Source organism: Hylobates moloch, unplaced genomic scaffold, assembly GCF_009828535.3.
Source record: "Hylobates moloch isolate HMO894 unplaced genomic scaffold, HMol_V3 SCAFFOLD_22, whole genome shotgun sequence".
Taxonomy (NCBI): domain Eukaryota; kingdom Metazoa; phylum Chordata; class Mammalia; order Primates; family Hylobatidae; genus Hylobates; species Hylobates moloch.
Window position 1 is genome coordinate 45,836,084 of NW_026652297.1, and position 67,186 is coordinate 45,903,269.

At 48.2% G+C, this 67,186-nt stretch overlaps 2 protein-coding genes and 1 non-coding gene across 3 annotated transcripts; 2 read left to right on the top strand and 1 right to left on the bottom strand.

Moving 5' to 3' along the window:
- Positions 1-11,644: 11,644 nt before the first annotated feature.
- On the bottom strand, positions 11,645-59,443 carry SFRP1 (secreted frizzled related protein 1). The gene is made up of 3 exons (XM_032143742.2): positions 58,586-59,443; positions 53,450-53,527; positions 11,645-15,154 (listed from the first exon to the last, which is right to left on the bottom strand). Exons 1-3 carry the CDS (start codon positions 59,127-59,129, stop codon positions 14,832-14,834), a joined length of 945 nt encoding a protein of 314 aa, XP_031999633.1. The 5' UTR covers positions 59,130-59,443; the 3' UTR covers positions 11,645-14,831.
- On the top strand, positions 21,107-21,244 carry LOC116461821 (small ribosomal subunit protein uS14-like). Its single transcript, XM_032754067.1, has one exon. It carries the CDS (start codon positions 21,107-21,109, stop codon positions 21,242-21,244), a length of 138 nt encoding a protein of 45 aa, XP_032609958.1.
- On the top strand, positions 47,971-48,077 carry LOC116462209 (U6 spliceosomal RNA). Its single transcript, XR_004246297.1, has one exon. It is a non-coding gene; the product is annotated as a U6 spliceosomal RNA (small nuclear RNA).
- Positions 59,444-67,186: the final 7,743 nt, after the last annotated feature.

Consider the following 67,186-nt stretch of genomic DNA (forward strand, 5'->3'; position numbering starts at 1 on the left):
TGAGGACACGGGGATAGAAGGAGGCAGAAGGGGAGAAATGAAGGAAGAGGATTTTAAAAAATAAAAAAAAAAAGAATGGACGCAGCAAACCACCATTGCACACGTATGCCTATGTAACAAACCTGCACGTTCTGCACATGTATCCCAGAACTTAAAGTAAAATTAAAAACAAAAACAAAAAAGAGAGTGTGTGCAGGGTACTTTCCCCTTTACAAAACCGTTACAAAAAAAAAAAAAAAAGGAATGGACAAGAAAGAAAAGACGGGAAAAAAAGGGAAAAGTAAGGACATTTTTAAAGGGGGGAGAAGAGATGGCAAATAAGAAACGATGTTGGCAGTAACGGCTTTTGAGAGACTTACTGATTGATAGACAATATTTCTTAGATAGGTTTCCCCTCCAGGAGAGGACTCTTGGTTCAAGCTCCCTCCTCTCATGCTGGCCAGGAGCAGAGCTGCAGAGGAAGCTGTGAGTTTCTCGGAGAATCTTAGCACTCCCTTCTCTTCCTTCTAGGCAGCCAAAGTCCTGGGAGGCCCAAGAAAGTGAGTTCCAAGTTCCACTCTGTCCCACAGGGAGGCCGCAAAGTGGTGTCATCTCTCGGAGGAAGTCGGCTGAGCTGGCTGGAAAGTGTGTAAGTGTGTGTGTGTGTGTGTGTGTGTGTGTGTGTGTGTGTGTGTGTGTATGCGCACGCACTTGCAGCTTCTCTGCCAGAGTTGGAAAATCAGAGGTCTGATCACTTTTGACTCTGGTGTAGCTGTTTTCCTCTTGTAATCCTCAGTGTGGTGAGCAGAAGGCAGTGGAAAACACACTCCGTGAAGTTTTTTTCCGTTAGGAGGTCGCTAAACTGCGTAACTCAGAAATAAGGTTCTGCTGCACACATAGCTTTCAACTTACTTATTCCTGGACTTTGGACAACATCTTTTGTCCCAGAAATGAGAGAAGGAACAACATTTTAAAATTATTTTTAATTTTTAATTGTGTTAAAATACATATAACATAAAATTTGCCATCTTAACCACTTTAAGTGTACGGTTCTGTGGCATTAAGTACATTCACGTTATTGTGCAACCATCACCACTGTCCCTCCACAGAATTCTTGCAAAACTGACACTCCCTACCCGTTAAACAATAACTCCTCATTTCTCCTTCCCCCAGCCCCTGGCAACCTTCAACCTATTTTCTGTCTCTTTGACTTTGACTAATGCAGATACCTCACGTAAGTGGAATTATATAGTATTTGTCTTTTTGAGACTGGCTTATTTCACTTAACATCATGTCCTCAAGGTGCATCCACATTGTAGCATGTCAGAATTTCCTTTATTCTTGGAAAAAGCAAATGCTATTGTGTAGTACATATACAGCACATTTTGTTTTTCCACTCGCCTAACTTTTGGCTATTGTGATTAATGCTGCTATGAACATAGATTTACAAATATCTCGTTGAGTCCCTGATTTCAGTTATTTTAGGTATACACTCAGAAGTGGAATTGCTAGATCTTCTGGTAATTCTATTTTGAAGCTTTTGAGAAACTGCTATACCGTTTTCCACAGTAGCTGCAGTGTGTTACATTCCCACCAACATTGCACAAGGTGGGAATTTCTCCACATCCTTGCCAACATTTGTTATTTTCTATTGTTTATTTAAGAGATTGGGTCTTGCTATGTTGCCTAGACTGGCCTCGAATTTCTGGGCTCAAGTGATCCTCCTCCCTTGGCCTCCTTAACAGCTGGGATTATAGGCACATGCCACCACATCCAGCTAATTTCTGTTTTTGATGGTAGCCATTCGAATGGGCAGGAAGTAATATCCCATTGTGGTTTTGACTTGCATTTCTCTACTGATTAGTAATGTTGAACATCTTTTACTTGTTTATCTGCCATTTGTGTACCTTCTTTAGTGAACTGTCTATTCGGGTCCTTTGTGAATTTTTTAATTAGGCCATTTGGTTTTTGTTTCTGTTGTAGAATTGTAGGAGTTCTTTATATAGTCTGGGTATTAATCCCTTATGAAATGTATGATTTTCAAATATTTTCTCCCATGCTGTGGGTTGCCTTTTCACTCTGTTGATTGTGTCCTTTGATGCAAAGAAGCAGAATTTAAAGTCAACTGCAATACTATGGCACTTCTCAAGATGTCACTAAATGTGAGAAAGAGGCCGGGCGTGGTAGCTAATGCCTGTAATCCCAACATTTTGGGAGGCCAAGGCAGGTGGATGACAAGGTCAAGAGATCAAGGTCATCCTGGTCAACATGGTGAAACCCCATCTCTACTAAAAATACAAAAATTAGCTGGATGTGGTGGTGTGTGCCTGTAGTCCCAGCTACTCGGGAGGCTGAGGCAGGAGAATCGCTTGAACCCGGGAGGCGGAGGTTGCAGTGAGCCAAGATCGTGCCACTGCACTCCAGCCTGATGACAGAGCGAGACTCAGTCTCAAACAAACAAACAAAAAAGTGAGAAAGAACAAGATAAAACTCTGCCCTGATGACTGCAAAGTGTGTGCACCCCCATCCACCAGTATTTCAGCCTAGCCTCACCAGAACTTGTTGACCAAGTTAGGACATAACCCACCTCTTCTATTACCTTCCCTATCAGAGTCTGTATGTGAAGTTCCCAGAATCCTTTCTTTGCAGACCTATGCTAAATAGAACGTTTCGCGTTTGGGCTTTTTTGTTGTTTTGTTGTCTGATTGGGTTTTGTTTTGATGTTGGTGGTGTTTTGGTTTGTATCTCTGCCTTCTGACTATGGTTTTTCAAGTCCTGCACCAAGGAATTTGCAGAATTAACTTCACATAAAAGATTCAAATGAACCACTTATTCAGAAGAAAACATCCCAGGTTTGCTGGCCAGTTCAGCTCTCCACACTCTGCACCAGCAGGGATCATTCTAAAAAGTGATCCCAAGGGGAGTGAGCCAGATGCAGACATTTAACTGTTCTGCAAGATAAGGACTTGAAAGCATCTTATAAGTGAGCACTCAGCATTCAAGGTCCTGGCTCTAAGTTTTATGAGCCCTAATTCTGATCCAGTGTCAGCCGCTGGATTCTCTGCCAAAGAAATACTGGAAAACCAGCTTTTCTTCAATTTCATTGGTATGTCAGCCACGGATGGACATCGTCTGTGAAGCCAGACCAACCTTTAAAACATCCAAATATACTGGAATGAGTGCATCATTTTCCTTTCGCAGTGGAAAAGCAAAGCTAGTTTAATGGAAGATGACGTCAACCCAATAGTGCCAATAGGGGGGTGGAGGAGAGGCTCCCAGGCAGGGACAGGAAAGGTCCTGGAGTGCTGCCCAACTCTCCCCACTTTATAGTCACTTGCCTTTCCCCAGGGAGCCCCACCAGGCCATGCTCTGCCACACTCTGAAGTCCAATTGGTTCAATTCATTCCTCTTCTTTCTTAACCACCCCGTACAAGTTTCTTGAATTTAAGGCAAGTGCAAGGCACTGTACTGAAGGCCATGGCAGTGGGGAGGGAGACACAGAGCTCATATTATACACGGCAGCTGTCCTCATGGTGCTGACAGACAAGTGGAAGTGATGAAGGGACAATCAAGAAAAAGAGTGATCAATACAGGCCAGGAGGGGTGGTTCACACCTGTAATCCCAGCACTTTGGGAGGCTGAGGTAGGCAGATCACCTGAGGTCAGGAGTTCGAGACCAGCCTGGCCAACATGGTGAAACCCCCATCTCTACTAAAAATACAAAAAAATTAGACAGGTGTGGTGGCAGGCACCTGCAGTACCAGCTACTCTCAGGAGGCTGAATCAGGAGAATCACTTGAACCTGGGAGGCAGAGGTTGCATGAGCTGAGATCATGCCACTGCACTCCAGCCTGGGCAACAGAGTGAGACTCCATCTCAAAAAAAAAAAAAAAAAGGTGATCAGTACAAAGCAGACTTGGTACCACAATTTAACATTCCACTCGACCCCAAGTATGTAGGGGCTTCCAGCAGAGGGGCCAGTGAGGAGGGGAAGTCCCAGTGGCCTAGCATTGGAGCTACATTGTACACACAGACACGAACACAAACACAAGCACACATCTCAATGCCAGCACCCACACACGCTGACACTGATATGCACCCACACACATACACAGACACCCATACATACACACACACACCCTAAAAAAGGGATGTGCTCTTCCCACATCAGTGCCGGGATACATTTTTTTTTTTAGCATTCCTCTCCTAAAAGAAATGATAAATGAGTTGGGCATGGTGGCTCATAACCGAAATTCCAGTGCTTTGGGAGGCCAAGGCAGGAAGATTGCTTGAGTTGGAGACCATCCTGGGCAACATAGCGAGATGCCATCTCTACAAAAAATACAAAAATTAGCCAGGCATGCTGATGCACTCCTGTAGCCCCAGCTGCTCAGGAAGCTGCACTGGGAGGACTGCTTGAGCCCAGGAGTTTCAGCCTGCAGTGAGCTGTGATCATGCCACTGCACTCCAGCCTGGGGCAACAGAGCAAGACCCTGTCTCTAAAATAAGTAAATAAATAAATAAGAAATGATAAATGGACAAAAGCCCAGGGCTTCCTAAAGCAGTTTGGAGGCCCAAGAAGACAGCCCGGCTGAAGTTATAACATATCACCATCCTTTGCCCCATTCTAGACAGGTTTCATATGCACCTTATAAAAAGTACACCCCAAGTTCCTGGAAGGGGTGGGGTTTTTAAAGGAGTAGATTAATGTTCATGGGTGGTAGTTGCTAGAATTCCAGGTGAAGAAGAGAAGCACCAAGCTCTGAGTGTTTTTTGCAGAATTCCAAGTCCTCTCTGCAGATGTCCATTTATTCCTGTAAGTGGATGCTGGGCTTTCGTTTTATGTACCCTGGCTCAATTTCAGCGCAGGTCAAGTTCAAATGCTTCATGCGGCGTGGACAGTGATGAGTCTTGAGGAAGTCCAGGTGGTTCTGATTAGGTCTGGACGCACATAACTCATCCAATAGAGAACCCAATCAATTGCAAAGGTCTGGGTCCCTGTTCCTGCCTGCTGGGTCCAAGTTTCATTCCTGTTGGAATGTAACTTCCCGATCAAAGACAAAATCTTTGATTCCTTCTTCCCACCTACCCTCCCCACAAAAAGTCACCAAGAAAAAAAGAAAGGCTGGCTCGGAATTGAGGCTCCAGAGGTTTATTTGGACACCACCCACCCTTTGTAAATCAACATTTTAACGAGTTAAGTGCACATGACTCAGAAACACAGGGTCACATTTCCTCTGAAATACTTGGGGGTGGGGGGTGCAAAATGCAATCCAAATTTGGCCTAGTTCAGAATCAGGAGGCAGTCCAGGCCCTTGTCAAGCTTCTCTCATCCCAACGTTTGGCCCAGCAGCCGGGACCGGTTCCCCCAGCCGTCCTCAGCTGCGTCAGGACTGAGCGGAATGGTGCTCGCATGCCCTGCCGGCCGCCACTAGGATAATCCATGCCAGCCCCACAGAATGGGAGGCAAGCGATACTGAGAACAATGAAGGGGTCTGACATGGAAATTTCAGTAGGAAACAAGCAATTACATGAGAACAAACATTCCCAGTGCCACTTACAACAATTGGAACACAACAGTGATTATAAAAATGAAAGCAACAAATTGAGAGCCGGGGCAGCTTGCACCTTAAAACAAATTGTCCTCCTGGTGCAGAGCTGCGACCCTCTCCCTGGGCAACTGTGTGATTGTGTGTGTGTGTGTGTGTGTCTGTGTGTGTCTAACACATGAATTTTATTTGACTTGTCTTAGAGCCTGGATCTCTTATCCCTGCAGTAGAAACCACTTCTCCTGAGCAAACTGATTTCCATCCACCAGGCAGAGAGGAAACAGTGAAAAAACTGGAGAGGATTTTCTCTGGCCCTGCTACAGGTTCAGTCTCAGGACTGTGGGAAAATGTGCACAGCAGGGGAAAAGGCCTGTCTTCTCCAACTCAGGGCAGAGGCAGGTTTCTAATGAAGAGGGCCTAGGAAAGAAATATTTTGCAGGGAGCCAAACGTACCAGGACATACCAGCTTTCCTGGTTTTCTTCATCAAGATCCACAGAACAGTCAAGCTGGTTCTAGGGGGTTTGAAAGGTAAATTATTTCCTTCCATCGGTTGAGTGAAAATCAGTGCAAGTCTCTGGGTCCTCATGCACATCTACTCAGTCTTCATTATGGGATGCCTTCCATATCCAGCTCCAGCCTGTGTTTCTCATTCATAACCGTCAGTTCTGGCACTGCAGGGAGGAGGCATCTGAAAATAAGGCAGCCGCCTGGGGAAGTCTGGAGAGGATGCAGGGAGTTTCTGAGTGGCAGTGGTTGGCAAGGGGGGAGCAGAGCTAGCAAGGCTTCACGCTGACATACATTGCAATTTACAGGCTGGTGCTTATTTTTTTCTCTAGGCAACTACTGACTGCCTCCTTCTCCTCCTCTTCTGTAGGGGCCTTGGGGCCTCCCTCAAGCCTGGGCCAGCTCGGGGCCTGATTTGTGCGGCTAGGAGTCATTGAGCAACCTGCCAAGACTAGCAGCCAAGTTTAGATTCCTATGGCCTCAGCTGCTGGCCTTGGGAGGGAGCACTGACCCCAGAGGAATCCAGCTAAATCTGTGGAACCCACCCTGGTTGTCCTTGGGCCACATTGTGAAATAGGCACTTGGGCTGTGGGTTGGGTTGTGGCATGTGATCTCTTTATTCCTTCAGATGACGGGCCTACTCATCTAGTTGATGGGGCAAGATTACCCAGATCTGCATAAGCCACCCAGAGAACTAGGCAGCAAAAATGAAAACTGAGGCCCCTAAACCACCCTTCCACCCTCAATCCATTCCCAGGTACAAACAATAACAGCAGATGCTAGTGTAAATCATTAAAAAGTGCAATAGATGGCCAAGCTCAGTGGCTCATGCCTGTAATCCCAACAATTTGGGAGGTAGAGGCAGGAGGATTGCTTGAACCCAGGAGTTCAAGACCAGCCTGAGCAACATAGTGAGACTTGTCTCTACAAAAAAATTTAAAAATTAGCACGGCTTGGTGGCTTATGCCTGTAGTATCAGTTAATCAGAAGGCTGAGGTGGAATGATCGTCTGAGCCTGGAAGGTTAAGGCTGCAGTAAGCCAAGATCACACCACTGACCTCCAGCCTGGGCGACAGAGCAAAACCCTGTCTCAAAATAAATAAATAAAACTAAAATAAAATAAAAAGTGCAATAGAGATGGGGATCATGTGCAAAGCATTTTAGCAGAATCTCCTCTTTTCTTTCTAATTCCCTTCCTTGGAAGGAAATTTATTGTGCAGTTCTGGATTTTTTTTCTATTTCAATAGATTTAGGGGTACAGATTCTTTATGGTTACATGGATGAATTATATAGTGAAGTCTGGGCTTTTAGTGTAACCATCACCCAAACAGTGTACACTGTACCCAATAGGTAATTTCTCATTCCTCACTCCACTCCCACCCTCTGCTCTTCTGAGTCTCCAATGTCCATTATACCACTCTGGTGTGCCTGTGTACCCACAGCATAGCTTCCACTTATAAGTAAGAATATGCCAGTATTTAGTTTTCCAGTCCTGAGTTACTTCACTTAGGATAGTGGCCTCTAGCTCCATGCAAGTTGCTGCAAAAGACATTATTTCATTTGTTATGGCTGAGTAGTATTCCATGGTGTATGTATACCACATTTCCTATATTCACTCATTGGATGATGGGCACTTAGGTTGATTCCACATCTTTGCAACTGTGAATTGTGCTATAGTAAACATACAGGTGTAGGTGTTTTTTGATATAATGGCTTCTTTTCCTTTAGGTAGATACCCAGCAGTAAGATTGCTAGATCGAATGGTAGCTCTATTTTTAGTTATTTGAGAAATCTCCATACTGTTTTCCATAGAGGTTATACTAACTTTCATTCCCATCAACAGTGTATAAGCATTCCCTTTTCACTGCATCCATGCCAACAAGCTCTGGGTTCTGATTGCTTTATTTATATTAAAGCCCTGACACCCGGGGATCTCAGAGAAGCTGGATCCCTGGATCCCACCTGGCCAGCTTCCTGAGGATGCACAGCTGTAGGACTGTGGACTCAGGTACTCCAGGGAAGCAGGAGATAAGAACTTCTCCTTAGTGCTTGCAACTGCCACATCAGAACTTAGCTGAAATCCCGCGGATCGGATCCCGAATCCTTCCTCACCAGCCCCCATCCACCAGTCCTGTTGCTCAGGTGATAGGAAGGTCATCCTAATGATAACCACGTGGTGGGTTTCAGCTGTGGAAAATTCCTGGCCCCTTTCTCCTTCCCACCTCCTCCTTCTCCCCTGAAGCACACACACATGCAGCTTTCCCTTCCTTTATTTAAGCAAACAACTCTCCATGATTAGGTACAGCCCCTTCTTATCTAAATAGTCTGCAGATGCATGAAGACACAGGAGCTTTCTGCTCCTATTTGGAGCTTATTCTGGTGCCCATCTTCTCCAAACCTACAAGTGGCCTCCCTTAGACGTTGCCGACAGCAATTCCTACCGCCTGCTCCCCTAGTAAGTCAGCCCAGGGGGCAGGCTGTCCTCAATGTATCAGGGGTGGGATTTTCCCTCCAAAGACTTCCATTTCCCCTCTCTTTCTTGCTCCTCCCATAACCTGAGGTTGAAACTGCCCAGACATGAGCAAATGGAACAGGGAAAGTCCCAATTTTGTTGTCAAGTTCCTATGTAACTTTAGCTGTCCAGGTAAATACCACCAGTTGGTTAACTCCACCAACCCCTGGTGGGTCTGGGGATGGGGGCTGGGAATTGGGAATTTTGGTAAAGGGCACAGTCCAGAATGTTAATAGACGGGAAAAATTGGAAGGAACCTGTGAGTTTCCATAATGAGCAGAGTCTGAGGGAAAAGAATTAACCCTTAAGGTCTAGGACAAGAATGAAATCTAATGAGTGGGTTGAGAAGATCAGCCCCAGTTTTGGGTTTATAAGCGTGACTCTCTGGTTTGATTTTCTTCCCATTCCAAAGTGTGGTCAATATTTTGAGTCCCTAGGAGATGGGCTGTGCTGATCATAGAGATGGTGATACTGTAACAGGGGGTGAGGACGTGCCTGAAACCATCAGCCTGTTAGAGCTTCCCTACCCAAAGTACATTCTGCACACTGACAGCTTCACAGCTTCAGCCTCACCCAGGTACCCAAGGAAACGTGATACATATACGCTATGGAATACTACACAGCCATAAAAAAGAACAAAATTCTGTACTTTGCAGTCACATCCAAATGCCACATGTTCTTACTTATAAGTGGGAGCTAAACATTGGGTCCACATGGACATCAAGATAGAGAGAATCAATTCTGGGGACTCCAAAAGGAGGAAGGGGTGGGGGCAAGAATTGGGAAATTTCCTATTAGGTACTATGTTCACTGAGTAATAGAGTCAATAGAAGCCCAAACCTCAGCATCATGAAATATACCCTTGTAACAAAGCTGCACATGTGCCCCCAATCCAAAATTTATATTTAAATTTTTAAAAGATTATTCAAATGTTAATATGGCCAACTAGTAGTTTGCAAAAAGAATAATTATATAAAGTAATCTTTGGATTAAGAAAAATAACCTCTTTTGATATTAAAAGCATTACGAGTCATGTGTGCTTTAGGTACTTATGGATTATTTGACAAAGCTCCATTGGATAGGCCATGTATGTCTTTATACAAATAAAACTGGAAAAAATGAGGAAAAAAAAAGAAAAGAAATGCAGAATTCAAGCCCACCTCAGACCTACCCTTCAGAATCTGCATTTTAACACTGGTCCTCAAGTGAGTCATATACATATTAAAATGTGAGAAACACTCCTTGGACAGCCAAATGTACCCAGCCTTAAGGAAAGAGGGCTCATTCCCCCTTGCATTTAACTTGCCTCTATTAGCTGATGCCAGGTAAGATGAACTCACAGAGCTTCAGAAGGGACTGCAGCAATATGAAGTGTGGATGTGGGGAGAGGGAGATTACAAAATAACTTCCTGCCTCTCATCCCCAGGCCACGCAGGTCCTATGAGAATGTTTTGCAAAGTAAGATCCTGTGGACTGCTGGCATCAGAGAAACCTAGCACCTTGGTTCTAGAGCCGCTTTGCTAACCTTCCCAAACTTTCCCAATCAGAATGTCTGGGGGTGGGAGCCAAGACCCACGTATTAGTAAGCTCCCCTTGGTGATACTCACATAGGCTGAAATTTAAGAACGATTCTCCCTCTGCCCTTCAATTGCTACTGGATGATTAGTACAATGTCCCTCCCTCAGGAGCAAAAGTGTATTGCTAGCACTTCTGGACCCAAGGTGGGGAGACAGCCTTCGAAGTTAAGACCAGCCTACCTCTGTGTCCCTTAGTCTTTTATACCTCCTGCCTAGGGGAGTGCCGAAATTGTTCATTAAAGAGGTGCAGGTGCCATGCAGCTTGAGGACATGCCTATGGTTCCAAGTGCTGCCAGCATCTCTGAGGCACAAGCCTCAAGCAGTCCTGACCCTTGGGCACCCCAAACTCCACCACGGTGACTCCAGCAGCTGGAACTGAGATACCTTTGCACACACTTCATCATCCTTTTGCAGACTTAAAAAAAATGGAAATGGTGGGTCATGGTGGTGAGCTTCAGTAGGGGGTGGCAATGACATCTCCACCCAGCCTAAATAAATTTTCTTTCTTATTAACCACAGGGAACTAAAAGGAAATATGGACATTTTCCTTGGCTGGACTAGCATCTCACTATTTCACCAGTCGGGTACATTTAGTATGTGAGAATCTTTCTGGACTAGAGCATGACTTTGATAGAATGTTTACAAGTCCTCATACCACACCTTTAAAAAAAAGTTGTGTCTCTGTGCTTGGGCATGGATTTGGGTAACTTGGGAATATTTTATCACTTCTGGGTAAAACTGCCAGTTGTCTGCGGTTTGGAGGTGACTTATTGATCAGGGAACTACGTCCACTGAAGTTTTCACTGTAATTGCTTGCAGAATTAGAAGTTACATGGAAGAATTCCTTAGGCAAGAAGCACATAACCTAATATGAAACAGCTTGGGCTGGGTATGGTGCAGCACTCTGAGTCCAAAGGGAAGCTCGGCAGGGAGCGCAGACATCATGCCTACGCAAGTGGGATGCAGGAGCCCTGGGTTCTAATTCCAACCAGGCGAGTGACCTGGGAGTCCCAGACTAGTTGGGAAATCCCAGCTATATCCCCATCTTACGTTAAAAGGGTGGATATGTTCCTCTCCAAGGCCTCCTATGTGTCTAAGACTCCAGATACGAACAAGTTTCCCAATTCTAGTTGGTAATTCTAACATTGAGTTGAGCCAGAGGGGAAAGAGAATGTTTCCACAAGAAACATGGAAAAGAAATTCAGGCAGGGCCGAAAGCTACATTCTTGTAGAGCAAGCATTTAACCTTCTCTCTGATCTGAAACACACACAGCCAGGAGAAACACTTCTGGAAGTTATTTCTAGGAGCAGATGGTAAATGGGAGGATGGGGGCCGCAGGTAGCCTGTGGTGCCTCCCAAGTTCTCCTTCAGCCCACCCACACCCAGTTACCATTTGCAAGCTGTTGATCTGGGACCAGAAAGCATCACTGAAGAAACTCAAGAGGAGAAAGATACATGTGCTTCACTGGAGAGGGTGAGAAGTGTATGACTGAGTGGGAAAAAAAGTCACAGCTCACAGTATCATTGATTAATTGAGTGATTTTAGTCAAGTGAATATTGATACATGGCTGAAAAAGCATGAAAATAAAATGAACATGTACGGGAATTACTATTAACATAAGCGATAACATCAAAACATCTGGTAAAATGCAGTTTAAAAAACAACACAAATGAAATGGAATGTAAAACATTTTCACAGTATTCAAAGCTTTTTAAGAGACTTGGGATCTAAAAGAGGAGTACTACAGGAAGAAACTAGAGGAAATGGGAATTTCATCCATGTCCTGTGTATCTGCTGGCGACAGGTCAGAACGGCCAGTTATTCCCTGCAGGCTGCCTAGGTGCTCTCCTGAAACAGATCACCTGAGCCTCCTGCATCTATGAAGTTATGACACAGCAACCGGTTACTCGGAGTCTGATAAGAAAAACAGATTTTAGGTTTGGGAAATGGGATTGCCGTAATTTACACATCCAAATGCAGACTGGAGCTCTAATTGTATTCTACCCTGGGGAGAACTTGGTGCTAACCCACAGGTACCAAGAGCCAAGTGTTACACAGGATATTTTAAAAATAAAATGTTTTTGGAATCCTCACCTCCCATGCTATCTTCTAAGATAACTACAAATATTCTTCAAAGATTTAACTGAGTTCTGCCAAGGACCTCCCAGGACTCTATCCAGAATGATTACTGTAAAGCTTTACAAATCCCACCTTGGCCCTAGTGATAATTAGCAAATCACATGCAGACCTCCTCTCTCGGAGACCAATGACCAGGCCAATCAGTCTGCACATTGGTTTTGTTAGATACTTTGCGGAGAAAAACAAAGGTTCATGATAGTGCAGCTCTGTGCCTACCGAGAGCCTCCCTTTTGCTTCTGAAATTGCTGATGTGATAGAGACAAAGCTGCTATGGGTCTAAAACCTTCAATAAAGTAACTAATGACACTCAAGGTCCTGGGACTCTGAGACGGACGGTGGTAAAACCCACAGCTGCGATTCACATTTCCAATTCATTTTGAGCTCTTTCTGAAGCTGTTGCTTCCTACCTGAGAATTCCCACTTAGAGAGCTGCACAGCACAGTCACCTGCTCTTCCATATTCTGTGGTAACTACTAATGTTCCAGGTAAACCCCTCCACTAAGGACTCTGCCGCAGAGAGAGGGCCCGGTTGCATGAGGCACTTTGTCAAAATGAGCAGATACGTATGAGCACTGAACTCTTGAGTGAATCAACCAGAACTAAGACCCAGATCCGTGCACTCAGGAACTTGCTCTGAATTTCAGTTTGACAACAGAAAAGTAGAATGTTTCTAATTAGCTAATATATATACACATTTTTTAATCATCCAAAATTACAGGCAAATCACAAGGTCCCCAGCACTTTACGATGAAAGGTCAGAGAGAACCCCACAAAAAAGGTGTTAAAAGGATAGGATCACTAACTGTGAGAGATTAATTATATCAGGATAACTCTCAGGTAGGTAACTAGGCGGGCATGCTGATTTTCATATTGGAGTCTTCAAGAGTTAACAGAATCTACCATCCTTTCCTCCAGGTCAGGCTAGGGCCGCAGGGGGCCACTTTACAGCCTCACTGGGTATAAGCATTGGCCCAGAGGGGCAATCATAAAGGTCCTCAAAGTGTTGCAGAGAATTAAGAATCTGGCTTTGGGGGAAGAAATTAATATGCATTTTTTAGAACTACTTCCTGTACATTGGACAAGAAGGGTAAAGTTGTCTAAGTGAACTGGCTTATATACATCGCTGATTAAAATAAGGGCTTTGGGAAGTATCTCAGGGCACTTGGGAAAAACTGCAGAGATGTTTTGCTTTTGAAACTCTCTCGCTGGATGGGGACAACATCCCACCCATGTCAACTTGCCATCTGCAGAAATGAAACAAATATATGTAAAAAGTGCAGGGGGACAGACAGGCAGGCTGTTCTGAATTTCTTTGATCTGTAGGCAATCAAGTTCAAAGGAATTGTTTCTTTACAGGAAAGAAAAAAATGGAAAGCTCTGTGAGTTTTGCTAGGGGGTGTTAGGTTCTAGGGCAACCAAGGACTCTTCAGGAAGGAAAGCCACACAGCTATGCTACCAGGGAAATCCGCCTCCCTTGGCAAATGCCCGGGGACAGCTGCTCCTCTGGGAGCAGCCTCGGGCGGATCAGGAGACCTTGTTGTAGCACACCTTTCAAATGCTCAATGTAGACTGTTTGAAAACCTTGAAAAATAAGTGGGTGTTTGTCATTGTTCTTTTAAAAATGTGAAAAGGAAAAAACATGAGATTAGAATCCCAAGCTCTTCACCCAATTTCACAATTCACCCTGACTAGCAATTTGCTGGACTGTTCCAAAATTTTTTTCATTTGTTTCTTTTTTAACTACGTGTTTTGAAAACTACTGCCTTCTCAGCCCGAAAACCGCCGTCTCTCTGAGGCTCACTGTGGTTTCCTTTTTCTGACACAAAGGCAGGCACAGGCTGCCCCTCCACATGTCTTGGGGATCAGATCATGCCCCGAGCTCATAGGAACCGAAACTTTGGGGCATCTGAGACTGGCTGATTCAGATCCAAAGACAATCACATGGAAAGACTGTGGGGCAGAAAAGGCAATGCCTCTCCCCTGGTCCCTTTGCTGTCACTATTACATAATGGACTTGCACTTTTCCTCCCTGCACTTATCACTTTCTGGGCTTGACCTTAATTGAAAGTTTGGTATGGGTCTGTTTCCATTTAAAGCAGACAGAAAGAAACTACTCTGGACCTGAAAGCAACGTGACTTGCCAATTATTAGAATTTTCTAGTTGAATGGCATAGATCAGCCAGTAGATCCACACCAAGTTGCAAAATGTAGTTTTTGCTGCTGGCTCTCACTTTCTGCCCAATCCCCCTTTTTGTGTTTTAGTGGCTGTGTTGCTGTTGGAAATGGTTTGTCACCTCCTCCTGTGCAGTGGCTGCTGCTCCACACTGCGGATCTTAAAAACCTTCCTAATCTAAATGGCCCTTGCCTTACCCGGCCATGGCTACCCTGGGGTTTGGAGCGTGGCTATGGAGGGAAGGGAGCGGGAATGCTGCAAGAACAAGCCGACTGGATTACAATGTCCACTACCGACAGGCGCAGTGCGTGTGTGTGACTCACCGGGTTCCCGGGGCACTGTCCCCCCGCCCCCACCCCACCCGAGGTTCCCTCCCCGCCCTGCCCCCAGGAGAATCACTTAAACACAGACTGAAAGGTGGGGCACTCGTGGTTTTTCATTTTCTTCATGAAGTTTTTGAACTCCTTGTTTTTCTTGTCCCACTTGTGGATGGCCGTCAGCAAGTACTGGCTCTTCACCTTGCGGCCCATGATGAGGAAGTGGTGGCTGAGGTTGTCCAGCTGGTGGCAGGGACAGTCAGCCCCATTCTTCAGGTACAGCACGAGCTTCTTCAGGTCCTTCTTCTTGATGGGCCCCAACTTCAGGGGCTTCTTCTTCTTGGGGACAATCTTCTTGTCGCCATTTTCTTTTTTCACTTCTTTTATTTTCATCCTCAGTGCTAGAGATGGAGAGGACAGAAGAGAAAAGAGGGGAAAAGAAAGCATTTAGAACACAGCTTTCCTTTTTTTGATCCTCCAAGTGATTACATTTTATTTATTTATTTTTTTTTTTGCTTATACTTTCTTCTTGTAAATATATATGTTTTTAATTTTAGATTCCGGGGCACAGGTGCAGAGTTGGTTTCATGGGTATATTGCATGATGCTGAGGTTTGGGCTTCTAATAATCCCATCGCCCAAGCAGCAATTACAGTGTCGGCCATCCTCCCTCATGTCTTTCAGAATCTCCAGTGTTTACTGTAGAACGAAGCTTTTCATTTAGAACAATGACCCAAGTGTACAGCTGAGGTGGAGAAGAAAATGAAAGGCAAGTAACAAGTCAAGAAACAAGCAGTTTTATCCACAAAAACCAAGATCTGTTAATCCTAGCACTTTGGGAGGCCAAAGTGGGTAGATCCTCTGAGGTCAGGAGTTCGAGACCAGCCTGGCCAGCATGGTGAAACCCCATCTCTACTAAAAATACAAAAATTAGCCAGGCATAGTGGCAAGCACCCATAATCCCAGCTACTAAGGAGGCTGAGGCAGGAGAATTGCTTGAACCTGGGAGGCGGAGGTTGCAGTGAGCCAAGATCACGCCACTGCACTCCAGCCTGAGCGACAGAGCAAGACTCCATCTCAAAAAAAAAAAAAAAAATCAAGGTCTCAGTTACCCATTCTGCCAGCGCCTCCACCCCCTATTCTGTGGTGTCCAGTGGTATCTCTCTGTAATGGCCATCGGTGCCAGGAGATCCTCAAATAAATTTCAAAACTAAATCACATTGCTCTTTTTAAAAATCCAGTGACTCAGAATATCATGCACTGCTTTAAAAGAAAACAGGGTCCTATAACCCAGTTTAATCCACATGATCTGATGCTATTGATCTCAGCATTCAAAGACAAAAAATCCTGAATGTTTTTGTTTTTTATTGTTGTCTTTGTGGAGTCAGGGTCTCACTGTATTGCCCAGGCTGGAGCGCAGTGTCTCGATCTCGGCTCACTGCTGCCTCAAACTCCCAGGCTCAAGCAATTCTCCCATCTCAGCCTCCCAAGTAGCTGGGATTACAGGCATGCACCATCATGCCTGGCTGATTTTTTTTTTTAAGAGACGGGTCTTACTATGTTGCCCAGAACTCCTGGACTCAAGAAATCCTCCCTCCTTAGCCTCCCAAAGTGTTGGGATTACAGGCATGAGTCACCATGCCTGACCATGAGGGTTTCTTTTTGTTTGGTTTTGTTTTGAAGAGCAAGTTATTGGTTTAATATTTTAACACTGAAAGACCTACAATTCCTTGAAAACTGAGTCCTATAAAATGACAGGCAGAACTATGTGTGCGCACTCAGCAAGGGAAAGTTAAAGATTGTTTCAAATGGTCATCCTTCCTGCATTAAACATCAAAGTCCAACCACAGCATGGGAGAAATCAGTTTCTACTACTGAGTCTCTATGGCGGTAAGATAACAGGTACTGCTAGTATCAGTCAATCGCTAATCAACCACTAATCCCCACTGACAGGCAGCACTAATGTTCTGCCAACTGAGAAGACCTACACAAAATCCAAATCTACTTTGACTTTCTGGCAGATTAGAGCAAGTCCTGGTGAAGTCCTAATTGATAAATCCAGGTGATGAGCTCTCTTCAAATCCAATATGGTACCAGGGCTGCTTCTGTTCTCAACTCCCACGAGAGTGGGAAAACCAGCCCATTCACCAACTCTGCTTTCTCTTTTCTCTGTCCCAATGGACACTGAATTAACAGTGTTAACCTGTGAGTCACATCCTGTAGCAGTGGCTCCACGGGGACTGCTGATGAAGATAAATGAGCGTGGACATGCTCTATAAACGAAGCAGACTGAACACACAGTGTCGCTGGTACAATCAACTCCCCTTTAAGACTGGTCAGCCCAAGATATTCCCAAAGGAGTTGGAAATCACTTTCTAGGTGCCAGTCACCAGATAATTTGCATATTCTCTGAATTCTTTTTAATAGAAAATTACCAAGCCCCCTCTTTTCAATGATGCAAGGCTTCCACCCACGCACCCTGAGGAAAGTCTTGAACCTGAACTAAATCACAGTGGCTAACAATTATGAAAGCATGTGACCTGCCAGAACATGTGCTAAGTATTTTCCGTGCATTTCCTCAGTTAATTCTAACAACTCCAGGAGGAAGGCATAATTATTTTCCCATCTAATGGATGAGAAAACTGAGGCATAGGGGGTTAAGTTGGCTTGCCTAAAGTCACTAATCCTAAGTTGAAACCCATGTCTAAATGTGCACTTTTAATCTGCATGTTGTCCATGCTGACTCTATGGTTCCAAAATTCTTTAGAATGAACCCCAAACTTGGAGTACTGATTAAACGGACCAAGAAGATCACGGGGAGGAGCTCAGACCCTCTTCCCAGTCTCACCTACATTTCAAAATGACTTCACTTATGAAATGGCAAAAGAGCGCCTCCTGGTTGAAAGAGACTTCTCTGGCAAAGGAGAAACTGCATTTGTGAAAGCTTTATTGTTTAATATTTTAACTTATTTTATTTATTAGAGATGGGAGAAACTAATGCACGCTCCAGCTGACAAGGCGGGCGCCCTCTTTTCTGCAGAGAAGTGAGCCATTATAAGACAGTACCCACCACATGCTGGGCTTTGCAGATGAGAATGGGATATGTCTATCTACGACTCCTTGTTTAATACTCGCAGCAACCATGTTAAGAAGGCATCAATAGTACTTTATTATAATCAAGGAGAAGGACTCAGGTTAAGTAACAACAGCATGAGGCCACAGTTTGTAAGAGACAGAATCAGGATCAGAACCCACACCTAACCCCAAAACCACTCTTTCCTGCCATACATACCACGACCCGGTCAGAAATGATATTGCTTCAATGGAAACTATTTCACTCTTCTGATGGTGTTGCTTTCCATCACAATTCAAATCAAAAATTAATGTTCCTTTGCCATGACCGTGTAAAGGAATGTAGTTTACGTAGGTGGGGGAGCAGCCAGGGAGGAGAAATCAGAGTATGGGAATGTGTTACACATTAGACTTTACTTCTTGTCTTGCCACTTGGCCCCTTTCTTTTTTTGAGGTGGGGAGGGCAGGGAAGAAGGCACATATGGCCAGAAATTACTAACATCTTTCCATCTTTCAAGGGTTTGTTTTAGGGGTGCAGACTACCAACAATGTTGAAAAGATCATGAGCCGTCCCGGGTGGATTTTTCCTCGTGGGTGTGTGTGCAGACCCCACCATGCTGCATCCCGGGGCTGCTGGGGCGAGGGCAGGTGCTGGCCCAAGAGCAGCCCGGAACTGATCACCACCACCCCATCCCGTCATGGTCACAAGGCCTGGGCCTCAGTGATGTTGCCCATGGGCTGAATTTGCAATGCACATGGTGGTGGTGAACAAACAGAAGCCCAGAAGGTAGCAGCCGGGGCAACCGCTGGATACAGTTGCAGGTCCTGGGTTCTTCTCTGAGTCTCAGTACTCTGTCTGTAAAGTGCAGGGCACCATCCAACTGCAGGCCTGGTGGATCGACCATCTGAGGAGACCCTGTTGGGTACTTCTGGGAGACAGCAAAGTTTATCTCCAGCACTATCCCCACCCTGTGCTCCCTCCATGCCTCCCTCATTGGGCGCCCTGCTGTGCCTGGAGGATAGGGCTAAGACTAAACTACCACCTTGGGCCCTGGATCTCAGCTCCTTGTAACAGCTAGACCCTGATCTGAAACCAAACAAAAAAATTTTTTTAATTATGTGTTTTTTTTCTTAAGCAACAATTTTAACATCCTCCAAGGGTAGGACATGACTCCCACCTAGGCATAGCTGCCAGCAAGAATTCAGAGACCCAGAAACTTTGAAAACTCAAAATTTGAGGCTGCAACAAGGGCCTGCGTGGGTCTTTCTTGGGAAATCTTAAAATAATCCATTACATTTGAGTAAGCCATTAAGCTTTCATTCTACTTGCAGTCACCCAAACCATTTTTGCTCACAAATTATACTTCCTTGGTAGGCTCCCCCAAGAAGCCTGGCCTTATTTGGGAAGCTGAAATGAGAATGAGGAAGTCATCACACACCATCCCAAACCCTCACATTCTTCAAAGCCATCTCTTCCTCCTGACTCCCTTCTTCTATGAATGGTGCCTCCAACCCTCCCAAGCCCAAGACATCCTACCCATGACTTTGAACGTAAGGCAACCATTGGCGCAGAGCCAGTCATTTCATAACCAGTCCTGTGGAATGGCTGTAGGAATCCAGGAAGGTTCTGTGGGGAAAGGTGGCATGAGGTTGCATTAGGAATCAATCTTATAACTCCTCTGATTGCAGATGATAGTAGCAATGAAGGGTAAAGTACAGAGAGAAAGAGGGACACACCAGGGAGCACCTTCGTCAGGTGAAAGGAAGAAGAGTTACTGTAAATGCCATGGGAGGCCCCGCTGGGAAACCAGGCAGCCCAGTGTCAATGAAGACCACAGGGTCCATTTAAATGGAGGAAACACCCCTCAACCCTAAGTGCCGAAGAGCTTAAGAATGAGTCTGAAACTAGAGCACTTAACTGGGTGATTAGGGGGCCACGCCAACCCATAGGAGGCCAGGATCCGGAGTGGTGAGGGCAAATTCCAGGGAGCAAAAATCCAATGGGAAGGGAAAAGAAGAGAGAAGCCATACCACCAAGCTTCTGGACTGAGTGTGAAGGAGCACTCCCAGGCACGCTAGCCACATGGATTAGACCGAGCACGTGCAATCATTCCCACTTTTCTTGAAGTCAGTTTAAAATTATAGTCAAAAAAACAAGTTATAAACACATGCAAGAAAGTGGTAAAGGAAAAAAGAACATATCAACATTTTGTATGATAGAAAGCAAATAGATGGTAGAATCTGGCTTAAAAGGGAGAAGAAAAGCTAAAATGCAGATAGGGATGCCAGTAAAGTGCAGAGAAAAGAAGAAAAAGAGGGACAGACAGGGATGTCAGTAAGAAACAAGCCCATCTGCACAGCAGGTCCCACAAATGCTCCTGATTGGGGCCCCCAGACACTCCTGAACTCCATCACAGAGGCTGTCAATGTTGGGATTGGCAGCAAGTTTACATGTGGACTCTCAAACCTACTCCCCTGGGCCATGAGTCCAGGTGGCTGCCCTCACCAACTCCAGCAGTAGCCATGGGCTTCATTCTACACAGAAGGCCTGTAGTCCCAGCTACTCGGGAGGCTGGAGGCAGGAGAATCGCTTGAACCCGGGAGGTGGAGGTTGCAGTGAGCCGAGATCGCACACTGCACTCCAGCCTGGGCGACAGAGCAAGACTCCATCTCAAAAAAAAAAAAAAAAGAAAAGAAAAGGGGAAAAAAAGGCCTGAACCTGCAGAGAGCCTGCCGCTGGGGTATACTAGACACAGAGGAGGACCGGACAGGGTGCTGCTGCATGAATACCAAAGGGTTACATGAAAGTCTGCAAAGTGAAGAATGAGACACTCGGGTCTTAGAACACTACATTTATATGCCTGTGTCAGAGGATTGAGTGGTTTTTCTCTAAAGTAACTATTAGGCTATTGCAAGAGTAGTCGCGGTCTTTGCCATTACTTTCAATTGCAAAAACCGTAGTTACTTCTGCATCAACCTAAGAGTAGTTCAAAAGAAAAGACCTAAGGGCCCTCTGCAAAATTCTCATGTGAGGCCCAACAAATCACGGGCCCTGCATGTACACAAAGAGCTTCCAACTTCATGTCTCGCTGTTAAATTCAAATGGACAGTCAAGGACTGGCAAGTATTTAAGGAAAGCCTCCAAATGTGAATAGCAGAGACCGTAACATACAAAACAGAAAAGGAAGAAAAGGAATTCAGAGATAACAGAGACAATGCAGGGAGTATTAAAAAAAAAAAAAAACTTTTCGCTTTTTGCCTTGTTGCACGCCCAAAAGCAAGATGGGTCACCAGCAGCTCTCCTGGAGCCACCCAAAAAAATTCGGCCAGGGTTCTCGCTCTTGTCATTATGGCCTCAACATGTGCTGCCAGTGTTTCCATCAGTATGCAGAGGAGGTAGGCTTCATTAGGTTAGACTAAGTGAGCTTCCTTGAATGGATTATCCAAGGCATCCACCAAGTGAAAGAAACCATGCTAGCTCTCTGTACATAAAATAAAATTTAAAAAAAAACTTTAAAAAATGATAATATGGCCAGGAGTGGTGGCCCACACCTGTAATCTCAGCCCTTTGGGAGGCTGAGGTAAGCAGATCACTTGAACCCAAGAGTTAGAGACCAGCCTGGGCAATATAGTGAGACCCCATCTCTACCAAAAAAAATAGCCAGGCATGGTGCATGCCTGTAGTCCCAGCTACTCAGGAAGCCGAGGTGAAAGGATCAGCTGAGTCTGGGGAGATTGAGGCTGCAGTGAGCTATGATTGCACCCCTGCACTCCAGCCTGGGTGACAGAGTGAGACCCTGCCTCAAAAAAATTGTTTTAAATGATAATAAATTAGATAAGACTTTTGTATTCCTAAAACAAGAACAGAAAGCTATTAAAAGGAATGTTCAGAGACTAGGAAAGATTACTTGGAAATTTAAAATATAAGAGAAGAAATATAAAATGCAAGGCAAGTAAAAAGATGTAAAAGAAAGGAAATAAATATGCAGTACACTACATGGCTCAGCTGCAAATAATATTTACATAATTCTAATAAATTAAACATTCAATATTAACCAAAAGTGTGATATAATTCTATTGGAAAGGTAGTGTAAAAGAGATAAATCTTTAACTTCAATAACAGAAAATCAATAAATAATGGTTTTAAGATAAGGTTGAAGAGGCCAGGCATGGTGACTCATGCCTGTAATCCCAGAACTTTGGGAGGCCAAGGCAGGTGGATCACTTGGGGCCAAGAGTTCAAGACCAGACCAACCTGGCCAACATGGCGAAACCCTGTCTCTACTGAAAATACAAAAATTAGCCTGTGTGGTGGCATGTGCCTATAATTCCTGCTAATTGGCAGGCTGAGGTAGGAGAATCTCTTGAACTCAGGAGGCAGAGGTTGCAGTGAGCTGAGATTACATCACTGCACTCCAGCCTAGGTGACAGAGCCAGACTGTCTCAAAAAATTTTTCAAGAATATTTTTAAAATTTTTTTTAAAAGATAAGGTTGAAGAAATTTCCTGAAAAGATGAACAAAATGACAAACAGATGGGAAATAGAGGAAAGAAAAAGAGAATCAATCCAAGAGTTTCAACATCTGAGAAAAGGGTATTATAGCAAGAGAGAACCAAGAAAAGAAATGGGAGAAAATACCAAAGAAATAATACAAGAAAACTTTCCAGAAATGAAGAACATGAGTCCTTAGGTTAAACAACACCCAGCTCAAAGAATCATGACATTTAGAAATATGAAAGACAAAAATAACTTTTAAAATCTTCAAGAGAAAAGAGTAGACATCTAATACAAAGGATCAGTATCCCAGTTGCACTGGATTTATCAATACAGACACTAGAAACTGGAGGATAATGAATCAATGCCTTTAAAATTGCCAAATTTGATACTGAGGCAAGCTATCAATCAGCATGCAAGAGTAGAATAAAAACATCTTCAGGCATTAAAAGGTTTTAAAACATCATCTCCCATGTATCTTTTCTTAGGAAACTACTCAATGATGTGCTCTACAAAAATGCAGAATTTTTTTAATTTATAAAATGTATTATTAGCCAGGCACAGTGGCTCACACCTGTGATCCTAGCACTTTGAGAGGCCAAGGTAGGCAGATTGCCTGGGCTCAGGAGTTTGAGACCAGCCTAGGCAACATGGCAAAACTCTGTCTCTACTAAAAATACAAACACTTAGTCAGGCATGGTGGTGCGCACCTGTGGGCCGATCTACTTGGTAGGCTGAGGCAGGAGAATTTCTTGAACTCGGGAGGCAGAGGCTGCAGTGAGCCGAGATCATGCCACTGCACTCTGGGCCTCTGTCTCAAAAAAAAAAAAAAAAAAAAAAGGCATTATTAATGTTATTTTTGATTGAAAAGTAATAATTGCATACATTTATGGGTTACAATGTGATGTTTTGTATATGAGAAGGAATGATTAAATCAAGCTAATTAGCATGTCCATCATCTCACTTACCTATTTAAAAAAATGCAGAATTAAACAAGACACAGGATTCAGGAAACCAAAGGTCTAACCTAAGAAAGGAAAAGGAAGGCTCAGGATGGTTTTTCCAGAACAACTGTGTGGCAGGCTGTGATGGTTAATTTTAGGTGCCAGCTTGGATTGAGGGATGCCGAGAAGGCTGGAAACGTGTGTGTGTCCAAGAGGGTGTTTCAGAGGAGACTGACATGTGAGTCAGTGGGCTGGGAGAGGAAGATTCAGACATCAATGTGGGCCGGCACCACCCAATCAGCTGCAAGGGCAGTCAGAATAAAGAAAGGAGAAGAAGGCAGGTATTCAGCTTGTGGAGTTTCTGCTCTCCCTCCCTTCCCAATAATGGCTGTTTCTCTCCTCCTGCCCTTGCACATCAGACTCCATGTTTTTCGGCTCTGGGACTTTGGGGCTTGCACCAGTGGCCTCCTGGGGGCTCTCAGGCTTTCAGCCTCAGACTGGGGGCTGCATTGTTCCAAGGCTTCTCTGGTTCTCCAGCTTGCAGACAGCCTATCGTGAGACTTCTCCGAACCTGTGAACCAATGCCCCTAATTAACTCCCTCTCCCATCTCCTGTTGGTTCTATTTTTCTGAAGAACCCTATCTAACAAACAAGCCTAAAGCTCCATCAGCCCAGACCAATGGCAGGAAAGAGAACTCAGGCAGATTTCCTGATGCATATCTGCCAGAAAGCTTGGGGCTGAATTTATAATACGAACATAAGTAACTGGGTGAATAAAATGGGGCAGTTACTATCTCCAGGAAAAACAAAATGATGTAAAAGAAAAGAAATAAATATGCAGTACACTACATGGCTCAGCTGCAAATAATATTTACATAATTATAATAATTAAACACTGAATATTAACTAAAAATGTGATATAACTGTACTGGAAAGACAGTGTAAGAGAGATAAATCTTTAACTTCAATAACAGAAAATCAATAAAGAATATCTAAATATTAAAAATAAGAAATCCAATTATAACCATGTTATTTATTTGCTCCAGTTTTCTGAATATGAAGAAATCACTAAAATACTTGAAAATTATTACTTCTAGGTCATAGGAACTAGAGGTGGGAAGGGAACTGCAGTTTTTGTTAAAAACCTTTCATTCCAATTTAACTTTTTAAACTATATGTTGAATCAAAAATTTAAAATTTAAAAAACTTACAGTCTAATAAAGAATGTCAGTATACATAAAATATAAATGAACCACAAAATGTCAGATCATGAAGGAAATACAGAGATTTTACATTTCCAGACCCTTCACCCTCCATTCAGCTGGAGCAACTCGGCCATATACTTAGGACTTCTTAAGCGTTTTGAGTAAGAATTCTGCTTTCTCAACCAGATTTTTGCTGTTTCCTTTTTTTTCTTTTTTGAGGAGGAGGAGGGAGGCAGTCCACTGATTTAGTCAATCCCCATCATTTTTCAGATAACAAAATCAATTGGGTTAGAATGCAAATTGTTTACTTAGAACTGGAAGAGACATTAAATCTGGTTCAACCGATGCTCAAAAGTGAAGTCACTTGTCAGCTCTGCCTGGAACCTGCTCCCTGCTTCTCTGCCCAGAGCTTTATGTTTTATACAGCAGTTCCTCCAGTAGGAGAGCGAGAGGGGATGAATGGGGGCCTAGCCATCTGGGACGATGGGGCAAGCAGTTGGATCCATTTTTTCCAAAAGGTGCTGTTAAAAAAAAAAAAAATCACCCAGAGGCAGATACCAGACCACACACTCTGATTCCTAAGAGACTTGCTTTTTCCCTAAATTGCTTTCTCTTTCAGAGGGGCCTAAAGTTCCCAAAGAGATAACATGAGAAGTAGGGAGCAAGCTAGTCACAGTGAGATTGGCAAACTCTTTTTTTTTTTAGACAGAGTTTTGCTCTTTTGCCCAGGCTGGAGTGCAGTAGCGGAATCTTGGCTCACTGCAACCTCCACCTCCTGGATTCAAGCAATTCTCCTGCCTCAGCCTCCCGAGTAGTTGGGACTACAGGCACACACTGCCACGCCCGGCTAATTTTTTGTATTTTTAGTAGAGACGGGGTTTCACCATGTTAGCTAGGATGGTCTCGATCTCCTGACCTCATGATCCGAGACTGGCAAACTCTTTAAGAGACAGGGTCTCACTTTGTCACCCAGGCTGGAGTGCAGTGGCGCCATCACAGCTCACCGCAGTCTTGATCTTCTGGGCTCAAGTGATCCTTCAGTGTCAGCCTCCTGAGGAGCTGTGACGACAAGCATTCAGCATCACACCTGGCTAATTTTTAAATTTTTGTGTAGAAACAGGGTCTCGCCATCTTTCCCAGGTTGGTCTCGAACTCCTGAGCTCAAGTGATCCTCCCACCTCAGCCTCTCAAAGTGCTCTCAAAGATGTGAGCCACCACACCAGTCTGTAAACTCTACAAAGTGACTTAGCCCAGCTTGGCCGATGGGGAAAGGCCCACAGACGGGCACCCCAATGCACCAGTCCCATGGGCCTGCTCCACCCCTCCTACCCCACAGAGCCTCCAGGTGGAAAAGTCTGCTCAGATACCAAAGCCTCACTAAGCCATGAAGACAGAGCACTGGTTTCCTGCCTCCCAGCCCCAGATCACACATGTCTTAGGCAACCCCGAGGTCTGAGGCAGAAAGCACACTCCCCAAGTCCAATTGTGCAAATGAGATTCAGTAACAGCACTGGGTACGGTGTTTGGCTGCAAGCAACCACAACCTCCTTCCAACACTCAGCAGAGGTCTGGGCACCATGGCGAGCTGGCTTTGCAGCACTAGGGCCCAGATAAGTCCTACTGACAATGGCCTTGCAATGGCAGCTTAACAGACCCCACTGTTCCCAGCAGGAGCCGATGTCTGGCATCATTAATTCGTTTAGCAGAGAAAGGGGCTTGTGCTTTGTCACAATAACTCAGCGTCTCTCCCCTGACCACAAGCCACATGCTGCATACTTAGATGCATTTGCTGACTACAAGACATACGTTACACACAAGAAAAAAAAAAAAAAAAAACAACTTAACTAAAAAAACAAGACCCAAAGCAGATTTCTTTTTCTCTCATCTCCAAAAACAAAACAAAACAAAAAACAGCAGATGTTGAAAATGCTCCTGAGTTGCTCATTTGGGACAAATTATTTAATTGAAGTTGTCCTGTTTTCTGGACCCCAGACACCTCGGGAAGGTGGCCAGGCAGGAGAGTAGAGATTGCAACTTTGCAGAGCCCTCTCCCCAATACTCACATATGAACGCACACACGCAAGCTCATGTACACATGCACACACACTCGCCAGCATCATCAATGCATACACACTAGCAGCATCAATGTCAGCCATCCAGAATCCTGCTGCTAACTGCTTGATTTCCTAGACTGTGTTAAATCCCCACTGAGTTAAGCTAATGGTGCAAAATGAAAACCCCGCTCCGAGAGCAAAGTGTTGCCTGGTGTGATTTCATCTGGGAAGCCACGGGTCTTGGGGAGCAAGGGCTTGGGCCTCAGAGTGGATCAGAGAAGAACTGTGGCCCCTCCCCTTCCCAATGTGCACCTTAGCCTCTTCCATCCTCAACCCCCCACCCCCGCCACCACCCTGCACTGGAGGGAGAGAAAGAAGAATAGGAGAATCACTTAAATAAAGTCCATCACTATGATTGATTGAATCTTGGCTCTGAGTCCAGGCAAACCTGCCAAGGCAAACAGCTTTTCCTACCATGGGGTCACTGGTTTTTCATTCCTCTCCAATCTACCCCCTGGTGTTTGCCCAAATGGCGAGTTGAAATGTGGGATGGTCTCCTGGGAGGGAAAAGATGGGGAGTGGGCTTCAGAAAAGACACAAACTCTCCCTCGCTCTGAGAGATGCTAGAGTGAGCATCATCAGAATCACCTGGAGGATTGTTAAAAATGCAGACTGCTGGGCTCCACCCCTGGAGCTTCTGAGTCAGCAGCCATGAGATGGGGCCCAGGAATCTGCATTGGTTTTTATTTTTAGAGACCGGGTCTCACTCTGTCGCCTAGGTCAGAGTACAGTGGTGCGATCACAGCTCCCTGCAGCCTTGAACTCCAGGGCTCAAAGGATCTTCCTGAGTAACTGGGACTATGGGCATGAGCCACCACACCACCTAACTAAAAAATTTTTTTTTAGTTTTGTACAGATGGTGTCTCACTATGTTTCCAAGGCTGGTCTTGAACTTCTGGCCTCAAGAGATCCTCCCACTTTGGCCTCTCAAAGTGCCAGAATTACAGGCATGACCACTGTGCCTGGCCAGAAATGTGCATTTCTAACAAGTCCCCAAGTGATGTTAATGCTGCTGGCCTAGGGATCATACTTGAGAACCACTGGTTTAAAGAGCCTGAGGGTTGGGACAGGGTGGGTTGTTTGATTTGTCACCTTGGTTATTCACAGTGGTACATTTTAAGGACTCTTTCTTGGATGACGTCTAAACATCCTAGAGGCCCAGGGCAGCCCCCCAAACCTACTGGAGCTCACGTGGAAGCCAGCAAAATTGGCACAGGCCTGTCCAAGACACAGCGGAGTAGGGCAAGGTGGTCAGCACTACTTACAGAATTGCTAAGGTCTATTCCAGAGCTGTGGGTGCTTGCAAAGTCAAGAAAACAAAAGCTTGGATAGCAAGAGGCAGCACATTTAAGAGGAAAGGACCCCAAGTGGAGAGTCAGCAGACCCCAGCTGACCAACCCCACCACTCACGTTTTAGTGGATTAGACTCCACCACTAACCTTTAGCATAAACTTGGGTAAAATCATTTTACTTCTCTGGCTCCCAGGGTAGCCATTTGCAAAATGAATGTGTTCATTCATTGAGATGGACCCGTTCATCTCAGTCTCCCTGCCTGCAATGGCAATCTACATCTGCATCTTCCTATTTCCTTTCCCTGTCTTTGAAATCCAGTAGAGAAGCCCAGACCGCACAATGGGAACATCCCACCCCTCAGATGGCAATGCTGCCCAAGCCGCTCCACCCCCAGGGGCCTTGCTTGCATGTGCCCGAGGCCAGCCCTGAAGGGCAGACAGCAGCACAAGAGCACCATATTGGTCACAAAGTTGTCTAAGCTCAAAGACAGCCCCGGGAAAACACCTGACACACTCCACACACAATAATCAGCAGGTCTTCATGCCATCCCATGTGACAGATGGGGAGCAGAGGCCTAGGGAGCTGCTGGACCCTTCACTGAGAGACCCCTGACGAAGTTAGTCCAATGCCTCTGCAAAATCGCAGCAGGTGCACCTCACTCTTCTCCCTTTATCATGTTCTCGGTTTGTCCCCTCTGAAGGAAGGGGGTGCAGGTCACCTGTGCTTCAGGCCAAGCTACAGACCATCTTCTCCTTGATGCCTCCCCAGCCCAGTCTAGCCTTGGCCTTCCTGGCTCTCCTTGCCTCAACATTGATGCAGCAGAGCTCTGCATGAGAATGACCCACGAGTGTTCCTACCTCTCCTCCTCCCCTCTGTGAGCTCATGTAGGACATGGCCCACAACTCATCCAATCTCTGTTCAATGACTAGTGCAATGCCCGACATCAGGGGGCTCAGCTAAACACACGTGGGGCACACAAATGAACAGAGAGATGGAAAGAGCTCAGCCACTGCCTGGATGCTCAAAGACTCACTCGCGAGACTGGAACTCTCTGCACAGACCTCTGCTTCAGCACTAACAACAGCAAGAGCCAGTGGTCACCGAGTGCTTGTCCAGGCCGGGGTCTGGTCTACCCACCTATTAGTAGATGCACTCTGGGACACCTCTAACAGCCTAGAAGGCAGATACTCCAATAATGACATCCAGTTTCTAGATGTCTGGGAGCAGAACCTTTCTGGGACAGAAAGGTTCAAGTCCCACAACTAGTCCATGGCAGAGCTGGACTTTGATCTACGAAGCCTGGCTAACAACATATAAACACTACTAGAAGCAAAACGAACCACATAAGCAGAACAAGAGGGCTCTGTCTTGGGGATCCCCTTTCTACTGGGGATAGCTGCTTTTCAGGCCTAGGGGCAGAGAAGGGTCTCACTGGCCCCTTTTCCCTCCAAGAGCTTTCTAGGCATAAAGGGATTTAGAGAGGGAAGCATCCCTCTGATCCATCATAGACAGCTCCAAAGTACACAGCTAAGAAAGCACAAAAAAATCCTATGTCCAAAATCCTTCATCCTTGCCATCACACGATTCTCTCCAAAGCAAAAATAGAAGCCTCGTCTCTCTGGACCTGATAGTGTCACAAGCACAGTTCAAGGTTCTTGCTTATTCCCATTTCTGACCCTACCTATTTATCCAACTTTCTACACCTGAATAGTCTCTTTCTTTTTTTCAGCTTTCTAGGTTTTACATCAACAGCAGGAAGGCTTGAAGACAGAGGCGCCCTAGTGGCCTGCTCTGACTCCGGCCCTTGGCAGGCACGAGGTCCAGCCTGAGCCTGGGCCCAAGCCGCACACCTTCCCCAGCATAAGATGGGCAGCACCGGGCTTCCCTCCCAAGTCCGGGGGGGTGCAGGGGGAGGGCTGACGGAGCTCATACAGTTTTCCTTTGTGGGGTGCAGGGTCGGGGGGTGGTGCGGCAAAGCCCTGCCAGAGGCACACAATGATCCAGTGAGATGACAATGTACACCAAACAGGATGCAGAGGAACGCTGGCCTCTCAAAGCTGAAAAGTGTCTTGACCTGAGACAGGTCTGGCCGAAGCCAAGAATCTAAAAAGCTAAGAGGAATCAGCACCCAGTCCTATGTCAAAGCTGGCCTTACCTCTATTTTCTAGAATTCGCACTCCCTGCCCTACTCCGCTGGCATTCATTCAGGGCAGCCAGGTGGCATCGGCCTCAAGCTGAATGCCCTGACTCCGGCTTCCAGGTCCTCAGACCCTCCCTGGGTCTTTCCTTTCTCTCAACCCATCTGGAGCCTACACACAAGTCACGGGGCAGAGGTTCTGAGAGCTGAAGGGAGCAAACGGCAATAAAAACCCATATGACCCCGACTCTGCACGCCCTTTCTGCTTCTTCAGGAAGCCATTTCTTGAGAAGAAACAAACAAAAAGCTTCCCTGTGGCTGCAGGAGCTGCTGACCCATGGGGCCAAATTAGCACCCGCAGAGGGACAAACAGCCCCAGCCCTAGAGGAGACCACAGAAGGCTGCTGGATGGGCAAAGACTCGGGGCACACAGAGACAGAGCTTTGCAGGAACGGGTGCTCGGCCCGCATTCTGGAGCGCCTTCCCCAACTCCCAGAAGCGCTCCTAGCATGCAGAAGGCAAGTGCTTTCTAAGTATCTCTCCAACAACAGACAGATTCTTTTAATGTTCCAAGTACTCTCCAGGGACTGTGCTTCTCTTCCTACTGAAGATAGTCAACATCCGGATTTGGGGGCCAAGGCTGAGTCCTGTGGGACAGGCCTGTGAGCTCCCAGCAGGCATGACCACCTCTAATGTATGCAGCTCCCTCTCCTCTATTTCCTTTTCCTGCCTCTCCTGCCACCTGCCAAGTGCTCCTACCTCGTTCATGGCCTTCCACCCCGTGCAGGGAGGGAGTGGGAGTCCTCTCTCCTGCACCTCCTCCCCAAGGCCTCCAGTTTGCAGCAGGGGTGCTGATCACAGCCTCACCTCAGCAGCGTTCACCAGCAAGCTTTGCCGTGTTACACAGCTGGACACATCCAAGGGGCCGGGCAGGCCCTTCAAGGACTTGCCAGTGGAGTGGGGGTGCAGTGTCCCTCACTCCCTCAGCGTGGGGGGATTGATGTTGCAGCCACAGACAGGGGAAAATAAAAGACAAATGTCAGCTTGCACTCACCCATAGCTAGAGGCAAAGTCCCTTCAAAGCACAGAAGGGTTAAGCCCATGGCTGCCATCCAAAGAGTTCACACACATTGAGGATGCGTAGGCAGCTAGTCAGTCCTCAGATGCTATCCAAGCACCCTTGTGGCTCCTATCTCTTGTGGATGGATGTGTATACAGGGGCATAATATAAACAACAGCCACAGGGTCAATCTGTCATTGACTGAGGGTTCGCTGTGAAGCCATCCCTCATATACTGCACACACCCTGGCTAAGTACGATCGGTAACCTGAGGAGCTGCAATGCTGTGTGCAGGGGAAACCCCCACACCCTACAGGGTGATGTATTTCATATACATGGCCAACTGGGAGAGGCACAGGCTCAAGATCTAGGATCCCCTCCCAACCTTGCTGACCACTCTCTGGTGTTCTCGCCTACCCTGACTGTGATTTGTCCAGAGCACCTCTGGCGAATGCATATGTCGTGCCTCATGGTCAACAAATAAACAAGTTTCAAAGGGTCCTCATTCGTCTGAAGAGCTTGAAATGAGCTGCTAGGACAATTCACGAGACAGCTGGAGACCTTCAGAGCACTCAGGGCCAAGGGCGCAAAAGGCAGCCCCTCCATTCCTCTCGTCACTCTATAGGACTGGGTTGCTAAGGGCCTTTTGGGTAGCTGGTTGGTTGCCTCCCATATCTGCCTCTCACTGTCCCTGGTTTGCCTGCATGGCAAAGGGCCTCTCACCCAAGCTGTTCAGATGTGTGCACCTTGTAGCTCTGTGTTTTGTAATGTTAGAAGTTAGGTTTTGGCCATGCAGGGTGACTCAGGCCTATAATCCCAACACTCTGGGAGGCCAAGGTTGGGGGACGGCTTGAGCCCAGGAGTTTGAGACCAGCCTGGGCAACATAGCAAGACTCCATCTCTATATATTTTTTTTAACTAGTCAGGCTTGGTCATGTGGGCCTGTAGTCCCAGCTACTCAGAAGGCTGAGGTAGGAGGATTACTTGAGCCCAGGAGGTCAAAGCTACAGTGAGCTAGAATTGTGTCACTGCACTCCAGCCTGGGTGACAGAGCAAGACACCCTGCCTCCAAAAACACACAAAAAATGCTTGTTTGGAAATCTGAAATAGAAAAAATAAAATAAAATAAATTTTAAAATAAAATAAAAATAAGCTCAAGCATGGGAAAGCATTTTGAACATGGCAACCTGTTCCTCTTACTTTTAATTCTGTATTATTTGGACATTTTTAATTTTATACAATGTGAACACATTGCCTTTTTGAAACTACATATTCAAAAATAAATTATATACACAAATATACGTACAGAGTTATATACATGTTTATCTATGCTTTATTCATCCGTTCATTTATTTTATTTTCCTGGCTTTCTGTCCAATTTTAAAGTACTACCCTGCCTTCAGGAAAAGCCAGAGACAAGCAAATAAAGATTTTTACACTGATCGGGCCAAAATAACTGCAGCTTTAGAAATTTTGATTCATTTCCCTATGTTCTTTCAAGAAGCTCTCTGTGGCTATCTACGATCTCATTCTTCTTCATTCCACTCCAAAAGAATGAAGATTCCAACGTACCTCACAGATAAGAACACTGCTGAATTTAGATTCTTGCTTTCATTACATGACCTTGGACAACATGAGAAACATCCTGTTTCTTCCTCTCTTTCTAGATGTAGATTTCAATATCTTTCTTTATTAAGTTTCAGGTCAGTCATGTCTTTGTTTCTCCTTCCCTTTGCTACAATAAAAAGTACTTTTCCCTGACAAGTGTCAGAATTAGACCACCAGGTAGGCGTCACATCTACCTCCTCCTCCGAGTCCCTTTCAGAGTGTGTGTGTCTCCCACAGAATGGGAGTAGGATGATCTTTAGGCCTTGTCCTGCGAATAGGTCACGTTCTCTGCATTAGACAGAGCTGGTGGCCAGATAGGAAACCCCCGTGAGACCATCTAGACAGAAAACATGCAGGCCACCAATTGCTGTTTCAGCCATGCTCAAGATTTACTTAAAGACAATCCAATGAAGTGATCAGAAGTTCAGGCCAAAGTCAGCAGCTGAACTTGTAAAAATCATTCAGAGCAACGCTATTTTTATAGAAACTAAAAAAAAATTAACTCCTCCAACTGTCTTTTTTTTTTTTGAGACAATTTCGCTCTGTCACCCAGGCTGGAGTGCAGTGGCACAATCTGCCTCCCGGGTTCAAGTGATTCTCCTGCTTCAGCCTCCCGAGAGTAGCTGGGATTACAGGCACCCGCCACCACGCCCGTCTAATTTTTGTATTTTTAGTAGAGACGGGGTTTCGCCATGTGGGTCAGGCTGGTCTCGAACTCCTGACCTCAGGTGATGTACCCGCCTTGGCCTCCCAAAGTTCTGGGATTACAGGTGTGAGCCACCACGCCTGGCCAAACTCCTCCAATTTTCTTGTATCTATTGATGAGTTGGGCTAACACAAAGAGTTGATTAGAGCTTGTTACTTTGCTCAGCCTGACTGTTCCATCCAACCTACTGCTGTACACAAGGTGTCCTAACTGGGCCAGGGGACCCTCTGGGGGACTGCCTGCAGCTCCCACCAGCATTACCTGTTTGCCATGGCAAACTTTAAGATTGTCAGCAAGTAGAATCCAAACCTAGGCCCGCACATCTAGAGTGGTTGACAGGAGCCTCATCACTGAGTGAGGATGAGAAGCTGGAGAATCCAAGAATAATAAGAAAGAGTCTGGTTCATTAGCCCAAACTCAGATGGAAGAGGAGGAGGAGGAGAACGGCAGCTCCGGGTGCAGCACAGTGGCTATTATGGAAACCGGCCACACTGTGGGAAGAAAGTGCCAGGTAAACACACTGAAGAGCTCTTTCACTAGAGGCTGGAACACACCAGGGCCCGGCCAACATTGCTGGAGGGCCCCTCCCACAGCGAACCCCACTTACACTGGGCACAGTGCTCTGGCTGCTCTGTGATGGCTGAGAGCGTCGGCAGGGACCCTCAGGCTGGCAATGGAGCTGCCGCTCAGGAGATGCTGGGCTGCAAACACCCACGGACCTCCAGCACGGCTGACAACAGCCAGGACAGCCACTCAGGGCAGCAGCAAATGAAGTGACCTGCAGGGACCACACCTGCTCACTCCACAGAGCCCAGCCTGCAGGGCCCACACCTGCTCACTCTACAGAGCCCAGGGAAGGTGGCATAGGGGGAGGGGTCTCCCCTGCCTCCTCTGAAGAGCATTCTTAGGTGAGGCAGAGGCAAAGCCTCTGGGAGCAGCTGGTAAGCGCCGGCAAGTGCAGGCTAGCAGGTTGAGGTGGCCTGCCATCATGCGTACCCCCAGGCTGCGAGGCCAGGGCCGATGCTCCAGTCCAGGGAGAAAGTACAGAGTCAGTGTCTCATTGAGTTCACTCTGCCCTTCTTCCCTCAGGTCAGACACTCTTCCCTATGCCCCACAGATGCACCCCAAGAGTAAGTGGAGGCCAAGCCAGCCCGACACTTAGTCCCCTCCGCTTCCGACCTGGTGGCCTGGGCTGCCTGGTTTTCCACAATGGAGTTCCAGGTGAGATTTCCTCTGAAGAAAAATTGTGCTTCGTGGCACCTGAGTGTTTAACGAACATGAACTTCACATATAGATGCACAGAATATTAAAGCACAATGGGATTTAAGAGGCCATCTAACCAAAGTCTCATTTTACCGATCAGAAAACTGAGGCCCAGAGAGAAAATGAGGCCCCCCAGCCCCTCAGCTGTCAGCATCTGAGCTGGCACCAGAACCAGGACTCCCGACTTCCTGGAGCCACTGCTGTCCCCCGCCCCTCGTTCCCCATGCACTATTCCCTTCATGCACACATTTCTGGAAGGGTGATGCCCCGGCCCCTCGGGTTCCAGCCCCATGGGCTCAATCTGCCTCCCTCATTTCTTCCACAAATGCAAGCAAGCCGCTCCCCACCTCCCCGCCAGAATAAAATGCCAAAAACCAGAGAACTAAGCCCCACTCCAGGCTGAAGAAGTGCAGCCCCAGCTTACTATCAGATAAGTCATTTCCTAAAAGAAATGCGGCTGCAGTGAGGCAGGAAAGCCAGGAGCCAGGGACCCTGAGGCCAGCCCGCCTGGCAGCACTCTTCCCAGGACCACAGTCAGATAGAACAGCGGGGCTGTGGCCCAGCCCCCCAACCCTTCCAACTCAGGAAATGCTGAGCCCCCGCGAGTGCCAGGGAGTGCCCCTGCCATGTCTCCTTTGAAGAGCATTCTGGGGTGAGGCAGGGACCTAGGACAGACAGGTGCTCAGTTAGCTCGAGCAGGATGGCGGCTCCACCGGATGGGATGGCCAGGCTCAGGCTAGGGTCGGGGTTGCCAATGATCCCTCCCAGCTGCCTCGGAAGTGGCCACCCTTTGGTGTCCTATGCGGAGTTTTGGGGTATGGGTCCCCAGGAACTGTCAGGCTGAGGGTTCCACGGGAGGAACAGGCAACGTTTCCACTCCAACGCAGGGTCCTCATTCTATGGAACCAGGCCGGGGGAGAGGGTGGGTGGGTAAAGCAGAAGCACAGTTTCCAGCTGGCCCAGACCCGATTCCTGGCATCACCCCACTTCCAAAGAGCATCAGGAATGGGGGGACAGGGATGGGGACGATGAGCCCAAGAGAGAGAAACACTCTGTGTTCCTCCCTGGGCTTGCCTGTTCCCGACTTCGAGTAATCATCCAAAACAAGGAAACCTGCCAGGAGATACATTAAGTCTGTAAGCGAAGAAGGCTCCAGGCAAAGAGCTGTCAGTCACAGGGAAAACCCAACACAATACATGGATTCTACTCCTGTTCCGAGGCAGGGGCGGTTCCCGCCCAACCTTCCCACCACCTCCCCCGCCGCACACACACAGGGACACAACTGTGAAGGCAAAAAAGGATTTGTTTTTCAAAGTCACCAGGAAAATCGACACCAAGGGAGGCAGAGGGAGTGTAGGGCCAGTGGCTCCTCCTTGGATGAAGGAAGCGGGGCAGGGGGAGGGGGTTCAGCCCTGGGCCTGGACTTCATTCCACGTCCATGGGGCCTCCTTGCTGGCAACTGCAGGTCCGTTCCCAAAGAGTCACGGCCACTAGAATGCTCCAGGCCATCTGGCCTTCCTCCCCAAGACACGCAACATGGAACGACTCCAGGATTCTGTCTTTACACACCCTGGCGTCATCCCTTTCTTCACTGAAGAGGGGTCCACACACGAGGTCGGGGGCAGCTAGGAACTCATTTCAAGGGTGGGATTCGTACACTGCTGGTGACCTAAAGAGATGGGGGCCCTAGCTGGCTCCTCCACCTTCCTCAGAAAGATCATCTTACATCTCCACCAGAAGGAAGGTTCACCCACCAACACAGCCAACTTCTGGGGAGAAGCCACTGGCCAGAAAGCACACAGTGAGTGCCCCAAGCGTGGCATCTGAAGGGCTGAAAAAGAGTCCTGTGGGTCATGCCTCTGGCTTCCTGCCCAGTGCAGGCCTCCAGGTATCGCAGCTAAGAGGCCGCCAGGTCTCTGAATAACGTCTACAGTGGGACCCTACCACGGAACAAGGCAGCCCGCCCCTCTGCTGAACAAGGTTTCATTTCCTCAAGCCCAGTTTCTCGGTGCCACACAGGAGTCTTCCCTTTGCTGGACTGCACAGCCTTGGCCCTCACATCTGTTTTCTTCCTGACACCTGCAGTCCTAAAAGGCGGACATCCTGAAACACACAGGCTTGTCCATTTGAAGGGGTAATATAGGGAAGAGAATGGCCAGGCCGCGGGAAAGTGGGAAATGCCTAGGAATGACAGGCGTGCCAGCTTGTTTTCTCTCACCTCACAGCTCCTCTTACACAAAATCTCTGCCATCAGCCGCCATGGCCGAAGCGATGCTGAGCGCTCATTCTAAATGCTGGCGTTGGCTCAGAAGAACGTCATGGAGAGTGGGTAAGAGCACCAGGTCACGTGCCACTGCAGGCTGGTGGCCCCGATGCATCCATCCCACCTGCACCAGGGCCTGCGGTGGGCTCTGTTCCCTCTTTGGGGGTGAGCCTGGCTCTCCATCTCAAGCCTGGATTTTTCAAGCATCCTTTCGGATTTGATGCTTTTGATCTCAGGGTCTTCAGCTAATGTTTGCTCTCCCTGTGAGTCCACAGAGAAGGCAAGGGGATAGATCGGTGTGTATTATAATAACCGCTTAAGTTCTTTTTAAGCTCCTCTGAGAAATACATTACCATTACTATCCTGGCTTCAATTTGGTATATCTATAAAATGCATTCACCTGTTATGGTTTAAGGAAAGTGCAGCATGTGTCACAAATGCTTTGAGGGAAGGGACCACAGGGGATGCTGACAGCCTCCACATAAACAGGAAGCCCTTCCAGGGATGCCACATGGAGCTGTGAGAGAGCAGCTGGGACTTGCCGCCACGGGGTGAATGACAAGTTAGAGGAGAACTGCACTTTGTATGCTGGACATGGTAGCTCATGCCCATAGGCAGGAGGATAACTTGAGGACAGGAGTTCAAGAACAGCCTGGGCCACATAGTGAGACCCCGTTTCTATAAAAAATAAAATAAAAATTTGGCCAGGCACAGTGGCTCACGCCTATAATCTCATCACTTTGGGAGGCCGAGGCAGGCGGATCATCTGAGGTCAGGAGTTCAAGACCAGCCTGGCCAATGTAGCGAAACCCTGTCTCTACTAAAAATACAAAAATTAGCCAGCTGTGGTGGGACATGCCTGTAATCCCAGCTACTCAGGAGGCTGAGGCAGAGAATCACTTGAACCCCGGAGGCAGAGGTTGCAGTGAGCCAAAATTGTGCCATTGCACTCCAGCCTGGATGACAGAGTGAGACTCCACCTCCAAAAAAATAAAATAAAATAAAAATAAAAATAAAAATTAGCTAGGTGTGATGGTATGCACCTGTAGTCCCTGTACTTGGGAGACTGAGGCAGAAGGATCGCTTGAGCCCAGGAGTTCGAGGCTGCACTGAGCCATGATGGTGCCACCGCAGTCCAGCCTGGGCAACAGAGACCCTGTCCAAAAAAAAAAAAAAAAAACTACACGACACTTTGTAGTTTCCAGGACTCTTCCATACACTCTCATGTCTACACACCAGCTCTGTGGGGGATGCATGATGGCCATCATTCAGCAAATGAGAAAACTGTGGTTCCAAGCACTGCCCTTGGCCAAAGCCATGTGACTAGTAAATTGTGGGGCAGGAATGAAAACTCAGTTCTGAGTTTTAGAAAGTAACTGCTTCCAAACTGCTTCCCCATAGCAGGCTCTCTCCTACCCTATGCAGTGGAAGGGGCTCCTATGCCGTCCATCTCTGGGTTTCTGAGAACAGAAGGGAAGAAGCAGCAGCTCAGAGACACGTTCAGGAGAGGGGCTGAAAACGCAGGGACCAGCCCAAGAAGATGGCGCTGGGGCCACGACGTCCAGCAGTGCCCAGCCCTGGTCAGAGACCACTGATCCACAGTTTATGCAATGCACTGCCGTTTGCAGCGGTCCTAAGCCCTCCAATGCACCCCCAACTCAACCCTTCAATGAATGCGTCCAACTCAGTTTTCAGCTCCCCCACCCTCTCAGGCACATAGAGGCTTCCCTTCCCCATACACCCAAGGTGAAGGCCAGTGTTCCCAGGGGCCTTGCCTGGGGAGCAGGAGGTGCCAACCAAGATATTACACCTAGAGAGCAAGTCACAGAGTTTTTGCCACAGACCAAAACCACCTAACTGCAGAGCTTGAGGAGACTCACAGATCACCTATGGTGACCCCTTCAACTCGCTTAAGGAAACAAGCTCAGAGATTTGAACTGACTGGCCAAAGTCACAAACAGTTCAGTAGCAGTGCAGAAATTAGATGCCAGGACTCCAGAATCTGTGCTATTTTTTTCTTACTCCATATTTTATCTTCTAATGCAGAAGTCTTTGTTTTTGTTTTTTAACAGGTGGGTAAACTGAGCCACCGAGTGCTTCAGTGACTTGTGGGCGCTGACACACTAGGTGGTAGAACCAGGCGCTGGGCTCACGCCTGTACAACTCCTGAGGCTACACGTGTTCTTTCCAATGCATTCTTTAAATCCTAGGGATTACAGCACCGCCTTTATGCCAATCCCTGCTAACCACTGGAATCTTCTAAGGAAGTGACTCCTGCCCAGAGAACCAGCAGTTCTAAATGGACTTGCTGCAAACACTGAAACCTAAACAAAAGAGGTCTATTTGGCACTCAAAGTAATAAACAAAATACCAAGACCATAGGAGTGTTCCCCAAACTTACAAAGATGGCACTCAGTTTGTATAATGGCATCAATGGAGAGAAATCCCTCCTGGGCTTCTCAGAAGCTCTTCTGGAGGATGGTGGATTAGCAGCATGCTCTAGACAGTGTCTCTCTCAAGTGCTGGGGGAGGAAGTGAGCCTCGGGCCTCACCAGTGGAGACCAAGTCCCTGGGAAGGCCAGGCCAGCTGGAAAAGGCAGCTGCCCAACACTGCCAGGCTCACCAGGCAGATGTGCTATGCACACACAGACAGACACGCAGGAGGGCACATGTACACAGCTCATCACACCACACACTACCCACATCTGTCTACATCCACACCTCACAGACTGACCCATACACAGGCAAACACAGACACAAACACACATGTGTGCACAGCAGGTGGCCCCTTGTATCCCCTAACTACACATAGGCATCGACAGACACCCATATCTCACAGATATAACCCCACGTGCACAGAGGCACAAACACACAAACCACACACGCACCTCCCCTTGTCCCTTATTGTCACTGCAGCCTCTCCTGCCTCCCTCTTTCAGGGAAGCTCCAGATACCTGGGCTAACCCAGCCCTGCAGGCCCTCACAAATGCCATTCCCAGTGCGATGCTTTGGGGCCGGCTCCGGAGGCACTGTTCCTGCTGCCCCTGGTCAATAACGAGGTCTGGAGAGAAAAGTCAGGGCCATTTATGACGGATCCTAATGACAACTGCTCTTGGTAATGGCCAGCTCTGCGGTGACCCAAGTATAAGTTGATTACAGGCTCTGGCTCCTGCTCTGCACACGCAGAACACAAGTGTCCCGGGGGCACCGACCGCAGCAGATGGCCCCTTCCCTGGCGGCCAGGACAGCTGCGCTGACCTCACCAGCCACCACCCGAGGGCTCCTTCAAGTGGGTGGCCCTGAGCAGGCCCAGACCCGACAGTCACCACCCTGAGCCCTCTCATAAGGGACGCAGCTCCAGGGCTCCTCCCTCCCTCCCACCCTCACTCAAAGACTCTCTGTCCAAAACGTCTCACCACTGATGTCTGCAGTTCTGCCATTAGGACTTCATTATTTGATTAATGAGGTCTTCCTCTTCTCCTCCTCTTCCTCCCATTTTTTTTTTTTTTCTTTTTGAGATGGAGTCTCGTTCTGTCACCCAAGCTGGAGTGCAGTGGCGCGATCTCAGCTCACTGCAAGCTCCACCTCCCAGGTTCACATCATTCTCCTGCCTCAGCCTCCTGAGTAGCTGGGACTACAGGTGCCCGCCACCAGGCCCCGCTATTTTTTTTTTTTTTTTTTATAGTTTTAGTGGAGACGGGGTTTCACCATGTTAGCCAGGATGGTCTCAATCTCCGGACCTCGTGATCTGCCCACCTCAGCCTCCCAAAGTGCTGGGATTACAGGCGTGAGTCACCGCGACCGGCCTTTTTTGAGGTCTTCTTTAAAGATATGAGACAGTCATGTTTTAAAATAGGTCCCCAGTGTCTCTGTGTTACCAACAAGGCCAAATCTCCATCCTGTAAGAAAGCAGTCAGGTTGCTGCACAAGCTGGCTTTTGCCTGTTTTGTCATCATTTCTAGATACTCACCACCACACCCTGATAAGCTAGCTAACAACAAAGAGATTCGCCACTCCCCAATGCAGCGTCACAGCTCCTGGTCTGATCTCCGCTGGGATTATCTTCCTAGGCCCACCTTTGCTGCCTGACAAATGCCTACCAGCTCCATGGAGGATAGCAGAGGGTCTCTCATCTCTGCAGCTCCCCTTGACCATTTCCTTGGAGAGCAGCTCCCTTCTGTATGCTCCCGTGGCTCCCAGCTCTTCTCTATCACGGGCATCTCTGCATCCCCTGACGTCCTCTAGATGGTAAGGCATGGTAGAGCAGAACCACTTCCCAATCACACCCCATGACCATTTTCTGGACACTCACCAGCGCAGAGCCCAACACACATAGCACGCAGTCAGCCTTGACTGGGTCTCTGACATTAACATGAAATTAGGTTAATCCAGGCATTTCCTCCCCGAGGCAGGAAACACCATGAGGAGCAGCACAAAGGCACTGTGATCCAGGACTGGAGCACGGACAGAGGCACCTTGGAGAAGCCTGTGACAAACCCAAAGCTTCTGCCTCAAACAGGCCCCAGGAGTGGGGACAGCGAGGTACCCTAGTGTGGCCAGGGGCCCCCCAATACAGACGCCCTCACCCTCTCCTCCAAAACCCACCAGCTCCTATCTGGCCAGCCCGAGGCTCACTGCAGGGCTTCTCACTCTTAACACAACTTCGAAAACAACACACCTCAGGCAGAATTACACCTCTAAAAACTTCTGCTCCTGGACTCAGGTGTGCAGGTAAGAGCTATCTATGGCCAACAGAGTTTTCACCTTCCTTACCCAGGGCTTAACTCGGGTTCAGAGCACTTGGAGGCAGGAGACGGCTACAGAATTCTTTGCAGCGAAGACCCCATAGCAGCCCTTTTTGGCGTTGATTATTGATATGGTTAGGCTTTGTGTACCCACCCAAATCTCTCCTTGAACTGTAATCCCCAGGTGTTGAGGAAGAGACCTGGTGGGAGGTGACTGGATCATAGGGGCAGTTTCCCCCATGATGTTCTCACGATAGTGAGTGAGTTCTCACAAGAGCTGATGGTTTTATAAGGGGATCTTCCCCCTTCACTTCCTTCACACACTCTCACCTGCCACCATGTAAGACGTACCTGCTTCCTCTTATGCCATGACTGTAAGTTTCCTGAGGTCTCCCCAGCCATGTGGACCTGTGAGTCAATTAAACCTCTTTTCTTTATAAAGTATCCAGTCTTGTGTAGTATCTTTATAGCAGTGTGAGAACAAACTAATACAATTATGGAGATTCCCTCTTCCCAGGCCCTGGGAAGAAATGATATCAACACTTCTGTCTACACAGCTAAAATCTCTCTGGATGTTGATTCTAGTCAACAGATGTGGTATAGACTAAGCAGGCCTCAGTAAAAGCCCAACAACTGTTGAATTATCTCTGCAAGAGTGCACGCCTTCTGCAGGTGGTTAGATTTTCAAAAGAAAACACATGCACAAACACACATCATGAGCCTGTTTTTAAATGAATGTGTGTTAAGAGTAAAGACCTGGCCGGGCGCGGTGGCTCACGCTTGTAATCCCAGCACTTTGGGAGGCCGAGGCAGGCGGATCACGAGGTCAGGAGATCGAGACCACAGTGAAACCCTGTCTCTACTAAAAATACAAAAAATTAGCCGGGCGTGGTGGCGGGCGCCTGTAGTCCCAGCTACTCGGAGAGGCTGAGGCAGGAGAATGGCGTGAACCCGGGAGGCGGAGCTTGCAGTGAGCCGAGATTGCGCCACTGCACTCCAGCCTGGGTGACAGAGCGAGACTCCGTCTCAAAAAAAAAAAAGAGTAAAGACCCTGTAACCAGAGAGGCTGGGTGCCGGCTGGCATTTGGCACTGTGCAGACATCTCAGCTCTTAGTGCCTCTACATCTCAGAACAAAGGTCGGGACTCCTTCTAGCCAGCCCTGCATCCTGTGAGTGGAAGCAGCAGCTGCAGGGGTTAGGTGGAGGTGAAAGGCTGCTCTCAAGACTCAAGTCTTGGCTGTGCACTTCTCAGCACCTTCCTTGCCCAGGGCTGACAACAAGTACTTACCTGACTGAACTCCATCCCCTCACAGCTATGCACTCCCTGGGTGTCATATCTGACTCAGGACCATGGCCACAACCACATGAGGGACCCCTGAAACACATGGGCCATTCATTCCAACTGCTGCACCACAAGAACAGGTACAGCCTTGCTGGGACCTCGTCATCCTTTGAGCTGGGTACACAGAAAGCTGCGAATTGGAAGGAGCAGCTCCCCCCCCATACCTTGATCCAGCTTTTGGGTCCTCACGCTGTGGGCCAGGGCTAAGCAGAACATAGAATGCGAAGCAGGTTGTTATAACTGACAAATGATAAACCAACATTCTCCTCTGTATTTATTTACCAGCTTAGGTTTCGTCAACTGAAGAATTACTACTTGTTTTGAGTCTTTACTCCCTTTCCCTCATCTCCTGACACCAGGAATGCCCTCCTCTACTTTCTCCATTAATCTTCAGCCTGACAGTTAGATCCTCGTCTTCTCCAGGCAACTTCCCTGAATTTCTCCAGGCCCCACCGAAGACCCCTCCCTCCTACAGGCCTGAGCGCTAGAACTACGCACAAAGGCATCTAAGTTACCAAAGAGCAGAGACAAAACAGCATGGCAAAGGCCTGTCTCGCCCACCAGATTCTTGGGGGTTTTGTGGGGGGGTTTGTTTTTGTTATTGTTTCTGTTTTGAGACAAGGTGTCACCCTGTCTCAGACCCAGGCTGGAGTGCAGCCTCGACCTCGCGGGCTCAAACGTACATCCCACCAAGTAGCTGGGACCACAATGTGCCACCACATCTGGCTTTTTTTTTTTTTTTTTTGTGGAGACAGGGTCTTGAACTCCTGGGCTCAAGCAATCTTCCTGCCTCAGCCTCCCAAAGCACTGGGATTACAGGCATGAACCACCATACTTGGCCACCAGATTCTTAAACGTGTCGAGGGCAGGAACAGGGTCCTCCATATGGGACTGAGACCAAAGGAAAAGTGGAAGGCGCCCAGGCTGTCTATGAGCCTGAGAGGTGAGCACAGCGGGCTGGCACAGCCGCCCTGTGGAGTACAGCAGGAGGGAATGCGCTCTCCAGGCACCAGCTGCTCTCAGGGTTTAAAGTGCTTATCCAGGCTCGTTTCTAGCTCTGGTGCCACCGACATAGAGTTGGGAATTTCCTTCAGCCATAAGCCATTCCCCAAAGCTGAATGCATCCGTTGTGGAAGACACCGGTGTGAAATAATTTTCAAAGAGCTCACAAAGAGAAGAGAACACATCTGAGGTAGTCCCAAAAGGAAATGTCCTGCGGAGAAAGCTGATGGAAGGGCTAGAGAAAACAAGAGAGAGAAAATCCCCCTCATAATCCTGCCTGAATGAGAAAGAACATCATTTAGGGAAGCTGGTTTCTCATTTTCTCCCCACTGCCAAAGTACTATTTTGGCATCTCTTTACAACTCACAGACATCCTTTCAGAATTTGTAAATGATTTCCCTTAATTCCTGCCCTACAGAAAATACCTCCTTTATGCCTCCAAATAGCTGCAAGCCAGTAAGCATCTATTACCCGCACATCAATCCCTAAGAGCTGTCAAATAGCCTCAGCTCTCATGCTTACAGCCCCCCAAACCTAACAGATCAACACCTTTTACATTCAAGACTCAAACATGTATATCGAAGCTCTGCACATGCACCGAGATCCCAACCCCAAAAGCCCACACAGACATAAATGTCACCTTCTCTCAGGAGTCCCCAGTTCCTGCTCCTGCCCCTTTGAGAAGTTGGGATGAGAAGGACCCAGAGTGCAGCATGAGTTACGGGAGCTACCCACAATCATCTTTAAACTCAGCCCTGCAGGAAGAGCCCCAAGGCTAGTGTGACATGGAAACTCCAGCATCTGGAGCTGGCTGGGACTGTAAGAACAAGCAGTTTATAATCCAGCAGTCTCCCTGAAAAAACCACTATCGACAATCACTACAGGCCGGTGCAGTGGCTCACGCCTGGAATCCCAGCACTTTGGGAGGCCAAGGAGGGTGGATCACGAGGTCAGGAGTTCGAGACCGGCCTGGCCAACATGGTGAAACCCCATCTCTACTAAAAATACAAAAATTATCCAGGCATGGTGGTGTGTGCCTGTAATCCCAGCTACTCAGGAGGCTGAGGCAGGAGAACTGCTTGAACCCCGGAGGCAGAGGTCGCAGTGAGCCGAGATCACACGACTGCACTCCAGCCTGGGCGACAGAGAGACTCCGTCTCAAAAAAAAGAAAAAAAAATTAGCCGATCGTGGTGGTGAGCACCTGTGATCCCAGGTACTCAGGAGGCTGAGGCAGAAAAATTGCTTGAACCCAGTAGGCAGAGGTTGCAATGAGCCGAAATCACACCACTGCACACCAGCCTCGGCGACAAGAACAAGAGGCTGTCTCAAAAAAAAAAAATAAAAAAAAATTCACTACGGTACCTTCCTTGGAAAGACCTGGAAGGATTTATTTCATCTCGTCCCCATCATCACCATTCATGTGTCCATCCACCCTCTCACTTAAATATGCGCTGCGGCACTCACAGAACTCGACTTATCTAATTCCCAAATGGGTCTCTCACAGCCATCCACTAGCAAAGCCAGAGACACTGGGGGAGTATCTGCAGCATTTTTTTTTGCCACTGTCATTAACACTCAGCAGAATCCAGAAGATGACTTCACCCCCTACCACCATGCCCTGGCCCCAGCTCCCAAATCAATCAATACGTCCAGCCCCCTGCCAATGTGGTTCAACAAATGTCTATTTTCAAAGAAACCTAAGCTGGCGGCTTCTGGTTCACTTTCCTCATAACTCATCACCAACTATTTGTGGGATGTGGAGGGCAACCGTCCTGAGCCTGCCCCCTCTGAATTAGGAAGTCCCCAGGTGCCAGCAGTAAGAGGCACTCAAACCCAGGGAGGCTCACGCTACAGGGGTGCCTCCTGCACACACTGATGATGGGGTAAGTCCCTTTTCTTGGTCACCCAGCCAGACAGACTGCAGTGCCAGGTCCTCTGGGCACAGTGGGAGTGACAAGCACTAGCGGCAGGCCAGACACCATACAGCAAAGCTGTAGTTCAAATATGTATTGTATGTGTCTGGCTTTCACACGGAGTTTGCAACCTGCCAGTTAGTAGTGTTTACCTTGGTAAAAATTCACGGGAAATCTTAGTCTGACAGGCCCAGAGTTTATTTTACTGCCAGATAAACAACTTTCTTTGATAAATCATCCGTGTGATAGTGTTCCTGAAAGACTAAACAAAGATTTCAAGCACAATCTATAGGCCTTTGAGAAGCCTTCCAAAGTGAAGGCATATTTAATTGGCCACCCTAAGGTCGGGACGGGGCAATGGTCTGACATTTCTTTGGCCATTTGTTCTTCTGAAAAAAAAAAAAAAAAAAAAAAAAAAAAACCGGATTGGGGCTTCCAGCACATTTCTGCAAAACTGGATGAAACTTACCAATATTTAAACGCTCGTTCGCATTATAATGAATAGCCTATTTTTGGTTAAAGGAAGTGAATATCACAAGGCAGGTGTTGGGGTTGGGGTAGGGGAACGGAAAAGTGCCCCAGAGATATCTCTGGAGATAAACGGAGGACAAAGTGAAGTAAAACAGCACAAAGGGGCTCTGAAGTCCCTCAAACATAGGCCCCGCTAAATTAGAAGAAGAACATGTTAGGTAGAGTGTTTCTAAAAAACACACAAATGAAAACTTCAGTGGTCCTATCCTGGAACACCAGGCAGTCACCGCTCCCACATTCAGCCCTCATCACTGTCTGGAGGCTTCCAGGTTTACACTGACATAGGATGTCATCTCACTAAAACCCAGATCTCCTAACTTCTAGTTAGGGTTTGGCTTTCCGAGGGGGAGTTGTTTGTTATTGTTATGGTTAATTACAGCACCTTGAAGCTGCATGAAGCAGTTCTCTTTGTGGGTTTTGTTTTGTTTTTGAGACGGAGTTTCGCTCTATCACCCAGGCTGGAGTGCAGCAGCGCAATCTCAGCTTACTGCAACCTTGGCCTCTAGGTTCAAGCGATTCTCCTGCCTCAGCCTCTGAAGTAGCTGGGATTACAGGAGCCTGCCATCATGCCCGGCTAATTTTTGTATTTTTAGTAGAGATGGGGTTTCGCCATTTTGGCCAGGCTGGTCTTGAACTTCTGACCTCAGGTGATCCACCCACCTCAGCCTCCCAAAGTGCTGGGATTACAGGTGTAAGCCACCGTGCCCAGCAGCCTAAAGCTTTTAAAGGTCTTCCAAATGGGTTTTTTAAAAGACTTCTTCAGTTTAATCCTCCGTTAACCAGAGAATTAACTAGCATATTCCATTCTTCTCCCTAAAAAACTTTCCCCCCAACAAGCTGATTTCATTAGTGCTAGAACTTTCCTTCCTAGGCTGAATGTCATCCTAAAACAATTTTTTCCAATAAGAAGACATAATAATTATTACAGATTGAATAGCCACCATATTCCAGGAACTGTCCACACTTGATTAAATCCAATTCTCCCAACAGAGTCATGTAGGAATTCTCATCCATAGTTTGCTGATGAGGAGCCAGGCTCAGGGAGGTTAAGAGACTTTCTGGTGGTTGCTTAGCTTATAGGGTAGGGATTTAATCCAAGTCTGTCTGGCCCAGAGCCTGTGTTCTTTCCATTCTGCTACACTGCCAGCTTTCCCACCAAGAAGGGAGCCAATGATTGCTGAGCTCCTTCTGTGTGCTGGGCACAGACATCAGTCCATTTAAATTCTACAAACCCTAAAGGTAAAGGAGCACCTGATGCCCCTGCCCAGGAAGCTCCTCAACTACCGTCCTGCATGATGGGTGTGGGAGGATGGGAAGGAGCAGGAGTGTGCAATCTGGCCTGGATGCCAGGGAAGTGCTGCTGGGCAGTAACAGGGATCCAGGTAGAGTGCTCTTGGGTCACTGAATGCCTAACTCCTTTATTTTTTTGTCTTATTTCCTTCAGTCAATAACGTGAGGGCACGGACTGGCTGATCTTTGAGGTCCTATCCAACTCAACACAGCTTTACAATGGCAAAGTGGTACAGGGGCTTACTTCAGTAGCACACATGGTAAAACTGGAACAATACAGAGAAGATTCACATGGCCACCGTGCAAGGATAACACGTGAGTTCGTGAAGTGTTCCGTATTTTTAAAGAATAAGATACAGTCTTCAGTAGCACAGCTAGGCAATTATAGTTAACAATAATTTATTGTATATTTCAAATTAACTAGAAGAGTAGATTTGGAACATTTCCAACACAAAGATCAGTGTTTCAGGTGGTAGATATCCCAATTACTCAATTTTTTTTTTTTTTTTTGAGACAGAGTCTTGCTCTGTTGCCCAGGCTGGAGTACAATGGTGTGATCATTGCCCACTGTAGCCTCAAATTCCTGGGTTCAAGCAATCCTCCCACCGCAGCCTCCCAAGTAGCTGGGACTACAGGTGCATGCCACCATGCCCAGTTAATATTTAATTTTTAATGGGGATGGGGTTTCACTATGTTGCCTGGGGTCTTGAGGCTGGTCTCAAACTCCTGATCTCAAGCCATCCTCCTGCCTCACCCTCCCAAAGCACTGAGATTACAGACGTGAGACAGCATGCCCAGCCCCAATTACCCAGGTTTGATCATTACACATTGGATGCTTTTATCAAAATATCAAACATACCCCATAAATATGTGCAACTATTTTGTATCCATTAAAAAAATTTTAAGTGGTACAGGTGAGCAACGCAGCACCCAAAGAAACGGGCAGTTCCCATGAGCTGTGAACAGCCCCCTCATCCCACTCATCCCTTGTCCCTCTTTCTCTACCTACCTCCAGAAAAGCTTCAGAAAATAAGGGTGAACTTATTTCTCCATGTTCACCATGTTTAATTGGCTGCCCAGTTAAACTCCCCTTCTCTCCACTCCCCTTCTTATGAGAGTTTATAGTCATATCCAAAGATGAGGACATGATGCATAACAACATAAGCCAGATGCAAAAGGGCAAACACTGGCTCGGCCTCCATCTCTTCACTGCCTACCCATCCCCTGCCCTCCACCTCCCATGCACAAGAAGGCTGCTCAGAAAGAGACACAGGCTCTCAGCTGGGACTCACACCTCTAGTGCACTGAGCAACGGGCCAATCTCAGGTTTTTATGCACATAAAACATCCTAACGATTAGCTCCATTTTGTGCAGATCTGTGGATAGGATATGTATCTTCAGTAACAATAAAACCCAGTTGTTTTCCACCTATCAATTCCACCCCCAGGGTAATAATTCCTTCCATGTCTAATTTTACTTTGACTGAATGAGATTCTGGATGTTGGGGCTTCTTTTAAACATGTATACATGTATATGCTCAGTCACCCAAAACAGAGCATGTAGTTTTCCTTGAACTTAATACACAAGTTGCCAACATCCACCTTGAAAAGAGCCTTCTCCTTTATAAAAAAAAAAAAAAAAAAAAGAAGAAGTCCATCATGCCTGTAATCCCAGCATTTTGGGAGGCCAAGGTAGGGGGATCACTTGAGGTCAGGAGTTCAAGACCAGCCTGGCCAACATGGTGAAACCTCATCTCTACTAAAAATACAAAAATAGCCAGGTGTGGTGGTGGGCACCTGTAGTCCCAGCTACTTGGGAGGCTGAGGCAGAAGAATCACTTGAGCTGAGATCATGCCACTGTGCTCCAGCACGGGTCGAGCGAGACTCAGTCTCAAAAAAAAAAAAAAAAAAAAAAAAATTCCAACATCCACGTCCCGCATCCCCTATCATTCATACACTCAGCTGACAAACTTTCATTTTATGCCTACCATGTATAAGACACTGTGCCAGGGACTATTTGAGTGTAAATAGGCCTTACTTTATTCATTCTAAGATACAGATTTTCTGCACATTTCTGCAAGAAGTATGGTTTTTTTGTTTTTTGTTTTTTGTTTTGTCAGTAGTGCAAACTGAACAGTGTGTCTCACAATTAACAGGCATCTCCCACCAGGTAAAACATGGCATCAGATAGAGAGCCTGCTCTCAGGCAGCCTGAAGGTGCTGCAGTGACTGTGCTAGCAGCCAGTTTGCTTCAACTTTGGGAGGAAACCCAAGGTTTAGTTTGGAAAGGCTGAGCCTACTTTCTGCAAGAACTCAAACTGCCCATCAGAGTAAAACACTGTCCCCCAAACAGCAGCACAGTCAAGACACCTTGAAAGAAGTTGGAGGCAGAGTGAGAACAGATTAGTGGAGGTACGGACGTGCAGGAAACTGAAAATCTTTCTACTAGGAAATACTCCCTAATGCTAACTGTGAAAGCTGATGTTCTTTTCCTTCCTATTTGACTAACGTTAGTGTTGCATAGTACAACCTTTCTCTTTATGAGGAAATATATAAATGGAAAAAAGAATCCTTCCAGAAGGCAAGGAAAGTTTCTAGAGGCAAAGAAATCCTTTCCATAGGGAGAAAATACTGGGCTGAAGAAATTGCCACCTGAGCTCTCAAGCTCAAAACACTGAAGAAAGCAGTACAAGTGGAAGCTCTGAACTCTCCTAGTGGAAGTATATCACCATGCAAATTTCCCCCAGGAAAGCTTACGGGTGTTTACAGATACTACAGAAGAAGCTAGAGAAAGTGGCCAGAGGCAGGAATTAACCTCACCACAATTATAAATAAATCAGATCCTCATATCCCTGGGATAAACCAACCCAAAGGGAAGACGGCTGTGGGTGCTGAGCTGTTAACAGCAGGATGATTAGTGTGGCGGCTTGCAAATACTATATTGGGCTATTTAAGAGGCAAGAGTGGCACCCTGTTGTCACAGAGCAGGAAAAGCAGAGAGAGAACAAAAAGCAGAGCCCTGCAAGCTGATGGAAGCCAGCAGGCAGGCTGGTCGCCATGTTCAATGCGGTGACTTTGCCCGTCTAAGTCTTGGCTCCCACATCTGCTGCTTGATCCAGGCTGATGAGCTGCATTCCTGAGCATCAGCACACAAGCTTTTCTGCTCATGTTTTTTTCCTGTTGGGGAAAATATGTGCCCTGAACTGAGGGGGTACAGTGCAGGGCTGGAGACACGAGTGACTAAGCAGATCTGCCAAGGGGTTAAAGCGCACTGCATGCCGAGAAGGTTAGGGGTCAGACATGCCCAGCTCCACAGGGGCTGCTGGAGACCACAGATGCAGTGGCAGGGGGACGAGGGTGCTGCTTACCCAGGGAAATGCACCCCTTGTTCCCGGGGCTCACAGAGAGCCTTCTAGCAACCTGATGTCTTCCCACTGGGGATGTCAGGGCCACTTAATGCAAAGTTTGATCCCTGGAGGAGGGAGTCAAGCATTCTCTTTCTTCTCTGCTGTGTGTCAGCTTGCATTGTTCAATTTCTTTGTTTCCTAACTGAATCCCATCAGTGTGGCTGACTGCCTCACTTACTTGAAGTGAGCTGAGCTAGGAAACACGTTTCTCGACAAGGCTGCATTCTCTGAGGTGCTAAGAAGGGCAGAGCTAAGCTCAGCCCCTGCAGAGAGAGAGAGAGAAAAAAATCCCTATATATTGTTTTATGAGAACATTACAGACAAAAAACCAAAAAGGTTTCTCCTGCAACCAGCTCAAAGAAGCCTGCCATACACCATACGCACACTAAGGAGGTCAGCACCTCCGCGGCGGAGGCCAGCGGCTGTGCATCGACTCTTAAGTGAGGAGGGCAGGTGGCAGAGTGTAAAAGGACTCCAGTTGGGAAAGTCAAATTCCATCTTTATCAAATAAGAGGACTGGATAAGATGACCTCTGAGGTCCAGGAGGGACCCAAAAGTTCTGTGAACCCAAGAAGAAAATATTGTCAGTGCTAAAGGAATCCAATCCCAAACAGCTAATCACTCAGATTCCGCAAACCCTGATTGGCTATCGACATGAGATCCTCCGTCCTCTTCTGTGTACAGAACGCTGGCTGATTTGGCAGGTGCCTGCTGCCATGGGAAGAAGATGTCCATCCCAGATGAGTTACCTGAGTGCCCTCTAGACCCCTGCCCTGAACCTTAAGGTCAACCTTGCCAGATTCAAATTCTTTCCCAAGGCTTGCCTCTTCAGCCTATGTGGTAAAGGGTCTGAATCCTCCAACTTCTTTTTTAAAAAATAATACTCATGTACTACATTTATTTACAGGAAGAGTTCCACCCTCGATCTGTACCTATAGAACTCAGAAAGCACTAGGTATACAGGGAATCCTCACTGACGAATTTGAGTTAATGCAGAAACAGACAAGTAACTCACACTGCTGCATCACAGAGAACACATCAATCTTCCCCATGCATGGAAATAGGATACGCGCTCTCCAGTTTAGCTCTGGTGGCCATCTACATCCAGCTTCCATCTTCATCCACAATTGCAATACCCTGAGAATGACCCTGTCGTGAGGCATGATGCCCTCCGACTTGCATGTGTCCTCCCACTTGTGTGCAGCTTACTTTGACAGGGCTCTTTGCGGGAACAAGACCCTTCCGTGTACTTTACCATGTTCGATTAATGAAAACATGGACTGGGATGCCTCCGAATGGACTCACATCACCTATCTTTAGTTTTCCAGATAAGAATTCTGTAAGAAATCCGATCTCAGGGACACAAGGCAGGAATTATGAGAAACACATTGTTCAGCATCACGCTGATCCTTCTGAAAGTGTGGCTTGGCTGGAGCCACTTCTCTGCATCCATGTCAGATAGAGGCGAGAGAGAGGGAGCTAGCCCTCCAAAGGGGTGCCGTTTACATTTACTTTTCTCAGAGGAGAGACTCTCAGGGTGTGGTGAATTCAGGTCTTCTGTAGGTCAGACTATAACAGACCATCCCTGAAAGGCCCCAAGGTCCCTGCCATCTCCCCCACCTCCCCCTGGCCCCCACCAGCTCCTCCTCCTCCTGGAGCTGCGAGTGCTGGTTCAGAATTCTCTTTCGATGGAGAGTGACTTGGGAAGGAGAGAGAAAAACCACACTACTGTGGGGATGTCCATTTTCTTTGCCTCACAGAACCTGATGAGGACAACCCCCCCCCCCCCCCTCCCCGCCGCTGAATCCCCTAAGCACTGAAATCTCCCCTCCTTGGGAAGGCACCCGGAGGGCAGCCATTTAAATCCTGGACAGAGTCATGCTGACACCTAGGGGTAGACGTTTAAAAAAAAAAAAAAAAAGAGCCAGTCCAGAAAAAACCGGGCCCAACCAGACACAGGAGCAGGTGGCAACTTGTACCTCCTGCAGCTTCCAAGAAGGAGCTGCTGTCCTTCCCTGCTCCTCTCAACCTGTCCCCAAATCAGCCTCCCTGCATGCCTAGAGAAAATCCCCAAAAATCTGTCCAGCGATCCCCCACAAAGTAGGGCAAAGTATGGCCTTCATAAAAACTGGCCAGTTCTGGACCCTGTCTAGTCTCCCATCTGCCTGAAAAAAGCAGCTATTTGGAGAGGAATGAGGTAGAGAATGTGGAAAGCTGCAATGAGATACACCAGCAGGGCCTCCGTCCGGCAGGGACACAGACCAGGAAGTTCCAAACCTTCCAGAGGCAGCTAGAAACGCTTTCTTACCAAACTCGCTGGCGCAGAGATGTTCAATGATGGCCTCGGATTTCAATTCGTTGTCACAGGGAGGACACACCGTTGTGCCTGGGAAAGGAAGTAGGGAGAAACGGAACTGTAAGTTACAGAGCAGGAAGGAAGCAGCCCCTGGGGAAAAGATCGGCCCTGGGTCCAGGTTGAAAGTGGCTAAAGGTCTTCTAGAACATCTGAAGGGGACCTGAGAATTGAAAACAAGAAGCCTTGAGCCCAGGGTCTACAACCGGAGCAGGCGCAGGTTTCTCGAAACACTTTGGCCCAGAGCTGCTAAATGTGACACAGTTATTTAAGCCAGCATGACCTGAGGCTGGGTGGGGGCAGGTCACGTGAATGATGACTTGTGGGGCGCTGTGAGTGCTGGGAAAAGCTTGCTTACAAACCCACAGAGATCTCTTCCTGGTGTTTGTTTCCCATCCTCTCCCTTCTCCTTTCAATACCATCCTCCAATTCCTGCCCTCTTCCCATTTCCACACTCCCAGCTAGCCTGCTGATCCCTCTGACAAGGTCTCCAGGAGCCAAGAGAGAAGGAAACTCAGCCAGACTCACAAACTCCAGCCCTCAGCCCCTGAACACCTCCTCTCCAAAAGGGCCACCGCAGCAGGAGGCCAGGGCAGGCAGGCGGGGTGGGGCACTAACAGGCGCTGCCAAATGGGAGGACAGGGCTGGATAGGAAGGGGCCCTTCAGAGGCTCTTTCCTGGGCAACTGTGAAGTGCTTTGAAGAGGAGGTGTGTGGGGGCAGACGTGCATTAACACTGGGAGGCAGCTCCACTGCCTGGGAAGAGATGTCTGAGGCCACGGCAGAAGCCTCCTCCAAGCCAATATACTGCTGAAGTCAGAAGATCCAGTGGAGGTAAAGGACCCCCGCTTCCCAGGACAGAGGGACAGTGGGACGGCCCTTTCCTCCAAGGGCTGAAGTGGCTTATAATCATTGTCATCACCTTCACCTATCAAGCAGCCTGGAGCTTATCGACTGTCTAGGAAAACATCATGAGCACATTCTAGGGGCACCCCACCCCCGGGCACAGCACAGGAGGCCAAGCCAGGCTGGAGCTGAGGAGCACAGGAAAGTCACCCCCGACCCTGCACTCGGGGAGAGCAGGTGGGGCTTGGTGTGCTTGGAGCCCACTGCTCTTCGCCCTCCTCCACTATGGCTTCTGTGGCAGCATCTCCCTCCCCATCAACCCCTCTATGGCTCAGACATTGAAATAGGAAAAGGCTCCCTAAGTGGAAGAGAAGAGGGGACCTGCAGAGCACCCCCAGTTCAAGGCTGCCCTCAGGACACAGGTGGCCCATAGACCACTCCCCACTTCCAAGCAGGGTCCCTGCAGGGCCCAGCAGAGACCCCATCCTTAGTTTTTATTGACACATTCCTCTCCCACCTTTACTCTGCACCCAGGAGCAAACACCTTCCAGATTCTCAGTGCAGTTAAGAACCACGCTCCCAGCAGGCAATGGCATGACTGTCCTTAGCCTAGACGCTGGAAATTTGCTTTGCACCCAGAACTTGAGACTGGGTTCTAGAGGTGGCAATTCTCACAAAGGAGACAGCTTACCACAAATTTTGCATTATGGTTTTTGCTTCCACGTGGGGAAAAGGAAGTGTGACAATATGGAAAGGACCAGGTTACTTGCACAAGGAGAGTGAACTGTGCTTTTGGGTTTTCCTTGTTTAGGTTATTTTGAAAAAGGAAAAGTGGGAGTTACACAAACACACATTGCAATGTTCTGTGAATATAATCTTGACCAAATAGTGAAGTCAGGGTGATCCAAATATAAAGGGCACATCTCTGCCTGCTCCACACACTCACTTTATCTCCTCTGGACACCTGAAGTTCGCCTGAACCAACTGGCCAAGGAGGGCTCTGCACTTCTCAGGGACATTTTCCTCAGTCCCGTCAATTACGTTTGGACTTCGGTGCCTCTCAGAATGGCAGGAGCTCGTTGGGGTGGGCTCTGTGTGTTTTTACCACGGCTTTCCCCTATCTCGGCTTTTCTAATGGCTGACTCTGGAGCAGCCTGATCCAGAGAGAGAAAGAGAAATGTGTGATGTGGTATTAACCTGTGCCTCACTGGTGCGTCTTGGGGCTCTACAGGCTGCCTCTGCAGGAAAAATCCACCCAGTCATCCTTCTGAGAGGTGGAACTAAATCGCGGTTTTCAGGTGTATTTAAAATGATGTTTAAAGCAAATGAACAAAAAAAGCAAAGGTTTTGTGTTTATTAATATTTAAGGGTGTGTGGATTCAGCCCAACAGCTGAATCAGGATTAAGTGATATTTGTAATATACCAATCCACACACTCACAAGTGCTTTCTCAGTCTCTCTCTCTCTCTCTTCTCTCTTTCCCTCTCTCACACACAACTCCCACAATCTTCCCTGGCCAGTTCCTGGGGGGACAAAAAGGGAGCCCTAAGGAAGGCTTTCTGGGGAACAGAGGGCTCTGTGGGCTGATTAAATGCACAACATGCCCAAGCAACAACAAAATCAAACCCAATGTGCTGGCTCATACAACTTCAACCAGTAAAACCAGGCAGAGAGGGAAGCAACAATGCATCAGCCTGGGAGTTCACAGTTCTAATGGAAGTGCCAAATTTAGAAATGACTTCCCTAGAAAAACAGCAATTGCCTCTTCCTTAACAGGAGCTGCTATAGCTTGGGTATCAGCCTTTGCAGGGGAAAAATGTCAAGTCATTTCTCATTATCAGGTTTCTCCTTAATAACCCATGACCACGGAGAGCTGGCCAATACCCCAAAACTGAATATGCCCAAGTGTGTGAACAGAAACCAGTATGCAAAGATACGACACTGCTTTGAAAATGCATTTTAATTTTAAAGAATAAAAGCATAAAGAATAAACAAATAAAAGAGTAGTGCATTCATACTTACTCTCATTGGAAAGTACCAGTTACTACCCCACAGCCACAAGCCACAAGGTTATGAGATCAGTAGTCTGGTTTGTCTTGACCTGCCCTCTACACACCTACACACACACACACACTCCCCACCCTCCCCTCCACAGGGACCTCACAGGAAATCACGCAGGGCTCCCTTACACCAGGGATTGCTGTCCTGGGGAGGGTGGTGTGCCATCTCAGGGCAGAGCCTCCCACCAAAACCCTGAGGGGAAAACCAGTCCCAAGCCCCACTCCCGACTGGCCCTCTCCCCACTTTTCTCTTTGTTCCTCAAAGACCTGTCTTGGGAGGGTGACTACCTGAGCGTTGCTGGGAGGAGTGGAGGAGAGTGAGGACGGTTCCAAGCCAGGCTTGAGAAGGGCGCCGACCAGTGGAACTGCAGCCAAGGGGCAAAAGGTGTCCGGAAGACAGCGATTATGGGGTTTCCCCATTCCATCACAGCCTTTTGGGGGCTGGGATGCGGGATTCTTTCCTCTCTTCTGCAGGCAACCCGTCCAATGCCCCCATGTTCCCTGTGGACTGCAGCACCTTTTCCGCAGTCGATCCCCCTAAGGTGTCCACTCATGTCTGCAGACGGTCCCAGAAAGAGACCATCGGTGGCCATTGGGAATGGACTCCAGGGCAGGGCTGGGCACAGCCTCTCAGGGCAGGGCCGGGCTAATCCCTGCTGGCTGAGGAAGGGGAGAAGGAAATTCCCGCAGGCTGCAGGGGATGGGTGCACGCCAACAGAACACAAGGCGCTTTGTTTGCTCCAGGTAACTGCTCAGTTCTCGCTCGCAAAGTGCAGATGCATCCGCTACCCTCACTCCACTCCCACCACCAGAGTTGACCCTGAGAGCAGCGGTGCCCAGACCTGGCCACTGCGGGCAATCAGTGCCGTTCCCATCCAGCCATCCAACGTCAGTCACTGTGGACCCATCTCCACCCTCCCTAGAATAAGCGAAAGCATCCAAAATTTGGGGTAGCCCTTTCCCCAACCTGCCGGAATCCTCACTCTGAGAAGCCAGGTGACTGCACGTCCCTCTTTTAGCATCAATAACAGAGGTTAAAGACACTTTAAGGTGAGCTAAGTGTAGGCAGTCGTTCTCCCCCACCCTAAAGGCCCTCCTCAAAAAGCCCTCAGGAAGCCTGCGTCTGTGCTAAGCGCAGCTGGGGTACAGCTCCCCCGTCCCTGACCCTCTCCACACATCAGAGCCTAAACTTCGCTTCTAAAGAATTCTGGGTTGAATTTACTTCTATAGAAGTCAGGCCTGTGATGTGTATATTTTATAGTTATATTTATTTCATTTTATTTGACTTCCCAGGATTTTTTTTTCTTCCCCCTCAAGAATTGCTCTTTAAACATAAGGGGGTTCTGAGAGGAACCTCGGACCGGTCCCTCAGGCTGTTAGGAAAGTCTCCAATTTGCAGAGCCGCTCTCCCCGGGAGGAGATGAACAATGAGCTAATTACATTTTTATCTTTCTAATGAGCTGAGGATTTGTGTAAATGAGAAAAGCAGGGGGTATGCTAGAGGGAGGGAGAAAAGACTTTCCACCCCCAGACCTCCGAGGGCAGAGCTGGTACCTGGAAGGGGTGGAGAAACAGAAGTCCCCACGGTTCCTAAACTTTCTCAGCCAGTTCTGCAGCAATCCCAAGGCTACTTGACTGAATGACCAGTGAAGGAAAGGGCTTGGTTTTATTTTTTAAATCTTTGTCGAACCTATGAAAATAAACAAAAGCTGCTCCTTGGAGCATTCTCTCGGCCTTTCTGAACTTTCTACGCTTTCGGTTTTTGTTTTTTCCTCCCGTCTCAGAGGTTAAAAACTTCGATAGGGACTCGGAGTTCTCCTAGAGGAGAGGGAAGCTCCCCCGTTATTTAAAGCGCAAGGCTTTGTTTCAGGTATGGGAAAGGCGAAGCTGGATCCCAGGAACAGCGGCTCCGGGGACCACAGCGAGTCCCTACGAGGCCGAGGCGCAGAGCCGCCGCTCCCGGGCCAGCCCCGCCGTGCACCTGGGTCGCGAGGGGCGCTGAGCGATACCTGGGACAGACCAGACGCGCTTAGGCATCACGTGCACAGCATGCGAGCAACATCGGGCCGTCAGTCCCCAACACCGGGACCCAGCGGCGGGCAGGCGTAGGGTGACGCGAGTTTTCCTGCAGCCCCGACCGGGGGGTGGAGGGGGCGGCTCGCGCACGTGGGAGGGGGCAGCCTTACCTTGGGGCTTGGAGGCTTCGGTGGCATTGGGCGGTGTCATAGCGATGCAGACGTCCCCCTCGGGGAACTTGTCACACTTGAGCATCTCGGGCCAGTAGAAGCCGAAGAACTGCATGACCGGCTCGCACGAGTCGCGCACGGCCTCGCAGAGCCAGCGGCACGGGTAGATGGGCCGGTCCAGGCAGACTGGCGCGAAGAGCGAGCAGAGGAAGACCTGGGTGCCGGCGTGGCAGTTCTTGTTGAGCAGGGGCACCCAGCTGCTGGCCTGCTGCTTCACCTCCGCCATGGTCTCGTGCTCCAGCAGGTTGGGCAGCACCATCTTCTTGTAGCCCACGTTGTGGCACAGCCGCAGGTCCGCGGGGATGTCTACGCACTGCGGCGGCTTGGTGTAGAAGCGCCCGCTCTGATACGGGCCGATGTCCGACTGGAAGCTCACGTAGTCGTACTCGCTGGCCGAGCCCACGGCCAGGAGCGCCGCGCCCAGCGCCAGCAGCACGCCCGGGGCTGCCCCGCGGCGGCCCCCCACGCTGCGCCCGCTGCCCATGCCGGCTCTGCGCCCTGTTCTCCGCGACGTCGGGGCTGCCTCCGCCGCCTCCCCGCGCGCGTCCCGCCGCAAACTTCCAGGGACCTCCGGGGACAAAAGGCGCCGTCCCCAGCGCTGCCCCGCTCCGCGGCCGCAAGCTGCTGCCCGGTCCCCCCGGCCAGTGGCGGCCCTCGGCCTGCGGTCGGAGGCGGCGCGGGCGGGGAGGCGGCGCTGCGGGCTGGGTGCGCCCCGGCTCCGGGAGGCGCGGCGAGCAGGAGGGCGCGGGGCTGCGAGCGCGCGGCACCGACTCCAGAGGCTGCAGGGCTGGAGTGCGCGGGGCTCCTACGGCCGAGCCCTCGAAGCCGCCCCGCGCAGCCAATCAGCTCCCGGCGGGGCGAGCCGCACTCGTTACCACGTCCGTCACCGGCGCGGGAGCCAATCGCCTCCCTCGCGAGCGGGTTCGGTTTACTAGAACCAGACGCGGCTCAACACCCCTTAAAAAACAAAACCAAAAATACATAAATAGAAGGGGGAGGAGGAAAGAGACAAGGGGAAAAAAAGAGGGGGAATGGGTCGCTGCGTGGGGTGGAAAGAGACCAGGGCGGACGCTGTAATTAACTCGCATTGGCTTGCAGAGAAGCGGGGAGCCTGGATCACACTTGCAAACCCATGAAATTATGAAGACTTTTTTTTTTCTTTGAGACAGAGTTTCGCTCTTGTTGCCTAAGCTGGAGTGCAATGGCGCTATCTCCGCTCACTGCAACCTCCGCCTCCCGGGTTCAAGCGATTCTCCTGCCTCAGCCTCCCGAGTAGCTGGGATTACAGCCGCGTGCCACCACGCCCCCGCTAATTTTTTGTATTTTTAGTAGAGACGGGGTTTCACCATGTTAACCAGGCTGGTCTCGAACTCCTGACCTCAGGTGATGCTCCTGCCTTGGCCTCCCAAACTTTTTTTTTTCTTTTTCTTTATACTGCTTCCTAATTTCAACCAACAGCCCTTTAGACTAAAGGCTCCTCTCCTCGGTTCTCTAGCTGCGGTGCAGACAGGTCGTTTCCCAACTAACTGGGGGTCAGGAAGGCTGAAGCGAGGGAGGTCTGCTTGTTAATCCCCAGTGGGCCTGGCTGGGCTCCCTGGAAGGCGAGGCGAAGGCGCAGTTGGAGCTGCTTGCTGTGAGCAGCACCTCTCCCGGTGGGGCCGCCCATGGTGGCCCTCAACACTGGGGCAGTGGGTGGACTTTGCCCGGTGTGGCGGCGGGAAGAGCTGCTAGCAATGGTTTTAGCTCTGGGAGGACACTTTTAAAAAAAGAATATATATATATATATGTGTGTGTGTGTGTGTATGTATGTGTGTATCTTTATATTATATATATGTGTATATACATATATATATATATATATACATATATATATATAAATGGAAGACCCTACTCAAGTCCTAGCCCAGGCGACAGCACATCTGCGTGTTTCTGGTGTGGAAAGCCAAAACATTAAAAACACATGTGCACTTATCAGCGTGGCTGGTGTAAATACCAAGTCCATCACTCAGGCGCACATGCCAAGGTCAGATCCAGTCCAGGAACTTCAAGTTAAAACCAAGGGTCCCCACTAGGGCAGATGCCAAGAGGACGGTATCAGCAGAACAGCTCGGCCCCCAGGAACAGACGTCTCTCTGCCACCTTCTACCTCGAATTCCTGAGAATTCTTCGTAGGTTTCAAACATTCCCCTGAGAGGGAGGGTTAAGCTCTGGAGAGCTGGGAGTGAGACCCGGACTATCCCGGGACAGAAGACCACAGCAAATAGTTCATGAAGTTCCTGGAGTCTCCACACCTTCTGTCCCTAAGTGCGGGTGGAGAGAGGCTGATATGTTCATAGCCCAATCTGAGCGCACACCCCATGTGGCAAAGGGGTCACAGATCTTAGCGCTCCACAGAGACACCGTAGGAGGCGCTGCCTTGCCGGCCAGCTTGTTTGTAAAGCTCTAGGGAGCTTGCTTTGGACTCTGCAGACCTAATTTCTTGATGGACAGATTCCAAGTGAAATGACTAGAGTTTGTGAAGAAGCAGGGCTGTTTTCTTAAAGCAATCGTGCCCGTACAGACACAGTGATTCCACGGTGCACACAGGAGGCTTCTGCAGATGGATGACTTCTCTGCCATTTCGTGGCCAATGGAAAACGCCTTGACACCCAAAAGGTGACATGGGGGCTGGAAGGAAGACACAGAGAAGAGAGAGCAAGATCGGGATGGCCAAGGGTTAATCCCAAGACAATTGGTGAGGCCGGCCTGTGGAGCTGAGGAAGACATTCCTCACAGAGAATAGACCGCAGGAGACCGAGCAACTGTGTCTCAATTCAAGGGGCATTTAGAGAAAAATGCTGTTTGGTAGGGGGTCTTTTTGTCTCCTAGGGCCAGGCCCTCTGCCTCAAGCCAAATGCGTCTGTTTGCTCACTGCAAAGATGGGTGTTTGCAGATAACATCCTCTCACCTCTGAACCCAGGCTTAGCTGACCGCTCACTCACGTTTTCCCGAATGGCAGGAGGACTTGTGTCTGTCCGCGGTTAAATGCTGGAAATTCGTCCAGGTGACTGCCCTGGAAGTCCCAAGCCAGGAGTAAATCTCACAAATCCATTCGGGGGAGGACCTCGCCTATGTCTGGTCACTCCGCGTAGACTTTGATCACCTCCAGTCGCCACCTCCCCCACCCACCCCTAGTGGTCCTACTGCTTTACTGACCCCTGCTGGGAACACAATTGTCTCTCAGTGGAACAGGGAATGATGGGAGAAGACCCCAGAATCCTAAATCCAGTGCACTCCTGACTCCTCCCAGACCCAGCTGGAAAGGAAGGACCCTAGACCTCAGTCCCACCGAGAGACTTTAATCCATTCCCGGGATGTGGGAGAGGGATCGCTCGCCCCCCGCCCTCTCGGGCAATTCACATGCTGCATAACAGCACCAGGCAGAACAGCCTGACGACTTTGTATTGCAGAGGTACATACAGTACTTTTGTCCTTTTACTTATTGTCAAATCTTTGCACTTCAAAATCCAGTCCCCCTTTTCCTAATGGCAAGTGTGTGTGTGTTTGTGTGTGCACGCACTCCTGTGTGTACAGCAGAAGGTTCTAGAACAAATGCCCTTTAAACATGCGACTGACATGACAGAGCTCCCAGATATGAGGGTTCCTGAGTATGAGAACTGTGGGCCAGGAGACATATACTCCCTCCTTCTTGAATGGCTTAAATAAACAGAGGCAAAATGCAGCTTTAACTTATGTTTCTCATTTCCCAAAAGTTCTGCTTTTCCCACACTGCTAGATGCCCATGCATGAAGCCTGAAAGTACGTCCTCTGTTGCTTCAAAACACCAGCTTGAGGAGGCATTCTCAGTTCTTCAGCCTCCACAGAGGGTCACAGAGGTACCCCCCCCCCAACCCCCAGGTGCCTCCCAGGTGGCCTCTTCCCACACGCAGAGCTTTTTCCTGGCTTCTCCTGGAAAAACTGGGAGGGGAGCCTTCCCAGCCACAGCTCCCACTGTGTTCCACTATCATATCATCAGTGATTTCTGCCATCCTCTCCAAAGATACATTCAGCTCGCCCTCCCTCAGCCAGCAGCACTGGGGAGGGAGCTCCCCCCTGAAGCTGGGCGTCTGTGAGTCAGGGGCAATGCCAAGGAAAGCATGCTGGCCCACAGTCAGGGGACACAGGCTACAGCCTCAGCTCTGCTCCTAACTGGCTGGGTGACTCATGGGAATCGTACTTCCTCTCTCTGGCCTTAGTGTTCTCATCTGTGAAACGGAACTATTAATGCCTGCCCGGCTGCCCTGCTAGCTCGTAAGTGTGAATTCTCAGCATGTAGGGTCACTCGAGGCACATCCTTAGACTTTCAGGCAAGTCTGAAAGGGCCAAAGTGGTATTCGTTGTCAGATGCCATGAAACCTGGTCATGCCGTTACTTGGACAAGCTTCTTCTGCATTCTGCCTCTGTAGATGTGTGATCCTGAGCCTTTCTAACTCTTTCAAGAACTGGCCTGACTTGCTAACTGAACTCTGGGAATGTCTGGGAGGCATCTTAAAAATTTGGAGTTGAAAGCAAATTCCAGCCCCATCTCTTCATCTCTTCATCTCGAGTAAGCACCCCTCCCTCTTCATCTTTTTTTTTTTTTTTTTTTTTTTGATACAGAGTCTCAATCTGTTCCCCAGGCTGGAGAGCAGTGGCAGGACCTTGGCTCACTGCAGCCTTAACCTCCTGGGCTCAGGCAATCCTCCTGCCTCAGCCTCCCAAGTAGCTGGGACTATAGATGCAGGACACCACACCTAGCTTTTTTTTTTTTTTTTTTTGAGCAATGGGATTTTGCTATGTTATCCAGGCTGGTTTTGAACTCCTAGCCCCAAGCAATCCTCCTGCCTCGGCCTCCCAGAGTGCTGGGATTACAGGCGTGAGCCACCGCACCTGGTCCTCTGCACCATTCTTGACAGAAGCTAATGGAGCATCCCTTTTACTTGTTTGGGATATAGTCACCAAGTTCAGACAATCCACTACAATGTTCTTCCTTCCTTGAAGGGAAACTCTGCTCCCTGTAATTTCTTACTAGGCCATCCTAGGATCAGTTCCTATCGTAAGCAGCCAGGAAGACAACCACAGCCCAGCCCCAAACTGGGAGGCCAAGGTCACCATCCCTGCCCCTCCGCTCAGACGGTCACACCTGCCCACTCTCAGGCAAGGCTCTGTCAAACTGGGCTTGACAATTTTTGTTCATTTATTACAATATTAATTAATTTATAATTTATATTGTAAATATATTCATGCCTAGAAATATAATTTTTATATAAATAAATGAAGATTTGTATACCACCTCTTAGAAAGAAGAGAACTAAAAATAAAAGGCATATTTTAAGATGACTTTTTAAATAGAGATAAAAATATCAAATAGACTATTTCTCTGATTAAAATTCTCACACACTCTTTGTCCACAGGAAAAAGCCCAAGCTCCAGGATACTATCAAGACCCAGCCCTGACCCCCATGACCTCTCCAGCTGCACCTCCCCAGCACCCCCCACCAGTCTAGTTTCCAGTCTCCAGAAGTACTTGCACTTTCCCACCCAATGGCTTCTCGCTTGCCTCTCATCCTGGGCTCATGCTGTGTGCACATGCTGTTTTCTCTATCTGTAATGCCTTTCACTACTGTTGTACAAACTACTGCTCATAGGGTTTCCAGATTTACAAATAAAAATACAGGACACCCATGGCCAGGCACAGTGGTTCATACCTGTAATCCGAGCACTTTGGGAAAGTAAGGCAGGAGGATCGCTTGAGGCCAGGAGTTTGAGACCAGCCTGGGCAACATAGCAAGACCCTGCTTCTACAAATAATAATAATTTTTAAGAATTATCTGATTAGGCACAATTTTAAGAATTTTAAGAATTAGCTGATTAAGAATTAGCTACAGGCACAGTGGTACATGCCGGTAGCCCCAGCTACTTAGAAGGCTGAGGTAGGAAGATTGCTTGAGCGCAGGAGTTGGAGGCTGCAGTGAGCTATGATCACACCACTGCACTCCAGCTTGGGTGACAGAATGGCACCCTGTCTTTAAAAATAAAAATTAAATTTAAATATTAAAAAATAGAACATCCAGTAAAATTTGAATTCCAGATCAACAAGAAAAAACTTATTGTGTCTTGAATATTACATGAGACATACATATACTATAAATTATTCATTGTTGAACTGAAATTCAGTTTACTGGGCATCCTATATTTTATCTGGCAAATCCACCCACTTATCCTAACAGTGTTGCCTCCTCCAGGAAGCCAGGCCTGACCTCCTCCATCCCTAGTCAGATTCACCCACTCTCTGCCTGCAGACACTGCGTCTACATTTATAACTGGTCCCTTCTGGGTACATCATACAGTGCAGAGAGCTCTTAGAGGCCAGGACATTGTCTTATTTTGTCTCACCCATTCCACATCTCCAGCATCTAGTACAATGCCATGTATATACTGAGTGCTCAATAATTACCCCCACCCCAACAAACAAATAAAGGGGAGACAGACATGTGAAATACCCAGGTTGTTAGGGGTGCTACCCTTGCACATTGATTTTGTCCCGTGTTTTCTGAGAACAAAGGCAATACGCCAGCATGAATAGCTCCCATAGTTCTCTTTGTCTTTGGAAAAGGAAAATCTTTTCTAGATCTGAATCCTAAGGGAACTGATCATCAATGCCTTATACAAGGACAGCAAACAGAGTGTGGGACTTCTCTATTGGATCTCTTCCCATTCCAGAGCTGACCCTGTGGACAGATGCCACAACCAATTCACTCCTCTATCCCCAGGGCCTGCACCAAGCAGGTCGCTCCATGGAGGGTGGGTTGGTCAATGCAGTGGCCCATTCTCACAAATCCCCACACAATGCTGTATAAAAACAGGAGCTGACATCTGGGAGGCTAGAGTTTCTGGAAGCCTTGTACGCTAAGTGGGGGTGGGGACTGGGGAGCAAGAGAAGGTAGAAGAGGGCTCCACAGTGTGACACCTGGGGTCGGATCCCGGAGACGGGGCTCAAGGCTTGGCTGGGACATCACAGAGCACCAGACACAGGTCTTTAGGAAACCCCTGCCCCTCTGGGAATCCCAGGGAAGTGAAAGTGAAGTGGCACATGCTTTGGTGACCTGAAGCCCATAAATCTGCTGGGATGGCTGCGGGGAGGGCAGCGGCCCAGCGCCGGGACACATTCCCCAAGGAGCCATGTGCTTATTTACCTAACCCTTCACAGCAGTGGAGCCAGACGGTGCGTTGCCTTTGTCAGGGGGTTGAGCCTGGAACAAGCTGGATATAAATGAGGTGCTGGCGAGAGGAACGGGGGAGTGCCCATCATCACACTCCTGCCTTGCAGGAAAGTCTTACCTGCTCCCAAGAACTGGTAACCTCAGCTGGGGAAGCCTCACCTCCAAGTCTCCATCCAGGGAAGCCTCCTCCCCACAGTCTCTCTCAGCCTGAATAACACATCTGCCCTCTGCCATTTAAGGGGCATTACTCACCTGGGCGAAGGCAGAATCCCCTGTCACCTAGTAAGATGCCTTGCTGCAGTCTTTTCCGATTTGCTCTCTACACGCATTATTCCATTTGGGCCTCACCAAAAGCCTCTGAACTGGCTGAGAAGTTCATTACTTTCATTTGACAGAAGAAGATACAGAAGCTCAGGGTAGTGGGACCCTGACTAGCAGTCCAGCCACCAAAGCACTGTGGTGGGGGCCAGTCGCAGGTCAGGAAGCACAGATCCTTGGACTCCAAATCCTGCTGGCTTTGCACTAGACCTGGCTTTGCTGAAGGCCAGTCCCTGGGGAGAGAAACCTGGAGAGCCCTTGCAGCCAGCAACATCTGATTGTCCATTCATTTACCAGGCTCTCTTCCTGGACCTCCACCAGAGACTGCGCAAGGTGCACAAAAACGTGAGCCGCGCATGTCAGACCCGTGACCACTACAAGAAGATGGCCTGAGACCTGGCCCAGGAATTGGAAAAGGACACTCAGTTTCCAGAGAAAGAGAGATCCTTTTTTATGAGAAAAAGTCCCAGGAAAGCTGGATGGCCACTGAGCCTACTGAGAGAGCGCTGCACGTGCTCCAGAAAGAAAATGACCACAACAGGCAGAAGTCTGCTGACTCCAAGGCCGTTTCAGCCTTTCCTGGGTGGCCCTTTGGGCCCTAGGGCTCCACCCACAGCCCACAGGGGCCTGGAAGTGCTGGGGGACTGTGAGCCTTCAGGGCTCCCAGGAGGGAGGCAGGTCACAATGCCAGGGTTTGGGTCCAGAGCACCTGCCAGTTTGATTCTGTTTTCCCGTAGCCAAGTGCTGAATGCCCAGAGACTCACACAACATCAGCCGGTGCTCCTCCCTTTAAAGCACTTTTGATGGATCCCCTGTTGGTTTAGCTACTGTTCATTAGTTCCTGCTGAAATTACTGTCATTGATGTTTGATAGATAGCATTAGGACTGTAAGGTACTGTTTTCCAAATAAAGATTGTTTACTATAAAATATATATGTATTTTATATTATATATATTTTATAATATAATACATTATATATAGT

Coding starts and splice junctions, on each gene's coding strand:
- LOC116461821 (XM_032754067.1), top strand. CDS start 21,107: ATGGGTCACCAGCAGCTCTCCTGGAGCCACCCAAAAAAATTCGGCCAG.
- SFRP1 (XM_032143742.2), bottom strand. CDS start 59,129: ATGGGCAGCGGGCGCAGCGTGGGGGGCCGCCGCGGGGCAGCCCCGGGC. Junction 53,528..58,585: donor CGAAGCCTCCAAGCCCCAAG/GTAAGGCTGCCC, acceptor TTCCTTTCCCAG/GCACAACGGTGTGTCCTCCC. Junction 15,155..53,449: donor TCTCTGCGCCAGCGAGTTTG/GTAAGAAAGCGT, acceptor CTCCATCTCTAG/CACTGAGGATGAAAATAAAA.